This window comes from Stegostoma tigrinum, chromosome 4 (assembly GCF_030684315.1).
Source record: "Stegostoma tigrinum isolate sSteTig4 chromosome 4, sSteTig4.hap1, whole genome shotgun sequence".
NCBI lineage: Eukaryota > Metazoa > Chordata > Chondrichthyes > Orectolobiformes > Stegostomatidae > Stegostoma > Stegostoma tigrinum.
Window position 1 is genome coordinate 112,866,124 of NC_081357.1, and position 72,089 is coordinate 112,938,212.

Consider the following 72,089-nt stretch of genomic DNA (forward strand, 5'->3'; position numbering starts at 1 on the left):
AGGGTTAGATAGGATGGATAGGGAGAGCCTTTTTCCTAGGATGGTGACGGCGAGCACGAGGGGGCATAGCTTTAAATTGAGGGGTGAAAGATACAGGACAGATGTCAGAGGTAGTTTCTTTACTCAGAGAGTAGTAAGGGAATGGAATGCTTTGCCTGCAACGGTAGTAGATTTGCCAACTTTAGGTACATTTAAGTCATCATTGGATAAGCATATGGACGTACATGGAATAGTGTAGGTTAGATGGGCTTGAGATTGGTATGACAGGTTGGCACAACATCAAGGGCCGAAGGACCTGTACTGTGCTGTAATGTTCTATGTTCTAACATATTTTTGGAACAATAGAACAGGGATTCAACAGGCCACAAGCAACAATTGTGGTTCATGGACGCCAAAGTACTGCAAAATAAACAGTTGGCTAGGATTCCACAAATCACCTTAATCTACAATTGCATGGGATGGCTATATGCAACACCCTCCACCCTGGGTCTCCGATGGAAAGCAGGGGCACGCCTGCAGAGACAGCATACCACTGGGGACCCCTGCTGGCCAGCGGTACAACATATCTCCGAAGTGGTTGATAAAGGCCCAGAAGAGGATAATGTGCAGCAGCCCATAGAGGAAACGCCTCCACAGCACACAAAAGGCCTCGGAGAGCATTTCTGTGAGGCAGCTCCAGGCTATGAGCTGTGGATCTCTGAAGGAAATTCAGGAATCTGGGCTGATGTGGAATTCTGCCTAAGCACAACTGGCCGATCACACCACACCTCAGGACCCTCCAACAGATAAATGACATCGGGTACAAGCACACCATTTTTAAATGATGGATGGCATTGGCTGTGAGTTGGTCATCCACTTGTACTCAGCTTTCCAACTTCTGTGGTAATATCCAACCCAAGCTGCCATTACCAAACACATTCTAACTCGGTCACCCCACAGCCATGTCCCTCCTGTACCAACCCCTCACATTTGAGATGATGATGCTGCAGATTGCTGAGCAGTGGCTCTTCATTGACAGACATTACTCCCGACAAAAGAATTGTACATGTAGGTCTGCTATGAAGACTGCATTGATTCCCTAGGGCAGGCAACACCACTGACTGCTCCCTACCTGACCCATGTGGAGGTCTCCAGTGATATCAATGATAATATTGCACTGGTAACAGCCAGAGGTGCTGTTTCTCTTTATTATTTGTTCATGGGATACATGTGTTACTGGCTGGGTCAGTGTTTATTGCCTATTTCTTATTGTCCAGAGGGCAATTAAAAGTCAACCACATCACTGTGAGTTTAACGGGCATTAGTGAACCAGATATGTTATCATGGAATCGACAATGGTCACCAATACACTTCATTCCAGACTTTTATTGATTTCAAATTCTACCATCCTCCCAGAGCACTAGCCTGAGTTCATGGAATGTAAGTCCAGTAACATTACGACAATGTAAACATCACTCCCTGGGAATCAACGTAATTTGTATTACTTTAAAGTGGAACTAAAGGAACAATTTTCTTTCCTAATGTTGCTTTCTAAAAGATCTGAACAGATCTTGAATAATTAAATTTATTTTATTTGTCCATCAAATAAAATGCGTGAAACTCCATGTCATGTTGCCCAGCTTGATTTGTATAGATTTGAAAATAGGTGGGTGCAGCGGCATGTGTGTAAATGGAACTGTGAACTTCGGGCTGCACAGGAATGAGTTTCTATCCCCTCCCGTCACCCTCTTGAGACTGGCTGGGGTTAATTTGGAAAGTGAACCTCACTGATTCTTTTAAGGGCAGCATTTCTCTCCGCGTAAATTGAACTTCATCATGAACCAACAATTGTCAAGGAAAACCAAATTCCTTTGAGAACTGTGGACGCTGTAAATCAGGAACAAAAACTGAAGTTGCTGGAACAGCTCAGCAAGCCTGGCAGCGTCTGTGAAGAAAAAAATCAGAGTTAATGCTTCAGGTCTGGTGAGGGTCACTGCTGGCCATCCAATCAGAAAGTGAGCCCTGGGGGCCAAGGGGCATGAATGTTGAGTTTGGATGTAACAAAGATGATTGATGGGAGTAGGGCAGTGCATGTTGTCTACATGGACTTAACTAAAGCATTTGACAAGGACTCTCTGAATGGTAAGCTGGTCCAGAAGATTAAGTTGCATGGGATCCATGGTCAGTTGACAAATTGGCTACAAAATTGGTTTGGTCATAGAAAAGAGAGGGTAGTTGTGGAAGGGTGTTGTTCTGACAGAAGTTCTGTGACCAGTGGTGTCCCACAAGGATCAGTCCTGGGACCTCTGTTGTATGTAAGGTATATATAAATGTTTTGGATGAAAATATAGGTGTTCTGATTAGTAAGTTTGCAGAAGACATGAGAATCAAAGGAATTGTGAATATTGAGGAAGGTTGTCAAAGGGTAAATCATCATACAGATTAGATGGGAAGTTGTGTAGAGAAATTTCAGATGAAGTTTAATGCAGACAAGAGTGAGGTGATGCATTTTGGTAAGTCAAATGCAAGAGGAAACCCTTAGGAGCGTAGACATACAGAGGGATCTCAGGATGCAAGCCCATAGCTCCTTTAAAGTGGCAACACAAGTGGATAAGAAGGTAAGAAGGTGTATAGTATTCTTGCCTTCATCAGTTGGGCATTGCGTACGAAAGTTGGCACGTCGTGTTGCAGCTGTATAACACATTAGCTGGGCCGCATTTGGAGTTTATTTGTTATGAGGGCATCATTGGCTAAGCTGGCATTTATTGTCCATCCTTAATGCCAGAAGGTAGTTATGAGTCAACCTCATTGCTATGGCTCAGGAATCATGTGTAAGCCAGACCAGGTAAGGATGGTAGTTTCCCTCCCTAAAGGACATCAGTGAACCAGATGGGTTTTTCCAACAATCAACAATGGATTCATGGTCATCATTAGACTCTCAATTCAGATATTTATTAAGTTCAAATTCCACCATCTGCCTCGGCAGGATTAGAACCAAGGTCACCGGGGGCGGCACGGTGGCTCAGTGGTTAGCACTGCAGCCTCACAGCACCAGGGACCTGGTTCAATTCCAGTCTTGGGCGACTGTCTGTGTGGAGTTTGCACATTCTCCCTGTGTCTGCATAGGTTTCCTCTGGGTGCTCCGGTTTCCTCCCACAGTCCAAAGATGTGCAGGCTAGGTGGATTGGCCATGCTAAATTGCCCGTAGTGTTCAGGGGTGTGTGGGTTATAGGGGGTGGGTCTGGGTGGGATGCTTCAAGGGGCAGTGTGGACTTGTTGGGCCGAAGGGCCTGTTTCCACACTGTAGGGAATCTAATCAACAGAACAAAATCTGTGGCTCTGGGTTAACAGTTTAGCGTTAATACCACCAGGCCATTCCCTCCCCAGTTGTGTGCAGTATTGTGTGCAGTTCTATTTAGCACAGTATAGGAAGGATCTGGAGGCTTTGGAGAGGATGCAAAAGAGGACTATCTGGATTAAGGTGTATTAACTATAAGAAGTGGTTGGGCAAACTTAGATTGATTTCACGAGAGCGCAGGAGGAGTGAACTGGTAGAACTATTTAAAATAATGAGAGGCATGGAGGGGTTGGATTGTTAGAGTCTTTTTCCCAGGTTCGAAATGTCAAATACCTGGAGGCATAGGTTTGCGGTAATAGAGGAAAATTTTAAAGGAGAAGTGAGAAAAGTTTCTTATACCAAGGGTGGTAGGTGGCTGGAATGTACTGACGGGGAATGTGGTAGAAGCAGAGACGATAGGAACTTTTGAGAGGCATATAGACAGACATACAAACAGCGAGGGAATAAAGGGACCATGGGCAAACTGATGGGATTAGTTTAGAATAGCATGGTGGTCGACACAAACATGGTGGGCTGAAGAGCCTGTTCCTGTGCTGTACTGTTCTATGTTGTATAAAGGGGGGAGCCAGTAGTGCATGGACGTGGGATGTTTTTGGTGGGGGTTGGGGGCATGATAGGAAGTCACTGCCAGTGCCATTGATCGAACAGTAGAGATGGGGCTCAGGGGAGAATGTGTGGGCATTCAGTAGAAATGAGAAGCCTATCAAGTGTTAAGTAGAAAGAGGAACTTAGAGACTTGGGGGTAGGGGTGTGTGGTGAACCCAATGACCAGCCTGAGCCTCGTACTCTTACTGTCTATCACAGCCTATGTTGCCTTCCATGATGTGTCAAAGGCCAAATGCAACCTACGAATGGAAAGCAGCTGCAACCACATCTGGAGTGAATGAAATCCATGTCTAAGTGTTGAGCTAAACCGCAGTTTCTACTTTTTGATGACGATGAGCCCTTTGAGAGGCAGTTGTACCGATTACGCACATGCAGAGTGCGGGATGAAATCATTTGCAATTATGTCATTGTGCATGAGAAATGCATACAGTGGGTTACAAATGCTGGCCACAAGCAACTGTGACCATGACATTGGTCCTCACAAGTAGGCAATGCAGAAGCAGAAGTAATTCAGTGATAGCAGTGAGTCATGACCTTCACATAGCTAATGCAAGTCCTCCTGTGCTGTGCATGGAAACAGAATTGATTCCCTCTCCACCTGAACTCTTATATGCCGTGATACCTTTCATGGGTGATCTGGGTCAGTGGGAGTAAGGTTCACTGCTCATGCAACACACATTCTTCCTTTGTCTGCCATCTGAATATTGTCTTTTGTTGTCGCTGCAATGTATCAACAACACACAGAAATGGAGGAGGAGCAAATACTAAGAAAGGCCAGCAGCAGCAGCACCCTGCTGAGCAGCTTCCACATGAAGAGGTCACAGGTGAAGAGTCCCTCAGGATGTGGAGGAAATACAGAGTAACTGATTGTTCTTAACACCATTACATCTGATTAATGGTTGGCATGGACAAATTGGATTGAAGGGTCTGTTTCCATGCTGTGCGTCTCTATAATTGTAAGTTTGTGGCCAATACCCTGGGAATTGCCATGATATCTCCTTTCTTGAAAGGCTTCATGTTCGTCTCACAGTTAAGGGTCCAGGTGCCTTACAAAGATGATTACTGGGAGACAAATGCTACCCACTGTTGACCATGGCTGATGGCTCTGTTAACCAACACCACGCCTGAGACAGAGCACTGATACAATGCTTCATGCTGGGTAATGGTGTAGGAGGTGATTAGCATGCTGAAAGTGGCATTCTGCTGCTTGGACCTATCTAGCAGGGCCTTGCAATGCACTCCTGCAGAATGTGCTGCGTATTCCTCGCCTGCTGGACTCCTGCACTGGAGCAAACAAAGAAGGGATATGATGAAGGCTGATGAACAGGGCGAATGGGAGCAGCTTTCTGAGAAGGAAGGCAATGGCATTGAGCAGGAGGAATATCACCTTCTACGTAACGGAGCACAGTTGCATTGCGTGCTAAAAGCCAGCCAAGGTTTAATTTGCACCCAGTTCCAGTAGATGAGCACGGGGTGCAATGATCATTCAGTGGCTGTAAAATTGTTGATGCTTAACAATAGTTTGTTTTCATTCCAAGAGGAAATTCAGATTCTGTTTATTTGATTATTCATAAACACCAAAAAAAACAGTAAAAGTAGATTTGTTGAAGTGACTGTAAGTTTTCCCTTATGTGATGGCCCTCCATTGAACAAGGATAATATGCTGGGACTTACTGGACACTGGGGAAAGAATAGCAATGAATTAGAGAGTCATGTAAGATGAGACTTGGCTAAGGATGAGTAATCTGTATAGCCTGATGATCAAACAGCAATAAGTGTAAAAATGTGCAGTTGTATGAGCAAGGAATTGTCAGTTGTGCCGTGTATGTGCTGTGAGCGATTGTGTGTATGAGATTTGCAACTGCTGTGCCACTATCTTGATGAGAAGGGCAATTCAGGATTGCCAAAGCTTGACCATATTGGAGTTCCAAGATGATGTCACCACCAGGGTTACTGGGACATATCGGTTATGGCAGTAACATCCAGCTACCGCAAAAAGGAGAATTGGAAGGTAGTTGTTAATGCAATTTTGGGAAGATAGCATGGAAAAACCCATTAGGCCTCATGGAGCGGAACCGTGGTTGAAACACAATGAAAATGACACTTTCCCAAAATATGGTAAGATTTAGTCTAGAGAGTTAGGTGGAAAACATATTTTCATCCATCTGCATGGGTTGAATTAGAACCACTCGTACAACCAGTGTGTCTGACCCATTATACTGTGCAATTGCTCTTCCTCCTAACCCTCAATCACACTTTAAAATGACACTTAACATAAGTAGTAAAGTTTAAAGAACTATGCCCATCTGTAAAAGGCCCTGACCCCATTTGCCATTGTGTTTTGTGATCTGCTGTCTGTCGATAATCTAATTATTTGTTCTATCAAGGCCAACATTCCTGCATTGTTATCCCCTTAATGTACATCCCTCAATACAATGTGCATAAGTTCCAAAATAACATTAACATGTGGTTGCTTTTGAAAATGCCTGTAAAATTAAATGCAGTTTTGTCCCTGTCCAGTTGCCACAGTGTCTAAACCATGAAGCAGATCAGCCATTTAGCTCATTGGACCAATGTTCTCTAGGGCTGTGAAAAATGTTCTAGATTTTAGAAGGTAATCAATCTTGACAGTGGAAATGATGAATGCATGTCACAGTCATAAGGTTCAAACCCTAGACCCAGTCAACCGTTCAGACCTTTGTTTGTATTCAATCCTTTTGGCTTCATTTCCTATTAAATTGATTTGAATTAATTTACATTACACATCAGTAGTCCATCTTCAACTACCTATGTAACTTCCCAGAGGGGATATCCTTTCCTTATGTGTTCAAGACACTTCAGGAAATTCCCTGTCGTATAATCCCTGTTAGGAGTGAGAAGGACCCCCTGACCCTGATGCCCCAAGCAGATGTTTGACCATACCCAAATCCTAGGAACATTTTCATTGTCTGACTGAACCTGTACACCCCAACTGGCAGCAGCACTACATCCCTTTGGCATTGAGACATTGTCATTTAGTTGATTTATAATGTAGGTTTCCAGCGCGTTTTGTAGGTATGAGATTAAAATAACATTGCTCCTTTCACCAATATGCCCACTCCTTTGACTGATGACTGCTGACCAGCCTGACAAGCCATGTGGCTTTGTATCTGCATTGAATTGACAGACAAGGTAGAAGTACCATGAGCTGTGGCTGAGGGGGAAAGGTGCTAAAAGCCAAGATAGCTGTCAGCATCCAGGTACGCGATAAGTGAGTGAATGCTGAGAAATCAAGCAAGCAGTCTGATCCAATCCATGAGCTGGGTGTTCCATTCCCATTCAAAGCATCCTGGCAACAGCATTCCAATGCTAGATGCAAGTGCACTCCAAAGTGCTAAGCCATGTTCTGAATGGATTGGAGATGTGCCATGATAGCACAATGTGGTTGGCACATACCAGATACAAGTATTTGTGGACACAAAGCGTACATACAAACATTACACATGGAGCATTCCCTGAAAATTTGATGTTGAATGTCCAACATGGAGGTCCAGAAGAGCAATTGGTGAGCTTGGATCACCAGGTACCTGCTCTGACTTTTACATCAAGTTTCTTGGCAGCTAGTTTCTATCTAACAGGTTGCGGATAGGCAAGATTAAGCCTTGAGAAATGGTGCCCCATAGACTAGCCACTTAACAGCATGACTTTGTTGCACTCACAGAATCACACATTATAGACCTTGCTCTGGACAACATCAGCACAATCTCACAGATATGTCTTGTCCTGTCAGAAGAACAGAATCGTCAGAGGTGCTGTCACAGTGGTATACAATTGGGAACAAGTTGCCTTCAGAGTCTTCAACATTATGCCAGACTTCCTTAGATGGTATAGCATCAGGTCAACCACAGGCAAGGAAACCTCCTGCTGATCAGCACCAACTGTGACACATGCTCCTTCCACATCAATTGTTGAATGATACTTCTCCATGTTTAACACCATACCAAGGCTGCAGAATGTACTCTGGGTGAGGGACTTCAATATCTGTACCAAGAAGGCTCTGCAACACAACTGCTGACCGAGTACATCAGAGCTACAAGGGCCCTCCCCACCCAAACAATCTATCACCATTTTAATGATCGTCTGCATTTCTGTTTATCTCATCAAAGTGGGCTACTTTGTACGTATCCATATTATACCACATCCGAAATGTATTTACTCACTCAATCAACTTGTTCATATCAACTTGAAGGGTCTTTACACCTTTGTCACTAATCACAGTCCCACCTTGTTCCCTGTTACCGGCAAAGTTACTACAATTTGTTACTTTACATTTTATATTGCATTAAGCATTCTCTTCCAAATTTTTTATACTTATCGTGGATAGCTGGGGCCCAATCATAGATCCTTGCAGTACTTCACTTGTCACTGATTTCCATTCTGAAAAAGACCCATTTATACTTCTCGCTCTTGTCTTTTAACAATCCATGGCAGCATGTAACCACCCTCTCATGGCTTTGATCTAGCATTATAACCGATTGCGTGGGTCGTTAGTAAGAATATTCCAATTCTCCAAATGCACTAAATCCACTGGTTCTTCCTCATCTACATTACTGGTTATATCCTCAAAAAACTCCAGCAGTATTGTTAAATATGATTTCTCTTTAATAAATCCATGTTGACTTTGTGTAACAGCATTGGTATTAGCATCTTATATAATAGATCCCAGTATTTCCCGCACTGATTTTAGGCTTATGTTAGGTTAATGTTTGGATGTTAGATTATCACCAAACTGGGATTTATCAGCTTTCAGTCTCATTAATTTCTCCAGTGCTATTTTTTTATATTAATGTTAATCTTCTTTAATTTCTCTATCCCAATAGATCTCTGCTTCTCTGGTATTTCTGTAAAGACAAAATTAAAGTAGTTATTTAATTGCCGTGCCATTTCCTTGTTCTTCAGCATTATCAATTATCCCATTTCCGACTGTAAAGGAACTACATTTGTCTTCATTAATCTTGTTTCTGTTTACATACTTGTTGAAGTTCTTGTGTTTAAGTTCCTTGCAAATTTAATCTCATACTCTATTTCCCCCCACCCCGTAATCAACGTTAAGATTTTCTTAAGTGAAAGAGAATGAAGTTTTAGCACCTCTCCCTCCCCCCTGTAAAACGACAGCAAATACATATAAAAAGACAGGCAATGAGCTCACACAGACAATGGGGGAGAAGAGCCATCTAATATAGACAGGAAGCATAAAGGCAATTACAGTTTATGGTTAGAAGAATCACAGAATCATAGAAGCCCTACAGTGTGGAAACAGGCTGTTTGGCCCATCAAGTCCACACATTCCTCTGAAAAGTGTTTCACCCAGACCTAACCCTCGACCCTAGCCCTGTAGCCCTGCATTTCCCATGGCTAAACCACCTAGCCTGCACATCCCTGGACACAGTGCACAATTTAGCACGGCCTTACCTACAGGTAACAGTTATCTTCCCAGAAACACTTTTTTTCTCTCTTTAGTTTACAAAAACAATTCAACAGCACAGTGAAGTGGAAAGAGCAAGAATCTCAAGTAATTATTTTATAAATTAAACCAACTATCATAGCGACGGCTGGAAGGGTGAAGTGTTGCTGCTGCACACCATTGTGATCCCGAGTGAACACATCTGTAGCAAGTGTTTGTAGCTCAAGGAAGTTTGAGTCTGAGTTGAGGAGCTGGAGTCTGCACTGCAGACATGGCACCACATCAAGAAAGGGGACAGTTACCTGGACACTTTGTTCCAGAGGGTGTTTCCCCCCCTCACATTCGGTCATTCAAAACTGGAATATTGTGACAGCAAGTAAGGCAAGCATGAGGACTGAGGGGATTAAATTGAAGAGACTTGGCACTCACAATTGTCCAACAGTTACAAAGTTCCTGCCAGTTGTGTAGGCAAGCTTCGGGGTGGAGTGAGGATGAGCAAACTGACTACGACACCTTGGTACAGGGAACCATTCAAGTCGGGGAAGGAAATAGGAATGTCAAGTGATAGGTGCCAGTATAACTAGAGGGATAAATATTGCTCTCTGAAGCTGTGAGCAGGAGTCCCAAAGGCTGTCTGCCTGGTGCCAGGGTTTAAGGGTATCTCCTTGGGACTGAAGAAGACCTTGGAGAGGGAAAGGAGAGATATATTGGATGTCCACAATGGATCCAATGACATCGGTAGGACTAGAAAGGAACTTTTTCTGAAAGGCTTTGAACAAAAAGCCACTAAATCAATAAACAGAACCTCCAAGGTAATAATTTCTTGATTACTACCTGAGTCAGGGGTAAACTGGCAAAGAGTAAATAAAGCCAAGGATTTCAATGTGAGGCTGAAAGATTGGTGTGGCTGAAATGGTTTTCAGTTCGTGAGGCACTGGCACCAATGCTGGGCAAGAAGGGAGGTCTTCTGCTGAAATGGGCTCCACTTGAATCATGCTGGGACAAGTGTGCTGGCAAATTTAATAACTAGGGTTGTAGTGAGGGTTTTAAACTAATTGGAGGGAGAAGAGAAATATAGGCTTACAAAGCTTGTAAAGCAGCTATTTGGATAACAATACCAGAGCAGAACAGACCATTAAAATGAAAGATACAGTAGCAGAATTAGACCATTTAGGCCACCATGCCTGCTCTACCATTTGATCGTGGCTGATATGTTCCTCAACCCCACTTTGCAACCGTCTCCCCATAACCTTTAACCCCCTTACTAATCAAAGACCCTTACCTGTCTCTATCTTAAATACACTCGATGACATGATGCTCACAGCCTCCTGCAGCACTGAGTTCCACAGATTCACTGCTCCCTGGCTGGAGAAATTCCTCCTCATCTCAGTTCCAAAGAATCATCCTTCACTGAGGCCATGCCATTGGGTCCTCGTCTCTCCTACAAGTAGAAATGTCTTCTCCAAGCCCACGACATCTTGTCCTCGTTCAGCAAGATGCTCCTTTATCCTCCGAAACTCTCACTGAGTAAAGACCCTGAGTCCTCAACAACTCCTCATTAAACAAGCTCTTCATCCCCGGGATCATTCTGGCAAACTTCCTCTGGACCACCTCCATTGCCATTACATACTTCTTTTGATAAGGAATATGAAACTGCTTATAATATTCTAAAAGTGGTCGACTAGACCCTTATACACCTTCAGCACTACATCCCTGCTCTTATATTCGAGCCCTCTTGAAATTAAAGCGAAAATTGCATTTGCCTTTCCAACTACCAACTGCAAGAAAATCCTAACCGAGAGCTCCATAGTCCCTTTGCACTTCAGATTTCTGAAGCCATTCTCCATTTAGGAAACAGTTTATGCCTATATTCTTCCTACCAAAGTGTATGACCTCATGCTTTCCCACGTTGTATTCCACCCACCAATCCTTTGCTTCACATGCTAGCCTGTCCAAGTCCTTCTGCAGCCTCGCCACTCCCTGAACTCTACCTGTCTTTACATCTACCTTTGTGTCAGGAAGGGACAGAGGACATAAATATAGAATGCAGCAATAAATAGGGCAAAAGGAAAGGAATGATAAAAAGGCAAATTGTTAGCTCTTTATTTGAATGTACGTCATATTCAGAACAAAACAGATGAATTAGCAGTTTAATGGGTATGATGTTATAGTCATTATGGAGACATGGTCACAAGGAGGTCAAAGCTGGGAACTAAATATTCAGAAGCATGTGACTTTTCAAAAGGAGAGGCAGGAAGGAGAGAGAGGTGGGCAGCATTATTTGTACAAGATAGAATAAGTATGATCATAAGAGATGAACTTCAGTCAGAAGATGTAGAACCCATATGAGTGGAGATAAGAACTACGAAGGGAAAGAAGACAATGGTAATCGTAGTCTATGGGCCACTTAACAGTATTTATACAGTGGGACAGAGAATAAATCATCAGGTAATGATGGCATGTTATGAAGGCACTACATTAATCATGGGTGTCTTTAGTCTTCATTTAAATTGAGATAGTCACGTCGGCAGAGGAAGCCATGAGGAAAATTTCATTGTGTGCATTCGGGACAGTTTCCTAGAATAATATGTTGTAGATCATGTTATATTGGATTGGATATGTAATGAGGCAAGTTTAATAAATGATGTCAGAGTAAAAGATTCTCTCGGAAACTTTAATCAGACATTTCATCATTTAACATTCAGTTGGAGAGAGAGGATTTTGGGTTAGAAATGACTGTGCTAAGCTTAAATAAGGGAATGAGGGCAGAGCTGGCTGGACTAAACTGGTGAAGATGCTTGTCGTGATTGTAATGAGGTCAGCGGGTAGACATCATTGGCCTAAATGAGCCTGTTAGCCTGGTCCAATCAGGGAGCCCTGGCTGACAGATATATACAGGAATATCAGAAATCCTGTTCACTCTGACAGCTGGCTCTGAAGGAGCTGGATCAGTGTCAAGGACTGATCATGTGTAAATAGATGATGACTTGGTGACAGGAAACCAGACTTTGTTGAGTTCTGAGTCTTAGTTCCAGTGGCATAGCTGCTGTCCTATTTTCTTAGGAGTGGTGAAGCTTGAAGATACCCTTGATTTTCCACCAATGGAGATTTGTCCACATTATTTATCTTCTCTGTGCATGTGGAGTGGAAGAGGGGTGGTTTGGGGGTGGATGAGAGTAAGTAGGGATATTCTTCTCAAAACTGTGTGTTGTTCCTGTGTCAAACCTGTTTCTCTCTCCACAGATGCCACTAGACCTGTTGAGTTCTTGCAGCATTTTCTATTCTTATTTCTGGTCTGTCCATATTGCTTTCTCTTTGTTTTGTTGCTTGAAGAAAGCGACTGAAATATGGTTTGTTGTTGTAAATTTTAAGTCTATCTCTATTGTCTTTTCCAAACTGAACACACTACAGATGATACTTGAATTCAAAATCTAAATGGATTAGGCTGGTGTGAGTAAAACAAAATGCAAAATTCTAGACATTTTGCTGAATTTCCATGCTTGTTGATTCAAATTGGTAGCTCTGATCTAGCCAGGTTTTTGTATTTTCTATACAAGTAAAGCCTGGGATGATCAGATGATCACAGCACAATTTTAGGCCAACTGTTTCCTTTTTAGAACCATATTACTAGAAAAATGGTACAGCACAGAAGGGGGCCATTCAACCCATATTGCCTATGCTGACCTAAGACACCCAGGTGCCCTTTCTCATCCCAGTTCCTACAAATGACCCTTAGGCCTGCAACTTAAGGTGCAGATCAGGTACTTTTCAAAAATATTTTGGGTCTCTGAATCCACCAGGAGATAGACCTCACCATCTCCTGCATAAAAAAATGTTTTTTTTCTCACATCCCTCTCTAATCCTTTTGTCACTTTGCTTGAGACTGTGACCCTTGGTTTTTGAACTGTCTGCCAAGGGAAACAGTCTCCTCCTGTCTACTTTATCTTTACATCTCTCAATTTTATACACTTCAAGTCATGTCACCCCTCAGCCTTCTCCGTTCCAAAGAAAGCGTCTCCAATCTCTCCTCGTAGCTACAATTCTGCAGTCCTGGCAACATTCTAGTAAATCTCTTCTGCACTCTCTCTCCAGAGCAGTTAACTCCTTCCTCTTATGTTGAGCCCAGAACGACACAATATGCCAGTTGCTGTGTTTACCGTGTCTTATATGGTTTCATTATTATATCCCTACTTTTGTATTCTTTACTTCTGCCATAGAATGAATGCATTCCATATGCCTACTTTCCTAAAACAATTTTATAGTCCATGTAAGTTGTGGATATTATAGCCAAATTACAGAAGTTGAAAATTGTTAGTTCACTTTCACTGTGATCATAACAAGTTTGACACAATCAAGGACAAAAAAGTCACTTGATTGACCCCTATCTGCTACCTTCAACATTCAGTCCCTTCATGACTAATGCACAGTAGTTGCAGTGTGTATCACATAGACAGTAATTCACCAAGGCTCCTTTGACAGCACTTCCCAACTGCATGATCGCTATCATTCAGAAGGGCAAGGGCACCAGATTCATGGAAGTTCCACATACTGTAAGTTCCCATCTAAGCCACTCATCATCTTGACTTGGAATTCTGTCAATGTGCCTTCAGTGTCACTGGGTCAAAGTCCTGAATCTCACCAAACAATGGTATTGTGAGAGTATCCGCTCTGCATGGATTTTTGGAATTTAAGAATCCAGCTGACCACCACCTTCGCATGGAAAATCAGGGAAGGGCAATGGATACTGCTGTAGTCAGCCATTTCCACATTCCATCAAAGGATAATCAAAAGGTTGTCATGCTGTGTAATTGTATTACATTCATCAGAAATGCTGAAAATCTGAAAATAAAACTGCAGATTTTGTAAGTACAGAAGAGATCACTCACCTTTTGGAATAGGAAGACCGGCTAAGACATCTGAGAGAAAAACAGGAAAAAAAATACTTTATGAACCACTCAAATAAAATCATGCAAACATTTGGCTTTAAAATAAGTGATTCTGAGGGCAACATTTCATTAGTGACAATGAAAGGTAGTTGTCGTAATGAATGTAATGATTCTTCTCAAGTTGCTAACTGCATGTCAATATGACAAATAAATGTTGCAATGTCTGTTCACCAATCACAATTTTGGAGGAAAATTGGGTGAAGTTTAGCTCTCATCACTGGGTAATAATATTATTATCACAGGCCAACTGGTCATTATACAACCCAGCTGACATTCTTTTGTGTTAACTTCCACAACAAAAGAAAATCAGGAGTGTTCAAACATGGCCTGTGTCATCCACAGGACTGGACCCAACATCTGATGGTGAAAGCTAAAATCTTCCTCAATGACTCAACTACAGATTTGACAAGAACCAGTAAGACTCCACAGTTAATACTCTCATTTTCTGAAAATAAAGGGAAAGTAAATTGGGCAGAAAAAAGATCAGAAAATGTGGATCATTGAATTGCTAATATGTGCTCCTTGTCAACTCTGGGGTTGAGGGAGTGGGGCTATACATCCGTCAGGGAACTCTGTTGGTAGATGTCCTTTAACATAAAAAAAATTATTTCATGCCTGTATTGCTAAAGCAGACAGAAAAAAAATGGTATACCTGGAAGTCAATAATGTCACTAAAGGTCAGTTGTAATTTTGTACAACTTTGTCATTCAGTTGCTTTCAGCCTTCCCTCCTTCCTGCCCTGCACATATTGAGACTGCTGTATTTGAAATCACAGGACACACTGCATAACAGAATATTATGCAGCAGGTGGTCAACTCTCCTATGTGGATCTGAACCAGCATGGTACAAGTTTGGTCTCTAAGGTAATAGAAAAATGTAACTCCCACCATTTTTTTTAAAACTATATCTTCTGATGCACTCAAATTCCCGGATGGCTGTGCTCAAGAAGAAGGATCTCACAATCAATGATTTGAAATTCAACATGAATTGATGCTTTTTGTTCTATATTGTTTACCATTTTGGAGCATTTTATCCATAGTCAATATAGTTGATGTCTGTACACCACAGTACTGAATCCAACAGCATAAAGGAACTCAATTAACAACAGATTTTGATCTCAATCATATTGTTGACATCAGCAATTTCTTGCTTCACAGTTATCTCAATAAGACCATTAACATCTGCTGTATAAGCAAAATGAAAAATCCAAAATAGATTAATTGATAATTGCTTTTTTTTAGGTTGTGCTTGTGCTAAGGACTCAAGTTTATCTTTTTTCCAGATCCAGGAATAAAGGTACATTAGCTTGTCTGATGATTTTTTACAGGACAATCCTCCAACTGTTCAGTCTGATATATACCATAACAGTTCACATTATCTTTTCTCAGACAGGAAAGGAGACACTAAAATTGGTCTCAATGGCCTCAGGTCAAGAAAAGTAGAAATCAGACACAGTTCCATCTTCAACAAGGTGTCAGTGATAGAAGCAAGAAATGGTACATGAATGCCTATTGTAAAGGTGATGATTCAGTTTGTATCTAATACTTTCTACAGTTGAATGGCTAGGTTTGATCATTTGGAAGGAAAACAAAGTGGCTCAATTACAGAAAAGAAACAGGAGAGCTTCCTGTTGACTTGTACTCCAGACATTTTCAAAAATGGGAAAAGAAAGAACTTTTAACCAGGAACAGCATCTCAAATCTAACTTCCCTAAAAGCTGAGTTTTCTGAAAACCAAACATATTTACTTGTTATTAAACAATTGGGTTACAGGTTTTCCAAAAAGTGGCACTGAACATCAGGGTCAGAATTTGAGAGGGAGAGAGGTGGCAAGTTATTATGGTTTACCACACGAGAATGAGGTGGGAGATTATGCTCAGGTTAAAGAAACCAAAATTCTGGATGTTTAAAATGAAGCTGGCACTTGTACCTAGTTTTGACTAGAGGTAGGGAATTCCAATGTTGCCCACACTATGAAAGTCAGTTTGAGGAATAGTGATTGCTACTATATCTTGTATTTACCCAGACCTGGAGATCTGCTGTCTTAGTACGCCACATTCATGTGTTTTGGACCAACTTCACATATCCAGTGTAGATTGACTGTAACTGCTTTGTGACATCTGTCATTCAAGTATGCCTTTCTGTGTCTCTCCACTTTGTCCTCTAGAAGAGAACTCTGCATCTTTTCAGGCATCAATTAAATGGCCGAAACGCTGGCATGTTCATTTCATGAAGTATCTTTTAAAATTGTTTTTCACTCGTGCAATTTTAAATTTTAAATTTTGTCTTACAGTATGTATGGAATTTTTAACATGTCTCACCATTCACATTTCAAAGGCTTCTATTTCCTTCCACAGATCATTAATTATTATCCAGGATTTTGAGACATGCAGAAAAGTGAGTTGAATGGAGCATCTTATTAATGTTTGCTTTTCGTAAAGCCTGAGTTTTCTTATCTTTAACATATCATTCATCTGCACACAATTACTTCTGGCTATCTCTATTCTTCTCCTAACTGCTGCAACACATTTTTCCCAAATACACAAACTTATCTAAGATAACACAGTGTGGAGCTGGAGGAACACAGCAGGCCAGGCAGCATCAGAGGAACAGGAAAGCTGATGCTTCAGGTCGGGACCTTTCTTTTCTGAAGAAGGGTCCTGGCCCAAAAGGTCAGCTTTTCTGCTCCTTTGATGCTGCCTGCCCTGCTGTGTTCCTCCAGCTCCACACTGTGATAACTATGACTCCAGCATTGGCAGTTGTTACTAACACAAACTTATCTAATTGTTACAGCATAACACCATTGACTTATATCTTCACTCTTGTTTCTTCTATTGTATTCCATTTGACTACCATATATTTATACTTTTGGTGTTCATATAGCCAACTGTGATATTGTCACTATATTGGAAAATTTAATCAAAACCTATATCGGGATCAAACAGCGAGAATCAGTCTAGAAAAGGTAGAATCCAATATCTTTATCAGGCAGAAGATATGTGAGTTTTGAAACAAGTACAAACAGATTTAAAAGCAGCTTCTTCCCTGCTGTTATTAGTCTTATGAATGAACCTCTCATATATTAGAGCTTTGTCTGCTCCTTCTCATTAGCTGTAACACTACATTCTACATTCTGTTCTATTACTCTGACATACCTATGTAAGATATGATTTGCCTGGTTAGCACTCAAAACAATACTTTTCACTCTATCTCGGTACATGTGACAATAATAAATCAAATCTTTCAAGTGAAGAAATGATTACACTAGACTTTGACTGTGACAAAAATATTCATCCTGTACACAGAACAAACATATTGAGCACTAGATATGCTTCCATAGAAAAAATTGGGGGCAAGAATGGAATCGGAGTCTGCTGATGACACAATTCTACTTGCAGAATAATATGAAATCCTACAAAATTGTGAATCAAGTAAAACTTGGAAGTATAAGAATCAAAGCTATCCAGCTGGAAAAGGATCTCAGAATCACATTAAACTTATTCTGGAGAATGAAATAAAGGGTAGAGTAATGATTAAGGGCAGAGAAAGATTTTCAGTTGTACTGAATCATAGAATAACTACAGTGTGGAAATAGGCCCTTTGGCCCAACAGGTCCACACTGACTCTCAGACCATCCCACCCTCCAAGCATTCTAAGCAATTTAGCATGGCCAATCAACACAGCCTGCACATTTTTGGACTGTGGGAGGAAACTGGACCACGCAAGGAAACGCATGCAGTCACAGGGAGAATGTGCAAACTCCACACAGACAGTGACCCAAGAGTGGAATTGAGCCCAGGCCCCTGGTACAGTGGAATAGCAGCACTAACTGCTGAGCCACCATGCCACCCCATGTTAATGGTGCTTTTTTGTTTGTAGTTTGGAGGATGGCCTGCCTACTGAAATAACAATTAGTCAGTCTCGCTTTTGCTTTGTGTGTTACAGTAAAAGTATTAAAGCTTGATCACTTGCCATGCAATTCCTTTACTTTGGCCAGTAGTAATGAAAATTTTCTTTTCAATATTATTAACGTCTCTGCAGGGATTGTAACAATAACACACATAAATGAATCACATAGTTACCTATTTCTCTATGACTGAAGACAACATCCGACCCACATAATGTTATTATCTTGTATTATTCTACAGTTATTGATGCCTTTAAGGGTACATGACCATTTTATTACAAGATAATTTTCTAAATTTGCTCAGATTCTGATAAAATGCCTATTGTTGATTTCATAGTACTTTGCACTTTTGTCTGTTCACAATACAAAGAAACACAGTGTGTATTTCATATTAAAAGATTTTAAATCAGGCATAAAACCTTCCCCTACCAGACAGGTCAGGCTGACAATAAGTGAGAGGGAAATGTTCCTTTTGCTGTTGATTAGACTGATGCTGACAAAGGACATACTTTTCTTTGGAGAGCATTGTGGATTTAAAAGAATAAAATAGCCTCCATTCTTCTGAATTCACACCAGCTTTGGTCTAATAATAACTGATCTAGCGACTGTCTGATTGGGCAGTGAACAAAGTTAATGCTTACTGTAACCATGCCAACTGGAAGGTTCTAAATGAGATCTGATTTGATTGCTACAATTGATCACCTTGGCCAGAGGATTGGGAGAGGGAGACTGCTGCTACAAAGTACAAATGCACAGATGTCAGATGAAGGTGGTAACAGATTCAATAGTGATGCCTTCAGGGGTCAAATAGCGCAACCCACAACCATGGTGGATTGGATCAGCTAATTATGCACTAACTGGAGTTTGAATCTCAGAACCACCTGATCTGTGGGGCCCAGGACCACAACAAAGGATGTACTTAATTAGTGAACCAATTAGAAGGCAAATGGATTTGGTATAATTTCATTAAATGTGCTGTGATTTGGACTGAATTTGAGTGATGTGATAACACAGGCTTTCATGACTGCAGCTGCCAGGAACAGGAGCATTATCAGTATTGAGGCAGGCTGTAATAGCACTTCCTCTAATGGCTAAAGACGGGATCATAATTACTTTGTACATAACCTCATTAAAATAGGAAACAATAAAAGCTTCATTGCTTGTTATAATGATACCATCATGAGGATAGTTTGGAGTTTTCTCACATCACATTGTTTTGATATATCTTATCAAAACATGTGATGAGAAGCACTGAATTAAAACTGGATTGTGCTTACATGATGATGCCTTCCACAATCAGATATCTTGGTACTGTTCATTTTATTGGCTTGGTGTCCTATTTGCCCCTGAACTAAGCTTTAGACTGCATATAGAGGTGATCTTGATTCAATAATCCTCACCCCTGCTTCATATCACCTGCCCCTCAAGCCCTCACACATGCCTTTATTATGTTGGCATAACTTCTTTCCTGATCTGCCTCCCACTTTGTGCCTTCTGTGGACTTGAACTTCATATATCAGAAAACAAAAAAACCTTCAATGGTATTTATGTCCAGTGTAGTGCAGCCTCTCCTCTAGGCCAGAAGCTTGTGCTATTCGTCCCACTCCCCAAGACATTCATTACAAAAAGGCAAGTTGATTCCCATGTGCCATACTGAGGGAGGGCTGCACAAACAGAAGTGTATGTATCAGATGAGATCTTAAATTAAGGCTGGGTCTGTCCTTTGAGGTTGGCACTGTTTCACAGAAGAACAAGGGCATGACCTTTCAAACCAGCATCACAAATACAGATTATTTGATCTTTACCACATTAGCGTTTGCTGGAAAATAGGCAACTGTGCATGCTACTGCACGACAGTGGTTGCTTTTCAAGGGAACCTCATTAACTCTAAAGTTTTTGGCATACCATGAGGTCAGGAAAATGCAAATCTTTGTTTTTCCGTTCACTGTGACATAGCCATGCAGATTTCTTGGAGTATTAAAAGTCTTGGAGTGTTTAAGATTTAGAACAGGAATAAATATAACATGAGTATTCAATTGCTGACATAAATTGCCTGGCACAAAGTAATTCCATATTAAAACAGTAGGAAAATGAGACTCTAAATGATCAATGTCCTTGGTGAAAATTTCTTAAACACTGGGAGAAGTCAGCCCTGCAAGCAAACCCATATATTCAGCAGAGATAATGGGAACTGCAGATACTGGAGAATCCAAGATAACAAAGTGTGGAGCTGGATGAACACAGCAGGCCAAGCAGCGTCTTCGGAGCACAAAAGCTGACGTTTCGGGCCTAGGCCCTTCATCAGAAAAGGGGGATGGGGAGAGAATTCTGAAATAAATGGGGAGAGAGGGGAGGTGGACTGAAGATGGATAGAGGAGAAGATAGGTGGAGAGGAGAGTATGGGTGGGGCGGTAGGGAGGGGATAGGTCAGCCCGGGGAGGACGGACAGGTCAAGGGGACGAGATGAGGTTAGTAGGTAGGAAATGGAGGTACGGCTTGAGGTGGGAGGAGGAGATAGGTGAGACGAAGAACAGGTTAGGCAGGCTGGGAGGAGCTGGGCTGGTTTTGGGATGCAGTGGGGAGAGGGGAGATTTTGAAGCTTGTGAAATCCACATTGATACCATTGGGCTGCAGTTTACCACATTGGCCAATTATGCATCCGCCAATGTGGTATACTGCATCCGCTGTACATGGTGCGGCTTCCTCTACATTGGGGAAACCAAGCGGAGGCTTGGGGACCGCTTTGCAGAACACCTACTCTCGGTTCGCAATAAACAACTGCACCTCTCAGTCGCGAACCATTTCAACTCCCCCTCCCATTCTTTAGATGACATGTCCATCATGGGCCTCCTGCAGTGCCACAATGATGCCACCCAAAGGTTGCAGGGACAACAACTCATATTCCGCTTGGGAACACTGGAGCCCTATGGTATCAATGTGGATTTCACCAGCTTCAAAATCTCCCCTCCCCCCACTGTATCCCAGAACCAGCCCAGCTCGCCTCGACCCGAAACATCAGCTTTTGTGCTCCGAAGATGCTGCTTGGCCTGCTGTGTTCATCCAGCTCCTCGCTTTGCTACCATATATTCAGCATCTGAGGAAAGTTATATTCATTGCATTGAGATTCAAGGCTGCTGAGAAAGTGAGAAAGTAAAAGCTTCCTGCTCCCTTGCTATGCATTTGCCTGATTTTGTCTGTTTTTTTTTCAGGCTAGTTAACAAAGCTCAAATGGATAACCTCTGGATATTAAACCAGTAGATTTGAAGTTCAATGAAGGGTATGATTGATTCCGGGATGGCGGGACTGACATATGAGGAGAGGAAGAATTGGTTAGACCTACATTTGCTGGAGTTCAGAAGAATAAGGAAGGATCACATGGAAACCTCTAAAATTATAACAGAACTAGTCAGTGTCAATGCAGGAAGCTTGACCCCAATGCCAGGGGAATCCAGAACCAGGGTTCAATCTAAAGATAGAGGAAAAACCATTGAGGACTGAGATGAGAAGAAATTTCTTCACCAATAGAGCAGTAAATCCATGGAATTGAATTCCACAGAAAGCAGTCCAGGCCAAAATATATGATGTTAAGAAGTAAGGGAATAGTACTTGGGGTTAAAGGATGTGGGAGGCATCAGGAACAGGCTATTGAGTTGTATGATCATCCATGATCAGAATGAATGGTGTAGCAGACTCGAAAGATTGAATAGCCTACTCCTGCCTTTATTTTATATGCTCCTATGCATTGTGACATCCTGTATACTCTTTCAGAGATTCACAGAACATCTGCAGAATGCAATAATGGGGAAGCAACAAATTTCAGTATTGCGCCAACTGCATAGCTAATGCATAGATAGCAGCAAAATGTCCTTCACAGCCTCTGGGAGAATAGTGTCTGCCCAAATTTGTTTTTGCTTTAGCTGCTAAACATAAGTCTACAAAAATGGAGAAATTGGTGCAATGTCTTTCCCAGATGCAGCTATGATACTAATCAAAATCTAAATGAATAAGCCACTTTAACTGTTGGTAATTAAGAAAATTGAGTTTATTGATTTACAATTTTACTAAATTGAGTTATGTGGTGTATCATGAATCAGCTGAAGGGCACATTTAATTGCTATCACAGGCTATTCTAAATGGTTCTCAATAATTTTAGTTGCTTGGAATTAGTTTTAATTTGTTGGGATGCTTTGTGTGTGTGATATGATTTTCTCCACACAAGCTTTCTAGCCTGCATTTCCCCAGAGCACGGCGCCACAGAGAAAGCACGTTCAACACTTTGGGCCATTTGATGTTAATCCATACAATGTTTCACTTCACATTAATTGGAAATTAAAGGTCATTACCCACAGTTTGAGCCCATTTTCTGAACCCAGAGGGAATGGAATATTATAGAAGTAGCTTGCCCTGTGCCAGAAATTAAATGCTCCATTTGTCTCAATTAAACAAATTGTATGAAGTCGTGGAAAAGGTGAAAGTGGAATAAAACAATTTTGCATCTACATGAATCTTCTCAGGATTCTTCCTTTTTAATAATGAAACTTAGAGGTAATTATCATATTTTAAACATGTACATGTTTGTAGGAATGTTTTAGTGATCTATTGAGGAAGTGTGATGTCTGTATGAAACTGTGCCAGACTGCTCAGGGAGGTCCTAGGTTTGATATGCAGCTTTTGTTGCACTGTACAAGGCTCATAGATTAACCAATGTCGAAAACAGATTCTCCACTCACTGTTTGTCGGATATTGATTTGTGCTCATTTTCTGCATTAATTTTAGTTTTGTAACAGAATTTTGAACGAATGATTTTGAATGAATGATTTAATTGTCACGTATTTTACAGGTAGTTCTGTTATAACGCATGTTTTGTTAACACAATATTGGCTGTAACGTGATTGATGAAGACACTGTTTGGATATTGCAAACTTTATGCTATACAGGTGTAGTGATTTTCGACAGCTACTTCCCTTTAACGTGGTTTTCTACAGCATGATTTTTTCTAGCGCAAGGTTACACAAGAACGCAATGACCATGTTGTGGAAGAACTGCCTATACAGTGAAAAAGACAGTGGTATACAATGAAAAGCATCAAATGTTGCTTGGATTCCAGTGCCATTTTGTACTGTTTAACAATAAATAAAAAGATACAGCTTAAAGAGACTCCATAACCATTTCGTCACTGTTTCGCCGCTGCCAGTGCTGAACCCAACCAATTATTTAAAGAAACAAAGAAACAAAGAAACCAAGAAACCTACAGCACAGGAACAGGCCCTTCGGCCCTCCAAGCCTGCGCCGATCAAGATCCTCTGTCTAACCTGCAATCTATTTTCTAACGGTCTGTGTCCATTTGCTCCCTGCCCATCCATGTACCTGTCCAAATGTATCTTAAAAGACGCTAACGTGTCTGCGTCTACCACCTCTGCTGGCAACGCGTTCCAGGCGCCCACCACCCTCTGTGTAAAGAACTTTCCACGCATATCTCCCTTAAACTTTCCTCCTCTCACTTTGAACTCATGACCCCTAGTAATTGAGCCCCCCCACTGTGGGAAAAAGCTTTTTGCTATCCACCCTGTCTATACCCCTCATGATTTTGTAGATCTCAATCAGGTCCCCCCCTCAATCTCAGTCTTTCTAATGAAAATAATCCTAATCTACTCAACCTCTCTTCATAGCTAGCACCCTCCATACCAGGCAACATCCTGGTGAACCTCCTCTGCACTCTCTCCAAAGCATCCACATCCTTTTGGTAATGTGGCGACCAGAACTGTACACAGTACTCCAAATGTGGCCGAACCAAAGTCCTATACAACTGCAACATGACCCGCCAACTCTTGTACTCAATACCCCGTCCGATGAAGGAAAGCATGCCATATGCCTTCTTGACCACGCTATTGACCTGCATTGTCACCTTCAGGGAACAATGGACCTGAACACCCAGATCTCTCTGTTCATCAATTTTCCCCAGGACTTTTCCATTTACCATATAGTTTATCCTTGAATTTGATCTTCCAAAATGCATCACCTCGCATTTGCCTGGATTGAACTCCATCTGCCATTTATCTGCCCAACTCTCTAGTCTATCTATATTCTGCTGTAACTTCTGACTGTCCCCTTCACTATCAGCTACTCCACCAATCTTAGTGTCATCAGCAAACTTGCTGATCAGACCACCTACACCTTCCTCGAGATCATTTACATATATCACAAACAACAATGGTCCCAGCACAGATCCCTGTGGAACACCACTGGTTACAGGTCTCCAATTTGAGAAATTCCCTTCTACTACTACCCTCTGTCTCCTGTTGCCCAGCCAGTTTTTTATCCATCTAGCTAGCATTCCTCAGGACCATCTTTCACCGCTGGGCATACTCAATGACATTGCCTCTGCAGAGACAGCAGCTGATGCCGGGTCCTGTGCTCGCCACTGCCAGACGCCTGCTCCAGACTCACCAGCTGCCTCACTGCCATTCGCCAGGGCCCCACTTCGGGATCACCAGCCACCGCTATGCTTTGGATCTCCACAAAGCCACTTGCCTGCCACCTTCTGCCTTCATCATTGAAGCCATCGCTGCCAATGCCACCACGACTGAGCGCTCCCCAGAAGATGAGCAGAAGCAAAAACTAAAAAGAAGAAAACAAGAAAAGAAGACAAAAGAGGAAAAAAAAGATGAAAAGTGGAAGGAGCGGATTAGTCCTGGGCACAGGAGCCTGGACCTGCCTACTTTGCCACCACCATCTTGTAATGCCTAGGAGGTGGGAATGGTATGAGGGTGTGCAGATTGGGTGGCAATGAGACACTGATGAATAGATATATTGCTATAGAGAATGCACCAGCAAGATAATGTTTAATAGTTAACTACGAAGATTTATTTGCATATTAAAACAGGCTGATTGACTCTGATCAAAACATTGTCCTAAGTAATGAAGCAGAGAGTGCTGTCACTCCTTTTGTGAAATCAAAGAAAGTATCATGAATGTACATGTTCCTCCTCTCTGCAAAGTACAAGGCTCTATGTATATAGCTTCCAAAATATGTAAATATGCCACAAGCACATTCAGGAGTGTTTAGCAAATATTGTACAATCAAAGAATCATATCTAATATTAGACACTGCGTTTAGAATTTTGCAAGCACAAGCTGGTTTGGTACAGCCAGTAGTTTGCCTATTGCAAACAACTGCAGGCAGAACATGTTGTTTAATACAATCTGCTGTTGTTCAACCTATATGTCTAGCACCGCACTGGCAGTGAAATGTGCATGTGTGTCAGAGATTACTCATTTGTGTGATGGACAGAATGTTTTTTTGTCTTGACAGCAGCATTTTTTAAGTGACTGGCACAACTGGCATTACTCCTGCAAACTAGTAGTATAAAAAATTGGCTTCATTTTTACTTGAAAATTTAGGATAATGTATCCATCTAGGGTAATGTGACACAGTATAGGACTTTTTGGATCAAAAGTGATAATCTTGGACCTTTTCATAAACATGCACAACTTACAGTCAGAAGCATTCTGATCATGCTGGCTATCATCGCACAGTATAGCTTTGATGCACCACACTTCCGTAGCAAAGTTGTATGGTGAATACATGGTTCTAGATCAAATATTAAGGCTGGTGATAAGGCAAAACTTAGCAGTGAACTTTCAGTCATCATCTGTCTGGTCCATTTTTCATGGCAATGCCTCCAGCAATCAGAGCCCCCTTGTCAAATAATCAGCATTTTCTTCTAGAAGAGCATAAAATATTGTTTTCCCTCTACATTGGTATTTCTTGTGAATTTTCCTGATGAGTGTAAATTGAAAATCTTTCATAAAATGCAAGTTTTACAGCACTAACCAAGTTGTGTATCAGCAAAATAACTTCGAAGTTAATTGTACTTTTTTCTCACAAATGCTTTTTGAAAATGAAATGATATGCTTACTGATGCTCCTTTTGGTCTTATTAGTTTTCACTGCGTGTTCACTGATCCCATCCAGCCAAAATCCTCCCTCTCACTCAAATATGACTTACTCAACTTTCAGATTTGATTAACCAGCTCATCAATATAATAGAAGCTGTTTCAATTATCAAGGCAAATTGCTCTTTTCATTTATTCCGGTGCAAGTTGCTCTGTCCAGACCTGATCATTTTTATCAATCAAGTGATCTTCTAAAAGTTGTTTGCTTATTATCCCAACATAGTATTGAGTTGGAGATAGTAAGAACTGCTGACGCTGGAGTCAGAGTTAACACACTGTAGAGCTGGAGGAAATCAGCAGGTGAGGCAGCATCAGAGGAGCAGGAAAACTGATGTTTGGGGTCAGGACCCTTGTTATAAGTATTGACAACAGTTCACCCTGCCTCTCCATCCCATGTCCATCGTCCTGTCCGCCACAGAGCTAGAAATTCAACAGCAATGGATGAACACCGATAAGCTTGCAGTTCTAATATCAATCTTTGGAAAGAAAAGGATTCCTTATTAAAAGGGATTCAGTTCACAAATATATTATTTTCTCGCAGATCTCTGAGACTCATTCCATTGCATTTCACATTGGCACATAATCACATTAACTAGGTCAGGAAAAATTCAATTCATCTTGGGATTTGTTTCACTTGTGAGAGGAACAAGATAACAAGGTGGAAATTTGTGATTCCTTCATGGAGCATCATTAACTTAAAGCCTCATTGTCTTCAGAAGAGAAGAGTGAGAATTAGGGATTGTTTGATTTATTATCACAAACCAAAACCTGAGCAGTCAAATTAGATACAAATACACAATGCATTTACAAGATGTGACTGGATACTGACATTTATTCATTTTTTTTCTCTGACAAATTAAGCACGTTCTACTTTCCTTTACAGTTAATGAAAACATTCATTCAATGCATCAGTTCAGACTTTTAAGAAATCAATTCTATCCAATTTACTTTAACCTCCTGAAAATTCTACTAAGTGGGTTGTTCAGAATGTTAATTTGTCGGAATTATTTTTCAAAGGTCTCGTGAAAAGGTTTGGATAGCTCTATTTTATTTAACGAGTTATGTGCATCCCGTGCAAGTTAAGATCCAGTATAAAGTCAACTGCTTAATCACCTGCTCAGCCTTTCACTGTCCATCTGCCCAGTTTCCACTCAGTGGACAGAGTTTTTAGAATTCGTACAGTGCATTTGCCCATCAAGCCTATATCATCCTTCTGAAAACCACCCCGTTTTTCCCTCTCCTCTTCCACAACCCTGCATGGAGTTTTTACCACTACAGGGCAATTTTTGGTAAGGCTAGTCCACAAAACCTGCAGACCTTTGGATTACAGGAGGAAACCCAGAGGAAACCTATACAGACACAGAGAGAGCATGCAAACTCTACATGGACAGTAGCCCACAGCTGATTGATTTCAATTTGATTTGATTTATTATTATCACATGTAGCTTGGTACCATGAAAAGTATTGTTTTGGTTGCTGTAAAGGTAGATAATACCATACAAAGTGTGTTAGGGTAATAGAACAGAGCAAAGAATACAGTGTTACAACCGCCAAGAAGGGGCTCAAAGAGCAAGATCAACATTAAAATTAAAATTTGGGAGTCTTATAACAGTGGGGAAGAAGTTGTTTTTGATTCTGTTGGTACATGTGTTTAAGCTTCTGTATCTTTTGCCCAGCGGAAGAGGTTGAAAGAGATTATAACTGGGGTGGAAGGGGTCTTTGGTTATAAGGCAGCGAAAAATATAGATGAAATCGATGGATGAAAGGTTGGCTTGCTCAATGACTGGGCTGTGTTCATAACTCACTGCAGTTTGTTACAGTCTGGGCATACCTGTTGACATACCAAGCTGTGATGCTTCCAGATAAAATGCTTTCCATGGCGCATCCGCAAAAATTTGTAAGAGTCTTTACAGACATGCTGAATTTCCTTAGCCTCCCGAGGAAGTAGAACCCAGGTCTCTGGCACTGTGAGGCAGGAGTACTAACCACCATGCTGCCACTATTCAGTTCAAACCAACCATGCTACTTTGAAGTTTGCACAGCTGCTATCCATTGCTCACACTTCTCTGGTGGCCTAAAAGCACCATTAAAACTCATTAAGTGGATTGTTTGTTCCTCATCACTCTTGAGCAGTCATTGATGAAATATAAAACACCAGTTCACATCCTAATGAGACATTCTACAAAATTGTTTAATTTAGATAGACTGTCAACACCTAGGAAAACATCAACTTCACGATTTTTGAAACATTGTCATTCAATACAAGTCAAAATCTACAACATGTTAAAAGCCTTACATCTGTGTACGACCTTTACTTCATTTTGTTATATATCATGCAGAACTTTTGCATATTAGGAATGTGAGCTTATGCATTTAGGATAGAAAGATTCTGTGTACACCTGTCTTGCTGTAATGGTGACTTCTGTAAGTGAATGTAATATACCAAGAAATAGTTATGTGTGAAAAAATCTGTTCAATTGCAATAGATCATGGCAGGTGTTGTGTTCAGAGATTTGAAAATGAATTTGAGTGAAATTTCATGGAAATAATAAGACAGTTTTCAAAATGGAATGTTTTTTGTGTGCAATTTGAGCAAGATTGCTTATTTCATTTAAACTGAAAACTATCCCCATCATATCCAAAATTCTCTGTGACTCACTCCAGCTTTTCACTGATATTTAATCCCACTTCACCTAGACTGAGTTTTGACTCCAATGTACAATGCCACAAGAACTAACATTCATAAAATATGCTGGATGTTGAACTGACTCATCTGATTTCACTTAGTCCAAATGCATTAGTGCTCCAGTTGATTTCAGTAGCAGTAAAGGAGGCATTAGGGCTATCAATCAAAGTCCCTTATCTGATTCTTGTTCAGTGGCCCCTGGTAGAAAGTAGGCTTGTGCAGATATTGGGGAAGGACAGGTCTGGGCTCAAATGAGTTACTCTCTGTCGTTGAACAACCAACGTAAATGATTTGTCTCATGCATGAACATTGCTACCCTGCCAAGTACTGGAGAACTGCCAAACTTTGTGGGATTGTACCTTTGGAGCAGCCACTTCAAAAATAAGTGAAACTGAAATGGATAACATATTGCCATACTAACCTTTTCTCCACTTTAACTCTTTATCAAAGATAGGTTTCTGAACATTCAATTTTGCGAACGTTTGAAATTTCAGAGCTCCAAAATTCCCAAAGACGCAGAACGCGATTACGCAAGACACATGTAAGCAAATGTTTTGGAATTTAGTGCAGAACATGAATCCACCATTTTGCTGCCTTCATGTTTACCAACACCTAATATCAGGAATACCTGTGAGTCCCTGCTCTCTGTTGACACTGTATTGTGGGGCAAAGTTTCAAAATTAAATGAATAGATTTGACTCTGCAATCGAATGCGACCTGTTGATTACTTTGCTGAAACTGGCAGAAGAAAGGCAAGGGCCTTTTAAATTACTAATACTTCCTACCTATAATGCCACTACCCTGCTAACATTCTGGTGAGATGCATTAGTGACATTCCTTCTATCGCTCAGACCACTATCCCATTAATGTTTGGTCAAGGTCAGCAGTTTTTCCTGATCTTAAATTTTCTCATATCATCAGGGTCATCATCAATGAATGAGTAGTAACTCTGTTACTAAGTTTGGCCTACCCAACCACACTTATTCCCATAAAGTAATTCCTGGAACATGAGGATTCTGATTTGAGAATCCCGGATATAATGTTCGCAAGTGTCCCAAGATTCTCTGTGTCGTATTTCCTTTGACATTGAATGGAAATGTAAACTATCCAGAAAGGATGTTCATTATTATTATGGCCTGTGTCCAGTTAATAACATCATATTTCATATTAAGCCAAGTTTTGTTAAGAATTTACTTCTCATCTGTATTGGATGGTTATTATAAGCAAGCTCAAGCAGTCAGAATTGTCTCATTTCAATCACATTACCAGAACTGAACATGACTTGTGCCTGCTAATATCGAACGAAAATTTTCCAAACAAGCCACCGTTTACCTAAATATGATTCAAAGGAAAACGGGTCAATGTTCTACAATGTCACCTCTTCAAAGAAGAACTATAGTGAGAGGCATGCACTCACCTGTAAATAATTTTTAGCCCTTTAAATTTAGTCACTGGTTTATTATTTGAACATTCATATTTACAGAGCTCCTTCATTCAATAAAATTTGTGAATGAACCATGGATGCCCAAACTAATTTAGACAAAGAGATTCCTTACCATATATCAGTGTGTATTTTTCAGGTTGACATGACTGATCTGATACTTATGTTTTATCAGCACCACTACCATATCCTACTTGGCACACCAATAGTGGCCTAAGGCAATATACAACTACACTGTATCATCCACTGAATCATCAATCCACAGTACAAACTTAAGGTTTATATCTACAGATTCTCCTAACATATAAACATTTTAGTCTTGGTCGCTTAGTCATAGAATCATAGAGTTGCAAAGCATGGAAACAGACCCTTCGGTCCAAGTCATTCATGCCAACTAGATACCTTAAATTAATCCAGTCCCGTTTGCCAGCATTTAACCCTTATCCCTCTCAACTCTTCCTATTCATGTGCCTATCGAGATGCCTTTTAAGTGTTGTAATTGTACCAGCTTCCACTACTACCTCTGGCAGCTCATTTCATACATGCACCACCCTCTGTGTGAAAAGTTGCCCATTAGGTCCATTTTAAATCTTTCCCCTCGCACCTTAAATGTTTGCCCTCTAGTTGGTGCCTAGAGGCAGCTGCATAATCTAATCAACACATGTAATAGTGTAGGATAAGAAGTGGTGCTTATCTGCAACTCAACAAATGCCATGCCAACATTTGAGAAAGAAAAAGAATAATGGGATTTGGAAACATGGCTGACACAAGGGAGAATAGCAGTGTTAATGGCCAACATGGGTTCTTTAGGGTCTCAATGATCCATTCCTTTTGGTAGCGATATGCTCGACTCTTCTTTAACTACGATTATCTGACTTGCCTGTGATCAACTACTGGTAAGGCAAACAGGCTGATATTCTTCCCAGTAAAAAAATACCAGCAGCTCTTGGAAATAGCTCTTAGAAAGTAAATATTAAAGAGGGCAAAAGAGCAATTTTGGGCTGCCTCAGATCTCTGATTTGGGGATGTGTTATCAATTTGATGGTGATCATGAACCTGAAAATAAGCTGCTGTGAATTCCCACTTGAGTGGGAATTTCATCTATTCCGGTCTCCTTGGCACAGTTTTCCATTAAATATGCAGCAAACAGCCTGTATGAACGTACACACTGGAAGCAGAAGACATCCATTCAGCCCCTTCAGCCTTTTTCACTATTCACTAAGGCCATAGCTTGTGTTTCAATTCTACATTTCCATCTCCCTAATAAACTGAGATTCTCATTTGGCACAGGAATCAATCTACATCAACTGTAAAAGTACACAATGGTCCTGGCTCAGCCACCTTCTGAGGCAGAGTTTCAAAGTCACGCAGCCCTCTAAAAGAAAATTCTCCTCATCTCTGTCCTGAAAGTGTGGACCCTAATCTGTAAATAGTGACCCCCTCGAATTCTGGACTCGCCTAGAAGAGGAAACATGCTTTCCACATCCACCTTGCCAAGGCTATTCAGGACATTATACACTTCAGTCAAGTCATCTCTCAATCTTCTAATCACCATGGAAACAAGGCAAGTCTGTACAAACTTTCCTCATAAGACAATCCACTCATTGCAAGTATCTATTTTATCAAACCTTTCTTAAATACCTCCAATGTAACTACAGTCTTCCTAATGAATAAGCTAGTTGGGCCTTTCACTATTAGAAGAATGAGGGTTAATCTCATTACTGTGACAATGTAGACATTGAGAAGTTGTTTCCACTAGTGGAAGAATTTTGAACCAGAGGACATAGTGACAGAATAAGGGAATACTCATTTAAAACTGAGATGAAAAGGAATTTCTTCTTCCAGGAGATGGTAATGTCTTGGAATTTTCTACATCAGATATTGGTGGAGGCTGGGTTGCTGAAAGTATTTAAAGAGGAGAGACTTCTAGACAGTAGAAGTCAATAACAAGCCAGCATGACAAAGGAATGAAGGATTGGGACAGATCAGCCAAGATCTTGTTGAATGGTATTGCAGGCTTGAGGAGTTGAATCCCTGCTCCTATTTCTTCTGTTCTTTAAATAAGGAGAAGAAAACTGTGGACAATGTAGGAAATGTGGTTTAATAAGTGTCCTGTATAACTGAAGCATAACAGCCTCACTTTTACGTTCAATTCCATTTGTAAAAAAGCATAATATTCCATTAAACTTCCTTCATTACTTGCTACACTGGCACACTAACTTTTTATGACCCATACACTCAAACACCTAGATTGTTCTGCATCTCAGAATTCAGCAATCATTGTCCATTGTCATTAATGTTGTGCTTGTTGATTCTTCCTGTAAAGTGAACTATAATTACAACATTTAAAAGACTTTTGGATAAATACATGAATACGAAAGGTTTGGAGGGAAATGGGCCAGGAGCATGCAACTAGGACTAGTTTGTTTCCATGCTATGTCACTCTATGACTTTACATTGTCCCACATTTTAGTGCACCTGTAAAGTTATTGTACACTCTCTCAACCTATCAATACCGTACCTTTGTTTCTCTCATCCATGTCATTGATGTAAATGATTAGAAAAGGGGGTTCCAGCACAGATCCCTGCAGGAATTCATTCATCACAATCTGCTCATTAGAAAAAAAAATGCATTTATCTATACTTTCTGCTTTCTAATCACCAGCCAATCTTCTATCCATGCTAAAATATTGCCCATTACACCATGACCCCCTACTTAATGTGATAACCATTTGTGTGGCACGATGTCAAATACCAGTTGGAAATCCTAGTACAGTGCATCTGCAGACTTTTCTTTATCCACCATTCATGCTATTTCTTCAAAGAATTCCAATAAATTAATTAGACATGGTTTACCTTTCACAAAACTATCTTGATGTTTCTCAATTAACTTGAGCTTTTGTAAGTGTCAGCTATAGCCTTCTGCTAGATCAATTCTAATATCTTCCTCAAAAGACATCAAGTCAACTGGTCTACAATTTCCTATTTCTCCCATCTCTCCCTTTTTGAATAGTTATATTCACTCCTTCCCCGTCTGATGAAACTTTCACAGAATCAGGAAAATTTTGGATATTTAGCAACAACATTTCTATTACCTTTTATCCACCATTTTTAACAACCTAGGATGAATTTCCTCTGGGTTTAGAGGCTTGGAAAGCTAGAGATCCATCAGTCTGTTTCGTCGCACTTCCTTTACAATTGTAATTTTGCTACATTTCTTTCTCCCATCCACTTCCTCATTAACAGCTGTTACTGGGATGTTTTTTGTACTGTCTATACTGAAGACAGAGCAAAATATTTGTTGATTGCATTCGCTATTTCTTTATTATCTATTATTAACTCACCATTCTCACTCACCCATAGACCAACACTCACTTTTTTTCCTTTTAAGCTGCCTGTTCAAATGCTTGCTATCAGTTTACTTTACTCAATAGTTACCTCTCATACTCTGAACCCTTTCTTCTGATTAATTTATTTGTTTTTCTCTGATTTTTAAAATCTTTTGCCTAATCGTGTAACATGTCATTCACTTTTATGCAATCTTATGCTTTTTCCCTATGTTTGATGCTTTCCTTAGTTTCTTTAGTGAATCACAGATGATTGGCATTGCCTCAAAATTTTTCTTTCATAGTAGGAATTTACCTATTCTGACTATACTGGAATATCTCCTTAAATATCTGCTGCTGTGCCTCTTTTGATTTATCTCATATCCTAGCATGCCAGCTCACTTCCAACTAGCTCAGCTTCCATGCCCACTTAGTTGCTGCCCTTATTTATATTTAAAATAATAGCTGTAGACACACTTTTGTCCTTTTCAAACTTGATGTAAAATCAATCACATTGCAGTCATTGTCACAACTAAGTGGGGTAGCATGATGGAAATGAATTCCGTTATACCATATCTATTCCTAGGATCATCACTGGAGTTATGAGTTTTAAAGGAAATTTGCAGGGTCCCCAACTATTTGAATTTCATACCCCAGATGATAAAGCACAGACCAGGTTTCTGTAGTTAACAATGAAATCGCTATTTATTATAAGCCATTAGATTCTAGTGACAAGTAAACAATTAAACTAAATTAAGTAAGGTGTACAAATTAAAACACAAGACCCTTTACAAATTCTTTCTTATACAAACACACAGACAGGTAAACATACATCGGATCAAAAAAAAGGAGGGAAACCTGAAAAAAGATTGCATAGTTTTTGTTCACAATCTCCATTGGGTTGGTTCCGGCTGATCCAAGGTTTTCTCCTTGACCATCCTAATTTCAAATGCTTCCACTGGTTTGTAAGAGAAACCTGATAGCTGATTCACTTGTGAAAGGTCCTTGTATTATCCAAATGAAAGTCATAACTGGCAGCATCACTGAAGGAAAGAAATTGGTTTTCTCAGGATTAAAGTGGCTTACTGCAGAGAACTGAAAGAGAGAAAGAGAGATTTTTTTTGTCTGCTGCATTCCTACTGGTTTCACTTGGGCTCTATTTAGCCTCTTACTGTCTTGCACACAGCCTGAACTATTTATCTAACTGATAACTAATATATCGAGTTGTGGTAAATGGAGAACCTTGGTCATTGATAATTGGTCACTAGTCCATCAACAAATCAACGTCACTTGCAGACAACGCCTCCACTCCAGTTTCTCTCCACATTGCTGGAGCCCACAGATACACAAACAAGTATCAAGTTCCTTACTTTCAAAGCATGCAGACTTATAATTCCTGAATCCTAAAACAATTCTTTCTCATTCCAATCCACAGTTTTAAAAAGCATAATACAAAGGCATTTTAAAAGGAAAAGAGTAAGTAAAGTAAGTGCTGGTCCTCTGGAGAGTGAGAATTGTAAGCTAGTGGTAGAGGTGTCTTTACTCTGAGGTCATTAATTAATCCTGCCAAGTTAGACAACGCCAAGTCTAACATCCTTATGAGTTTTGGTTTCAGAGCCTGCCGCTCTGAAACTCACTATCAGAAGCATTCTGCGAACTCTTCAGATTACTATTACCAATCTGATATTTCTATTCTTCATGCAGATTACAATCACCCATGATTACCGTTGTCCCTTTAACACAAACAACCAGGATTTCTCATTATAAACTTTGTCTGACATCATAATTACTGCACAGGAGTGAATAAAACACTTCCACAAGTGACTTCTTACTCCACTACTCCTCACCTAAACTAATCCAGATCTTCTAAACCACCATGTCTAACTATTGCACCAGTTTCATCCTTTATCAATGGTGCCATCCCTGCACTTTTATGTAGCTTCCTATTCATCTTGAATATCACTATCCCTCATATTTGAGACCCATTCTTTTTCATCTTACATCCACGTCTCCACAATGCTGTCAGATCATATTTATTTTCTTCTGGATGTGCTCTCAATTCATTTACTTTGTTATGAGTGTCAAGTGCATTCAGATAGAGTCTCCAACCCTGTCGTTTTGCTATCTTTGTTGCATCTAGTCTTGACCATTGATAAATTCTTAGATTTATTTTCGCACTGGTCATTTCTGTCGTTGTCTAACCTCATTTCTTGTGATACTGTTTTGATCTGCTGCCTTGAATCCACCAGCTAGATCCCTCATTCCCTTTGTTTAGTTTAAAACCTTCTGGACTTCCCTAATTCAAAAGAACATTGGTCCCAGCATGGCTCAGGTGCCAACCACGATAGTGCCAACCACTTTCCCTAATACCTCCTTAAATAAGAATGCCCCACCAACCAGAACCAACTTTCCACACACCAGCTTTTGAGCAATGTATTCATTGTGTGCCTTATGTGCGCTTTAACAATTAACATTTATTTTATACTCAGGCCCAAAAGACCGCAAATTTTGCAGTCATGACACAATGCCTGTCTCCCCATTGTCTGTGTGCTAATTTGTTAAAATGTAATTCATTCACTGGAGCCTTCACATAAAATTAATTTAAAACAAAGAAATGTGGATACTGGAGATCAAAAACAGAAATTTCTAGAGAAACTCAACAGGTCTAGGTCTGGCAACATCTATGGGCAGAAAACAGAATTTATGTTTCGAGTCCAGTGACCTTTCTTCTGAACTGCTAAAATTAATCATTATTCATTACCACCATTTTACTGTATCTATTAGGTGCTGAAATGACTTGCATTTGTGCAGTTATGTGTGATGTATGTGCAGAGATTGGTGAGAATAACAAACTGATAATGCATAAGAACCATCCCCACCCTTGTCTGCTTTCCGGAGAGACCACTCTCTCCGTGACTCCCTTGTTCGCTCCACACTGCCCTCCAACCCCACCACACCCGGCACCTTCCCCTGCAACCACAGGAAGGGCTACACTTGCCCCCACACCTCCTCCCTCACCCCTATCCCAGGCCCCATGATGACTTTCCATATTAAGCAGAGGTTCACCTGAACATCTGCCAATGTGGCATACTGTATCCATTGTACTCGGTGTGGCTTCCTCTACATTGGGGAAACCAAACGGAGGCTTGGGGACCGCTTTGCAGAACACCTCCGCTTGGTTCACAATAAACAACTGCACCTCCCTGTCGCAAACCATTTCAACTCCCCCTCCCATTCTTTAGATGACATGTCCATCATGGGCCTCCTGCAGTGCCACAATGATGCCACCCGAAGGTTGCAGGAACAGCAACTCATATTCCGCTTGGGAACTCTGCAGCCCAATAGTATCAATGTGGACTTCACCAGCTTCAAAATCTCCCCTTCCCCCACCACATCCCAAAACCAGCCCAGCTCTTCCCCTCCCCTCACTGCATCCCAAAACCAGCCCAGCCTGTCTCTGCCTCCCTAACCTGTTCTTCCTCTCACCCATCCCTTCCTCCCACCCCAAGCCGCACCTCCATTTCCTACCTACTAACCTCATTCCACCTCCTTGACCTGTCCATCTTCCCTGGACTGACCTATCCCCTCCCTACCTCCCCACCTATACTCTGCTCTCCACCTATCTTCTTTTCTCTCCATCTTCGGTCCGCCTCCCCCTCTCTCTCTATTTATTCCAGTTCCCTCTCCCCATCCCCCTCTCTGATGAAGGGTCTAGGCCTGAAACATCAGCTTTTGTGCTCCTGAGATGCTGCTTGGCCTGCTGTGTTCATCCAGCTTCACACTTTATTATCATGCATAAGAACAGTTGTTTGCATACTAGGTAACTTGGGTGACTCACAATGCAAATGATAATGCACACATTTTTTGTTGCATGAAATGCTGATGTCTGGGATGGTACTGAAAGACTGCGCTGATGTGCCTCCTTGTTTGTTCTGACCATGTAACCTCTATCATGAGCCTCTCAGCCAGGCATTCAACCTATAGGCAGTCCAGTAAGGAGAGTGTACATGCCTGACTGCTGAGTTGTGAGCAGCCTCTGGTGGGGCTTGATGAATCTGGCACAGTCATGTTGGGAATGTGATTAGGTGCACAACAGCCACAAGTCAGTGTCCAGGCGCACCAACATGAAGTGATACTGAAGCAGTGAAACTTCTTTCTATGTCAGCCTCTGGAAGAAGCGCTGAAAGCTGAGCAGAAAAAATAAGCCCAGAGCTTGCAAAATGCACAATGTAGAGGGGGGGGGATGGGAGGAAGCTCTATTCTCCTACACTGGCAACTGTGAAAAGTGCTCATAAACTAAAGGGAGCAATTTGTTGAATGGACAAGTACATGGACAGAGGCTTTAAAAGACACTTCCATTGAAAGAGCTGCCCTTTCTCCAATTCCTAATGCAGTCGTGGTGAAAAACAGAGCCAGATTTCAGCTCGTTCTGATGCAAATCCTTTATTTCAGCTGCTTTTATATTGAACTCCTTGCTGGAAGCATTGATGTGTTGATCCTGCAAGACCAGCTGTGATCTGAATGTAAACTCTCTACTTAAAGAGACAAGATTCTTTCCAGACTCTGGCAGTGGCAAATGTTGCCAAGTTTGCTTACCTGCTGCAGATGGGTGAGCGAGTCTGGCACCGGGTTCACTGGCAAAGGTGTTGAGTAGTATGAATGCAGCTGCAAATATGATATATGAGCAAGAATCCTCAGCCAGTCTGATCTTTCACAATTTCTATCAGTAATGTCTTATACACTTGTCAGCTAACAAATTCATTCATTAGTGTTCGGCCAAAGCAAACAGCTAGTAGCTGCCCTCAGGTACAGAATGTGTATTTGGAGTTCCAATAATCCTGCGCTCAAAGTGAAGTTAGAATAAACTGGTCATTTCTTCACTCTGCTAAATATTCAGCACCTTTTGTGGCCTCAAGAGTTCCAAGTGACTTCCAAGCATTGTTGAATACTTGCAAGTGAAAGAGAAACAGAGAATGCTGGAGGTACTCAGTAGGAGTGGGAGAGCGGAGAAAGTACTCATGAAGTGTAGCCAGTGTTGAAATATTGGAAAACTAGAACTGAACTGTATGTATGTGACAGTTTGAACGAGTTGTGGGTGAGGAGTAGAAGAATGATTGTTGTAATTCCACCTTTTTTTCAGCACAAAATATGAAATAATTGCAACTAGTACAAGGCTAAATTTAATCATTTCCATGTATTTAAAAAAATTGCCTGTAATTTACAAACTGACTGCTATCAGCTCAAGGTTTAATACCTACCAGGAATGACTTTTACCATTGTGTAAACCTGCCTTATGGATCCCCTTGTATCAGATGTTATTCAAAGGTTTATAGCTGTCCATTGTAATGCCACTATACCCCTCCCTTACGACTACTGTGCCCACATCCTATCCACCCTGAAAGTCAAAAAAATGCTACACTTGATCCTATAAATCACTGTAATCTTTTTAAACAATCAGATTGCACACGGCCTAATGGGAGCCTGTGTCTAAAAACAAAGAAGTGTCCTGTGTAAATACATATGCAAATCAGATTAAAAGAACAATATTCTAGATTGAAAAACAGAGCTCCTGCCATGAGAAACTAAATCATTTCGCTCTGATATTTGGAAAGAATGCATCTCCAGGCAACTCAGAAAACTTCTAAACAATCACGAAACATTTTGAATTATAATGTTGGGTACTATTTTTGTAATAAATGGCACACTTACTGTCTAATATCATGAAAAAAAAATCAGTGCTGAGCTATTGCATAAGCCCCTTTCACATTAGTTGTCTAAGTGGGAAGGCCATACTGATACTAACATTATGTAATATATAAATTACGTTACCAGCACATTAAGATGCTTATAAATCAATACTTAGGGATCATACAGAAAATGGTGTTATGCCTTCATTGTAAAGGACCAGCACATTAGATAGGTGAAAGTTTAAATACAATTACCTCGATCAGTTAATTTACAATTATTCATTTTTGACTCATTAGCTTTTTATATTGGTGATTATATGAAGTATATTGTGTCAGTGTTCCAAACCAAGAAGAGAGGCTTAGCAACCACAAATGATCTGTATAGGTTTATAAGAAGCACCAAAAACATAGCTTTATTATCTTCTGGCAAGAAACTGGCAGATGGAATATAATTTGGAGAAATGTGAAGGCAATTCACTTCGGTAGTAAAAGTGGAAAAACAATTTATTATTGAGCAAGAACCAAAGAAATGTTGGCAAACATTAGTACGTGGTAATTATAGAAAGTTAACAAGCAAGAGTAGGTGGCATGGTGGCTCAGTGGTTGACTTGCTGCATCAGGGACCCGGGTTTGATTCCAACCATGGGTGACTGTCTATGTGGAGTTTGCACGTTCTCCCTGTATCTGCATTAGTTTCCTCTGGGTGCTCTGGTTTCCTCCCACAGTCTATAGATATACAGGTTAGGTGGGTTGGCCATAGGAAGTGCAGGATTACAGGGATAGGATAGGAGAAATGGTCAGTGTAGAATCAATGGACTGAATAGCCTGCTTCCACACTGTAGGGATTCTATGATTCTCTGAAGAACCGCAAACAATTTGAAAACCAAACGTTAGGTTAGCTTTTAATACAAAGGGATTGGAGAATAGGAGCTTAGCAGACTTGCTACAATTGGTAGGGCCTTGGACTATTGTGGGTCTTTTGCTCTCTGTGCCTCATGAAGAAGCTTGCCTGAGAACGAAAGTAAAAACATCCACTGGATTGATTTCTGGGGCGAGCAGCAGTCCTACCAGAATAAGTTGAATAGTGTGGGCCCATATTCCTGTGAGTTTAGAAGAATGAGAAGTGATTGGACAGAGTAGAGGCTGGAATGATATTTCTAGTGTAGTAACCAAGACCTCTGTATTTACATGCTTCCTTACATTTCAATTTCAATTTCAGTTTTAGAGACAACAATTCAAGTCTCAGATCAGTGTCCTCAACTTAACTAAAGTCAATTATAGAGGTTTGAAGGAAGATTTGTTGAAAGCAGACTGGGAAAACCATGTAGTTTTCATTTCTGTACTTCAGAAAGAATATACTAGCATTGGAGGCATTTGAAAATACATTCATTGGGCTGTATCTTAATATAAAGGGTTGACTTGTCAAGAATGGTTAAAAAGGCTAGGCTTTTATCCATTTGAGTTTAGAAGAATGTGATGTTAACGTCTTGTAACATATAGAATTGTGCAGAGGCTTGACAGGTAGATGTTGAGAATACGTCTGCATTACTTGGGAGTCTCAAATTCAGGGAAGTAGTTACAGAATAAGGCAACATTCATTTAAAACTGAGATGCGAAAGATCTTCTTCCCTTGGAGGGGAACGGTTGTCTGAATTCTCTCCCCGAAACAGTTTGGAGCCTAGGTCTCTGTAAGTATTGAAGGAGGACTTAGATAGATTATTGAAATTTACAGTATTTGAGGGCTGTTGAGGAGCTGACGCAAAAGAGGTGTTAAAGCCCGGTACAGAGAAGCCACAACCTTATAGATGACAGTGCGGGCATATGGTTCTGAATTATGTGGCTTACTCCTGCATCGCTTTCGATGTTCTTATGATCTGGACTGATGCCTTTTCTCCCTGAATGCTGTCAGAATCACATATCAATAATATCATCATAATGTGTTTAAATCATTGTAGTAAAGTAATCTTTATAATTTTCTACTCAGACACCTGTGGATGTTCAGTCATGTAATATATTGAAATTTGGGACTCAGTGTGTTTGGATACAAAAACACTCAAGGAATAAGTGGACGGTGCAGGAAGTTGCAGCTAAAATACAAGATCAGCCATGATCATTTTTTTTGGCAGTGCAGCTTCTGGGGCAAACTGACCTTCTTCTGCAATGTTTTCCTGCAGAACCAGCCATTATCAAGTAATGATTGGTATCGAGTGCTGCCAGCAACATCTCAATGCTTTCTATTCTGGGTCTAAAGGCCTGATTGGATAACAATGGTAGAGTCATAAACAGAAGAGGCATGTATTTTAACAACAATATGTCATGTATTGCATGCTAACAATATGTACAAGTTGCATTGGCTAGTTGGATAAAATGTTAAGGTATGAGGAGTTCTACATCATTAATTTTCCGCCTTTGTGACATCGTCAGATTGGCTGAAACCTAATGCAATCTTCAACATTTACCCTTTCAGAACCATTACCTTACACAGCATTCTATACCTGTGTTCATTCATTTTATATCAGCTTTCTGTTCAGTTGCACTTTCTCCATTGTACTATCCTGGACGCTACTGCCCTTTGGTGTAATTTGAGACAACCTATTGAAAACTGGGCTCACCAACTTATTTAGCCTTCTCAAATGAGTACACCCATCATTGTTAAGACACAGCTCTAGTTGCCATATGTGAACCTACGTGATGACTGTAACTAACCCATTCTATATCTGTTTTCCAAACTAGGCCATAGAATAGGCCACAAGTTTAATTTTCTCATAACTGGTGACAGCTGAAGTTACTGAAACTGAGTTAAATGTTTCCTCACATTACAGCAGTTACGACAATTGAAATATGCCCCGTTGGACTTGAGAGAGTTTGTGGGTTTGTAGGATTGTGAAAGATGCTATATAAATTCAAATCTTTCTTTTTAGATGCATCCAATTGTGTTCAGTCTGCCCTAGGTGAGTGAGGGAATTAACCACAGTCCTGCTTCTGATTCCATATTCATATTCAGTAACTCATTTCTCTAAAATGCTGTGTGCACATTCCAAGAAAGCAATTAATCAATCATAGCTCAAAAAATACTTCACTGCATCTGAAATGATTTGAGATGCTGTGAGGTCACAAAAGGTACTACAGAAATGCAAATCTATGTGATTGTGAAGTATTAATGACCAGTGTTCTGGACAGAATGTGTTATACATTGGAGATGAAATTCATTTTTCACCTGAGCAAAAAATGGACAGCCTACAGTCTCTTTGAAACTCATCTCAATTTATTGTTCCAAAATGGGGCATCAGACAAGACAGATTTCATTTCCTCTATTTTATATATAGAATCATGCAATGCAGAAAAGGCTATTTGGCCCATTACACCTGTGTCAGCACTATACAATTAGTCCCACTCCCCTTTTCTTTTCTTTTAGATCAAACTATTCACAATACCCTTTTGGGGATTCAGCTGTCATGCCCATTTCCTTTAGGTACCAAAGTTTTTTTATATAACTTGGATGAAAGTTTAACCGAGGCAAGTCTCACCTGATGGTGGTCGATTCTCCAGCAGACCTTGGGATTACAGCCCCGAAAGGTTTAGGCAGCACTGGAACATCCTGATGGATGTAGGAGAATCTCAATTTCAACACGGGAGAAATTCAAATGCTGCCCACTCCTTTTGTGGGTTGCCACACTTTGACATTCTGCTGATGCAGGGCACAGCTTAGATCCGTGTAAGACACTATCATACAGAACACAGTGAATACCTCCTTTGTGCCTTGCTTTTTAAATGGAGGTACATTTTATTTTGTGCCTAAGGGGAAGAACGAAACCAGTGCAGCAGAGAGAAGAGCAATACATAAAAAAGGAGAGACGTAGTGGAAATGAACAGAAAGAATGATGAGCAGATGGAATAAAGTAGACAAACAAACAAAAAAGCAGCCTTTGAAATAAATGAAGGCCAGTAGCTCTTAAACTGCACCTGCTGCATAAGCATTGCTGTATTATTAAAGCCAGCTGAATCCATTGCTGCCTGGCAAACAACTGATTTGTAGATGAGGTCATTCATTTTGTGGTCTAGTGTTTGCCACGCGGGGGATAGTCTGTTGCCTAGCAGTTACTAGCAAAGTCCCAGCAGGTTCCTTCCACAGCAAGTTTCCACAGCCCATTTCACCTTTATCCTCAATTCCGATGTAATCTTAGCAGTTAGTGTTGAACGTTTGTTTCTTTTACTTTAGCTCAAAAGCGAGGAAGTCTGATTATAGTGGCTGCTTACTTTGATTTCTCCAGTTATATTTGCTGGGGAACATCCACTTCTCTTTACACTTGGTTCAAGTCACACTTCGGCACGCTGACAATGAATTATTCAACGAACAAGCATTCGTTTTTCTTTTGAAAGTTCCTATGTCATTTAAACATTTCAAAAAGCAACTCAGTATTTTTGGCATGGGTGGATTTTTGACCACAGCAACAGAGGCATACTGCCATGAAACTTTGATGAACTTTTAGTGTTGTTGGCTTTTCTTTTGTGGGTCAGAGGGCAAGACACAGGGATAAGAAGCCATGGAAGAGACACAGCTGGTCATAGATCAAGTAAAGACGTATAAGATGCAATGGTTTGGGCAGGGTGCTGACAGAAGTGGCAATGTGCAGAGGTGTGGAAAGGAGAAGGCCACATTAATGAAAGACAAGAAAGTGTTTTTTTGGAGAAGATCAAAGTGCAATAGGTAATCCCTGCAGTATCCTTTCCTAAAGCATGTACAAAGCTGCATTTGATGAAACAAAATGGTAATTCAGATGAAACAGCCTGACAGTGCAATTCCTTTTTTTTGATGGCTTAGTGAGTTTATCCTGTGAGTAAGTCGGTTACAGACTTACACAGAATTTACAGCGCAGAAGCAGACTCTTTGGCCCAAATGGTCCATAACTGAGGTTAATTTTATTTAACCTTCATTTCAGTTGGTCTGCATATCCCTCAAATCTTCCTTACATGCTTCGCTTTTAAGGCATCTATATTACTTTGTAAAGTGGAAATTTTCTTGTCCCATTGGGATGGCTTTGAAAGGGGGTCTGGGAGGACAGACAGAAATATTAGATTCAAGTCAGTGACTGGATATGCCCAAGTCTCCAAGTGATTGCCGCAAGCAGGGCATTCACAGACAGAGATAATAAAATGTGAGGCTGGATGAACACAGCAGGCCAAGCAGCATCTCAGGAGCACAAAAGCTGACATTTCGGGCCTAGACTCTTCATCAGAGAGGGGGATGGGGAGAGGGAACTGGAATAAATAGGGAGACAGGAGGAGGCGGACCGAAGATGGAGAGTAAAGAAGATAGGTGGAGAGAGTATAGGTGGGGAGGTAGGGAGGGGATAGGTCAGTCCAGGGAAGAAGGACAGGTCAAGGAGGTGGGATGAGGTTAGTAGGTAGATGGGGGTGTGGCTTGGGGTGGGAGGAAGGGATGGGTGAGAGGAAGAGCCGGTTAGGGAGGCAGAGACAGGTTGGACTGGTTTTGGGATGCAGTGGGTGGGGGGGAAGAGCTGGGCTGGTTGTGTGGTGCAGTGGGGGGAGGGGACGAACTGGGCTGGTTTAGGGATGTAGTAGGGGAAGGGGAGATTTTGAAACTGGTGAAGTCCACATTGATACCATTAGGCTGCAGGATTCCCAGGCGGAATATGAGTTGCTGTTCCTGCAACCTTCGGGTGGCATCATTGTGGCATTGCAGGAGGCCCATGATGGACATGTCATCTAGAGAATGGGAGGGGGAGTGGAAATGGTTTGCGACTGGGAGGTGCAGTTGTTTGTTGCGAACTGAGCGGAGGTGTTCTGCAAAGCGGTCTCCAAGCCTCCGCTTGGTTTCCCCAATGTAGAGGAAGCCGCACCGGGTACAATGGATGCAGTATACCACATTGGCAGATGTGCAGGTGAACCTCTGCTTAATGTGGAATGTCATCTTGGGGCCTGGGATAGAGGTGAGGGAGGCGGTGTGGGGGCAAGTATAGCATTTCCTGCGGTTGCAGGGGAAGGTGCCGGGTGTGGTGGGGTTGGAGGGCAGTGTGGAGCGAACAAGGGAGTCACGGAGAGAGTGGTCTCTCCGGAAAGCAGACAGGGGTGGGGATGGAAAAATGTCTTGGGGGGTGGGGTCGGATTGTAAATGGTGAAAGTGTCGGAGGATGATGCGTTGTATCCGGAGGTTGGTGGGGTGGTGTGTGAGAACGAGGGGGATCCTCTTAGGGCGGTTGTGGCGGGAGCGGGGTGTGAGGGATGTGTTGCGGGAAATACGGGAGACGCGGTCAAGGGCGTTCTCGATCACTGTGGGGGGAAAGTTGCGGTCCTTAAAGAACTTGGACATCTGGGATGTGCGGGAGTAGAATGTCTTATCGTGGGAGCAGATGTGGCGGAGGCGGAGGAATTGGGAATAGGGGATGGAATTTTTGCAGGAGGGTGGGTGGGAGGGGGTGTATTCTAGGTAGCTGTGGGAGTCGGTGGGCTTGATATGGACATCAGTTACAAGCTGGTTGCCTGAGATGGAGACTGAGAGGTCCAGGAAGGTGAGGGATGTGCTGGAGATGGCCCACAGCATCCCAAAACCAGCCCAGCTCATCCCCACCTCCCTAATCTGTTCTTCCTCTCATCTATCGCCTCCTCCACCTCAAGCTGCACCTCCATTTCCAACCTGCTAACCTCATCCCACCTCCTTGACCTGTCCGTCTTCCCTGGACTGACCTATCCCCTCCCTACCTCCCCACCTATACTCTCTCCACCTATCTTCTTTACTCTCCATCTTCGGTCCGCCTCCCCCTCTCTCCCTATTTATTCCAGTTCCCTCCCCCCATCCCCCTCTCTGATGAAGAGCCTAGGCCCGAAACGTCAGCTTTTGTGCTCCTGAGATGCTGCTTGGCCTGCTGTGTTCATCCAGCCTCACATTTTATTATCTTGGAATTCTCCAGCATCTGCAGTTCCCATTATCACTCATTCACAGACAGATGCTGTCCACCCAACAGCACTAGGGAGCCCATCGATATAGTTTGCTGCCACTTTGTGAGCTTCATGGGGTTCCTGCGGGGAATTCCCCAGCAACAAATGTGCCTTCCACTGATAGCCACACCCGCAGGGGCCTGGAGATTGTTCACCTGTAGCATCCCAATCAGAGTGGCCTGCCAAACAACCAGCCTATGGAGGACAGTACCCTCTGTCTGACTGGACTGGCAGCTTGTGAAACCCACCTGCTGTCGGCAGCAGATCTGGAAGCAAACCTGTTTGTCAGCTGGTGATGGCAAGGCTGGTTTCTTGACAATAAGTACAGGGTGGCACCCTCAATGCTTTTTAAAGGCACGAGAATGCACGTAAAACAATCTGGGCAGCGGCAGATTTAATTCACGCATCTACATGAATCCATGCTGCAGTGGGAATGGGATGTCACAGTCAAACTCAATGCTCCTGGTTTGGAATATCTACTCCTGAAATTGTAATCCAGGCACCCTTGACACAAAGCACTCATATGAAATAATTGAGCAATCGGATCTCATTTAGTGCCATGTTAATTGGGTACGTTTTTAAATTCACTGAGAGAATGGTGATGTAACTAGCTAAGCCAGCATTTCCTTCCCATCTCCAAATGCACTTGAGAAGGTAGTGGTGAGGTGCCTTCATGAACCACTGCAGTTGTGGGGATGTTCCATTATGCTGTTAGGGAAGGAACTTCAGGATTTTGATCTGGCACTAAATGAATGGTAATCACATTCCAAGTCAGGATGATGTACGGCTTGGAGGAAATTGGCTGAAAACTGGCATTGATAATGCTGGGAATTGTAACCACCCTTGACTGCCTCATTGAAACAAACTGTAGCAGGCCCTTTGGCCCTTTGTATTCGCTATGTCATTCAACTAGATCAAGGCTGTTGCAAGTCTTAAATCCAATGAGGCCCCCGCCCTGTTTCTGTAACCCTTGAATGGCTGGATAATTCATTCAACACGTCCTCATAAAGATAGGTTCAAAGATGTCTTTGTTTTGCCTTTTGCACCGATGTGCTGAGTTCCATCATTGTCTTGTCTATTGCATGCTTCGTCTGCTGTTTCACATACAAATACATCTACTTTGTGGCTTCGTCAAGTTGACAGGTCACTTTTAGGTGTGCCTGGTACTGTTCCTGGCAAGCTGTCCTGCACTTTCCATTGAACCAAGGTTCATCACCACCTTGATGGTGACGTTAGAATGAGGGATGTGCCGAGCCATGAGGCTAAGGTTTGTGGTTGAATACCAATCTGCTGCTGGTGCTAGCCCCCACGGACTCACAGATACCCAGTTTTGAGTTGCTAATTCTGTACAATTCCTAATACAGTACAGCGGTGGTGCCACATCGTGCATTAGGAAGCATGCTCAACGTAAACATGCCTCCACAAGGATTGTGTAGATGTGGCACTTACCAATGTAGTTATGGCCAGATGTACCTGCAGCAGGCAGACTGGTGAACAGGAGTTCAAGCTGATTCTCCCCTCTTGTTGGTTCACTTGGCACCTACCATGGACCAAGCTAACAACAAGGTTCTCTTGAACTGGTCAGCCTGGTCAGTAGTTACATTACCAAACTCATTTTGGGATGTTGGAGTAGCTCCTCATCTAGAGTACAGCCTGTGTCCTTGCTGCTTTCAGTGTATCAGAAATTGGGACAGTGCCAGTGAGGTCTGGTGGGGTCAGAGCCTCAGGTGAAAGTTCTGTTCTGGTTCTGATTGTCATAACATCAGAAAGCTCCAATCCCATTAGGCGGCTACACATTGAACCCAAATCAACTCTTACTGCCACACATTCCTCAGTTATGAACACCGACTGATCTTTCTCTTTGCCAATGCCAAGGCAGCTAAGGTAATTGTAACCACCCTTGACTGCCTCATTGAAACAAACTGTAGCAGGCCCTTTGGCCCTTTGTATTCGCTATGTCATTCAACTAGATCAAGGCTGTTGCAAGTCTTAAATCCAATGAGGCCCCCGCCCTGTTTCTGTAACCCTTGAATGGCTGGATAATTCATTCAACACGTCCTCATAAAGATAGGTTCAAAGATGTCTTTGTTTTGCCTTTTGCACCGATGTGCTGAGTTCCATCATTGTCTTGTCTATTGCATGCTTCGTCTGCTGTTTCACATACAAATACATCTACTTTGTGGCTTCGTCAAGTTGACAGGTCACTTTTAGGTGTGCCTGGTACTGTTCCTGGCAAGCTGTCCTGCACTTTCCATTGAACCAAGGTTCATCACCACCTTGATGGTGACGTTAGAATGAGGGATGTGCCGAGCCATGAGGCTAAGGTTTGTGGTTGAATACCAATCTGCTGCTGGTGCTAGCCCCCACGGACTCACAGATACCCAGTTTTGAGTTGCTAATTCTGTACAATTCCTAATACAGTACAGCGGTGGTGCCACATCGTGCATTAGGAAGCATGCTCAACGTAAACATGCCTCCACAAGGATTGTGTAGATGTGGCACTTACCAATGTAGTTATGGCCAGATGTACCTGCAGCAGGCAGACTGGTGAACAGGAGTTCAAGCTGATTCTCCCCTCTTGTTGGTTCACTTGGCACCTACCATGGACCAAGCTAACAACAAGGTTCTCTTGAACTGGTCAGCCTGGTCAGTAGTTACATTACCAAACTCATTTTGGGATGTTGGAGTAGCTCCTCATCTAGAGTACAGCCTGTGTCCTTGCTGCTTTCAGTGTATCAGAAATTGGGACAGTGCCAGTGAGGTCTGGTGGGGTCAGAGCCTCAGGTGAAAGTTCTGTTCTGGTTCTGATTGTCATAACATCAGAAAGCTCCAATCCCATTAGGCGGCTACACATTGAACCCAAATCAACTCTTACTGCCACACATTCCTCAGTTATGAACACCGACTGATCTTTCTCTTTGCCAATGCCAAGGCAGCTAAGGTAATTGTAACCACCCTTGACTGCCTCATTGAAACAAACTGTAGCAGGCCCTTTGGCCCTTTGTATTCGCTATGTCATTCAACTAGATCAAGGCTGTTGCAAGTCTTAAATCCAATGAGGCCCCCGCCCTGTTTCTGTAACCCTTGATATTTTTGCCTAAGAAAATAATGATTTCCATCAATCACAGATTTGAAAGCTTCAACAGACCCACAAGTCTCAACAGCTTCACATCAGTTTTAAGTTTATGCCTTCTTGTTTAGGAGTCTTTTGTTTTGCATTCAGTAATTGGATGCCTAAGTCAATGGCAAGGTTAGCAATCATTGCATTAGTTTTGATCTCTCTTTCCTTTAATCATCTTAAATGCCTCACTTAGATCACCCTTTAATCTTCTCCAGAAAAGGGAGCAAAATCTTGGATGACATATGTTTTCTTATCAACCTATTTGGAAATGTTATGACATACCTTTGGAGCTGGTGGGACTTGAACCCCAGAACTCCTAGCTCAGAGGTAAGGCTACTACCAATACACCATAAGATCCAAACTTGGCATATATACAACCATTGTCTAATTTAGCCCTTTTATCCCCAAAATCATTCTGCTGCCAAGGCCAATATATTTTCCTGGAGGAAATGCCAAGAACTGCATATGCTTCTGCCGATGAGGTCAAACCAAACCTCAGTACAGCTTTAACAAAAATTCCCTTAGATTGCAGCCTTCTTGTGATAAAGTCCCAGTCTTCTTGAGTAAAGCTGAGCTTGACAATTGAGTGCAGGACAGGGAAACTTAAACAGTCTTTCTGTTGGCAACAGTTCAATCACACAGACCATACGATGTAGGAACAGAAGTAGGCCATTCATCCCATCAAGTCTGCTTCACCACTCATTGCTGATCTGATAACCCTCAATTCCACAGTCTGCTTTTGCCCCTTAACCCTTGATTCCCTTCCTGCCTAAGAATCTGTTTCAGCTTTGAAGAACCTTAATGAACTGACTTCAACAGCCTTCTGTGGTAATGAATTGTACAGATTATAACCTGTGACAGAGAAAATTCCTTCTTGTCTCTGTTTTATAAGGCTTGCTGTGAGATTATGGCCTCTGGTTTCTGACTTTCCCATGTGAGGAAACAACCTCTTTGCATCTACCCTTTCAAGCCCCTAAGAATCTAATATATTTTAATAAGGCCTCCTTTCATTCTCTACCACTGAATACAAGTTCAACTTGGTCAACCTGTCCTAATAAGAAAATTCCTCCAGACCCAGGGCCCACCTAGAGAACCTACTCTGGACGGCCTCTAATGGCAGCACATCTTTTGTTAAATAAGGCAATCAAACAGTTCACAATATTCCAACAGTGGTCTGACCTATGCTTTGTGTTGTTGTAGCCAGCCCACCCTATTTTTATACTCCATTCCTTTAGGAATAAAGGCCAACCTTCCAGTTTGCATTCCCTCCTATCTGCTGAGCTTGTTATCTTTTTGTGATTCATGCATAGAACACCTAAATCCCTTTGCGCGGCAGCTCTCTGCAGTCTTACACCTTTTAAATAATGTCCAGCTTTTCTATTTTTCCTGAACAAGTGAAAAAAAGTTCTTTGGTTTCTTAGATCTTCCCTTCACTTCTCTTTGGTGTTGCGTCGCGTATTTTATGTTCCACTTTTCATTTGCCCAAGTTGTCTATATTCTCTGGTTTTACACAGGTTAAGAAAACATGGGCTAAAGTTTAACCTCGTGTGAAGTTGGTTCCACTGCCAACATTTTGAGTGTATTATTTTCACACCACCTCCCCAGAACAGTGGGCCATCGATTACCAAATGTTAAGAAGAGATGCATAGCTGAGTGTGAGAATGTGGGCTGTATCTATGGTTAGAGAACACTGGTTGAAATTGGCAATCAGTGAGAGGATTGACACTACCAAAAGATGAAGTTGAGTGGTAGTTTTGGATGAACAAAAGGAAATAGGAGAAAGTGTGCAGAGAGGCGATGGGTCTAATTGCCTCTCTAATTGTCCAATAAAGTTGTTGAGAAGATTTGTAGCTCGGATGTGGATGAGGTTGTAGGCCTACTCGCCGAGCCGGTGTGGTTGATCACAGATGTTTTGTCATCCTGCTAGGTAAAATTGTCAGTATGCCGCTGGTGAAGTGTTGGTGTTCTGCCCAAATTGTTATTTATGTGCCTTGGTTTGCTGGGGTGATTTGGCATCACGTCCGGTTCTGTTTTTCTGTGGTTTGTATATTGGGTCCAGCCCAAGTGTGCATTGGAGTTCCGGTTGGAATGCCAGGTCTCTGGTAATTCCCTGGTATGTCTCTGTTTGCCCTGTGCTATTATGGATGTGTTGTTCCAGTTGAATTTGTGTTCTTCTTTGTCCATGTGTATTGAGACAAGTGAGAAATGGTCATGTCTCCTGGTGACCAGTTGGTGTTTGTGTATCCTTATTGCCAGTTTTCTTCCAGTTTGGCCTATGTAGTCCTTCTCACAGACCTTGCATGGTATTTTGTATATTACCTTGGTTTTATTGGTTGTGGGTATGGGAGTATTTACATTCATAAGTAGCTGTTGCATTGTGTTTGTCTGTTTGTGGGCTATCCTGATACCTAGGGGCCTCAGTTGTGTTGTAGCCATCTTTGATATGTCTCTGATGTACGGTAGGGTGACTAGTAAGCCTGGTCTTGTTGTGTCTTCTTGTTGTGGTCTGTTACAGAGATAATGGAGGATTGTGCTTTTTGGGGTATCGATTCAATTTAAAAACTCCATACAAGTGCTCCTGTTCTGCTTTGCACAATTCTGGGTTGCTGTGGTGTGTTGTGGATTATTTGAATAATGTCCTGATGCAGCTACGTTTCTGGGTGTTTGGGTGGTTGCTGGCTTTTGCATGTATTTGCATGTTAGTTGGGCCTGACGAATGATTCGAAAGAATTGGCTGAAGAAAGCGGAGTAAGGATCAGGAAAGGTACACTGCAGTTCCTCACCCTCAACAACTTCACTTTTGATTCCTCCCACTTCCTACAGACAAAGGGGGCGGCCATGGGTACCCCCATGGACCCTGCCTCTTTGTAGGGTACGTGGAACAGTCCCTCTTCCGCACCTACACAGGCCCCAAACCCCACCTCTTCCTCCGTTACATTGATGACTGTATCAGCGCTGTCTCTTGCTCCCAAGAGGAGCTCGAACAGTTCATCCACTTCACCAACACCTTCCACCCCAACCTTCAGTTCACCTGGGCCATCTCCAACATATCCCTCTGGACCTCTCTGTTCCCATCTCAGGCAACCAGCTCGAAACTGATGTCCATTTCAAGTCCACTGACTCCCACAGCTACCTAGGCTACACCTCCTCCCAACCCACCCTGCTGCAAAAATTCTATTCCCTATTCCCAATTCCTTCGCCTCCGCCACATCTGCTCCCAGGATGAGGCATTCCACTCCCGCACATCCCAGATGTCCGTGTTCTTCAAGGACCGCAACATCCCCCCGCAGTGGTCGAGAACACCTTCGTCTGTGTCTCCCGCAACACATCCCTCACACCCCGCCCCCACAATAACCGCCCAATGAGAATCCCCCAACTGCACCTCCCAGTCGCGAACCATTTTAACTCCCCCTCCCAATCCTTAGACGTCATGTCCATCCTGGGCCTCCTGCAGTGCCATAATGATGCTACCTGAGGGTTGCAGGAACAGCAACTCATATTCCGCTTGGGAACCCTGCAGCCCAATGGTATCAATGTGGACTTCACAAGCTTCAAAATCTCCCCTTGCCCCACAGCATCCCAAAACCAGCCCAGCTCATCCCCACCTCCCTAATCTGTTCTTCCTCTCATCTATCGCCTCCTCCACCTCAAGCTGCACCTCCATTTCCAACCTGCTAACCTCATCCCACCTCCTTGACCTGTCTGTCCTCCCCAGACTGACCTATCCCCTCCCTACCTCCCCACCCATACTCTCCTCTCCACTTATCTTTTCCTCTATCCATCTTTGGTCCACCTCCCCCTCTCTCCCTATTTATTTCAGAACCCTCTCCACATCTCCCTCTCTGATGAAGGGTCTAGGCCTGAAACATCAGCTTTTGTGCTCCTGAGATGCTGCTTGGCCTGCTGTGTTCATCCAGCTCCACACTTTGTTATCTTGGATTCTCCAGCATCTGCAGTACCCATTATCACTGATACATATACTTCTTTCTTGTAGCCATACCTAATTGTCTTAATCTCAATGGAAATGTTTGGAATCCTCTAAACGAGAGAGTTGTGGGTGCTCAATTGTTGAGGATAGCAAGTTCTAGGTTGCAAAGCAAATTAAGGGAAATGGAAGTGGTTTTGGCAAGTGAATATTTTCACAGGCTGGAATCTGGAAGCGAAAAATTGCATATTACATAAATGAAATGAAATGTTATTCAGCACAGAGAGGCGATGGGTCTAATTGCCTCTCTAATTGTCCAATAAAGTTGTTGAGAAGATTTGTAGTATGGGTAAAAAGGAACAAAGCTGCTGCCAAATATTAGATAGAGAAAACGTGTCTGAGTCACTGTAGTGAAATATCACTGATACCACTTTATCAAAAATGGGGCCGAAGTAGTCAAATTTCTCATCCTTTACTTTTATCCCTCCTCAATTTACTTCAGATCTGGGTGGTTTTGCTGACATATGGGGAAGTTGAGACAGATTGGCATTTTCCTTGTAGTCTGTTCATGAGAGAACTATCATTTGCAGGGTTGGTACTGGGGAAATCAGTGGGAGTGAGTCCAGGGTGGAAGAAATGACAGGATGCTGGGGTGCACATCCTGTGTCGAAGTATTTCTTTTGACTCGAATCTGGATTAGAGAACCTGTTCAGAATTTTCATTTTCATTTCCACCATCCTACATCCAGTAACTTACATTTTATTTTTCAAATCTGTGTGCTCCTGCCTTTTTCATCATTCCTTCCTCAGTCAGTCCCTTCGTATCCTCTTACTAATTTATACATCATTTTACCATATATTGACTGTTTATTGGAACATCATTTTGATCATCCAATGATTCCCTGCTTTTCAAATATGTAGTTAGTAGTTTATTCAACACAATTAACCTCTTTCTGAAAAGATATGTTTGTTTAAAGTAGGAAACAAGCTGTCAATGCAACCATTACCTGTTCAACACAAATAGTAAGGCTGAATTTCATTTCTAATAGTTAAGCACTTTCTGGAGCATACTCTATAATAGAAGTTCAGCTAACATTACTAAATTATTCAACCTCTGCAAACTAATGTCCTCTTAGCTCCCTAATACAATATTGTCTTAGTCTGTCTGTCTGATTATATGTAGTGGATTATACTGTGCTCACACACGGATAGTTTGTCTTTCATTATAGAAATAGAAAATAAGAATACTGCAGGAAGGGGATAGCCATCCAAGACTTCAACTATAAGACCATTCTCAATCAGTTGGGAAAGTGTAGAGTTGGAATTACGATTTAATTTGGTTGGCATGAGCTACCTGATGAATCAAAACTAATCATGATTTGACCCAAAAGATCCCCTAGGCCTTAGAAGAAGTCTCACATCAGAGTAGAAGGTATTCTGTCATGATCAGCACAGAGTAAATAAAACATCAACAAACTTAGTGATCAGCACTACAGGCTGAATTTTATCTGAAATTGGCAGTGTCTATTTTGCCCATTTCATGAGATTGAGCAAGATTTCTCATACTACTCTCTACAACGTGCCTCATTGCCTGCATACTGTTCCTCTGTAGCATTCAATTATCTTATCTTCCCTCTCACCAGAAGCAGAAGTATTTGTCACTGCCAGCACCTCCTGAATTAATGGCCATTTGTCACATTTTTAATGCCTGGAAGTGCACCAGGGCAGGAGTTGCAGCCAGAAATTGCCCTTCACATTGTATGTACTTTTCACTGTATCTTCAAGATACATGTTACAATAAATCATTCACTCATTCATTCATTCATTCATGCTAGGAGGGGAATGAGAAACAAATGCTTCTTCGGACACAAAGCGAAGAACAATAAAAAAGGTGAATTTGTTTCTGGGAACAGACAGCACCAAATTAATAGTCAATGATGACCACTGCTCTCATCTACTGGATCTGGGCATCTCTTGAGTTGTCTTTGGCTTATGACACCTGACTCGTCAACATTCTATTAAGAAGAAGGTGCCATTCCTCTTGCTGAATGCCCTCATTTTCATCTTCAGGAGATTGCTGCCATTGTCCCAGCTCTTTCATCACATTCCCCCTAAGTTTGCTCCACTTGTGCATATATGACACCAAGCATCTCAACTATACTGCCAGATTACCCCGATCGATTGAAGTTTCTTCTTCATCAAATCTATCATCTGCTCCACCACGGTCCTGATTGAAGAATGGGCTGCATTGTTTCTACACTTGGCCACTGTTGTGGGTTGCACAATGGAGTAATCAACCACGATCACAGAGGGTGGCCTTTCTCTCTCAGTGAGCATTGTTCAATCTAAATGGCCCTTGACTGTTTAGCACAGTTCTCCAAATAGCATGACACAGACGACACTGATAAGTTGGGTCATGAAAGACCTCCAAAGGCTTTTGACAGCAGGACCTTAGTCTGTTGTATTCAGCACAAGTCACATCACACAAATACAGATAGCGACTGTAAATGCCGTTACCGAAAACATCTCACCTCTTACCACCACACCTGCATAGGAATCAAGAAAGATAACATATCAGAGCATGTCAGTGAGTATTTGTTATTCAATGTAGTGAGAGGAAACCATCTCCATGACCTTGTGGAGCCTATGAAATCTTGGATGGTCTTCATGATTCACAGAGATCACTGCGATCAATCAGCAATCACCAATGACATGGTCAAGATTTCTTCTGACCAGTATATGTACACCACACAGTTGAAGCCAGCCTGCATTTCACATGCAGGGTACTATGATGACAGCCTATGCTGCGAAAGTGCCCAATTAAAGCAATTGTCCCTTGAAGAGCTTCATATTATTCAAAAGTAGAGTCCATGCGATCAGACAGAAAATAAATTTTTACTCATCCTAATCTGGGCATGGTCGCAGCCATTTTCCATTTATAATGTCCATTTACAATTCATATGAGTATGGAATACAATGCAGGTCTTGTCTGGTATAGAGAGCTTCCCTTACCAAAACTCCATGTTTCTTTCTTCTTTGCACTCCCTGGCAAGGTCATGAGTTCTGTACTTTGACACATTCACATACGCCTTTTTAAGTTACAGCTTTGTATCCCAACGATACTCCCTGAGCCCTTGACCTACAGATTAATCATGCTAACCATCGTGTTTAGGAACATTGGAATTAGGAGTGACAGTCGGCAATTCGACCCTTGGAGCCGGTTTTGCCATTTAACAAGATTATTGCTGATCTTATCCTTGTCTCAACTCCACTTTCCTGCCTGTTCCCCATAGCCCTTTATCCCACTTTTCATAAGAAATGTGCCTATCTCTTTCCTGATCTGTTGATTGATTCTGCCTCCACTGCACTCTGTGCCAGTGAATTCCACAGATTTATAACCCTCTGAAAGAAGTAGTTTCTGCTCATCCCAGTTTTGAACATACTTCTTCTCACTCTGTACCTATCTCCACTTGTTCGAGACTGTGCCACAAGGGGGAACATCTGTTCACTATCCTCCTTATCATTAGCACCCCTTTAGCATTTTATACACCTTAATCAGATCCCCCCATTGTTCTGAACTCCAGTCAGTACAAGCCTGAGCTATTCAACCACTCCTTGTACAATAACCATTTCGTCCTTGGAATCAATCTGGTGAACCTCCTGTAAATTGCCTCTGGTGCCACCATATCCTTCATCAAGTAGAGTCCAAAACTGGACACAATACTCCAGGTGTGGTCTCACCAACACCTTACGTATTTGCAGCAAGACAATTTTCAAAAAATTTATAATCCAGTTGTTTTTTTAGTAAATGCCAGGATTCCATTTGCCTTTCTTCTTATATGTTGCACCAGATACCCACTTTCTGCATTCATACACAAAGACCCCAGAACCCCCTGCGCTGATGCACTTTGAATCTGCTGCATTAACCCCTGTCAAAGTGAGGATTGCTGTGACCATCCCTTCCACAGTCACTCATGTCTAAAATGCTTTATTATCTCCTGCCATAACATGCTGAGGTTTTCCCCTTCACAGTAAGGTAAAGCACAGGTGCTGTGGGCCTTTAAGCTCTTGCTGAGGGGGCAAAGCACAAAAAGACAAAACAAAGTTGTGAGCATCCAAGGTTTTGCAGAATGAGTGAGTGTTAAGAGAGCAAGGGAGGAGCTCTCAGGTGCACCCTGGTCAAATTTATGAGATGGGTGTCCTTCCCTGCATATGAAGCTTGAGAGAAGCAGCATTACAATGATAGGAGCTTGTGCATTCCAAAAATGAAGCAGTGAAGTATTTTAACAGACATGTCCCGTTGTGGTGCAGTGAGGCTAGTAAATGTCCGATGCCATCCTCCATGGACAGGGCTACAGGCCATTGCTGCCCATGGATTGTGCCCAAGATGTTGATAACTACTGTCCAGGATGAGGGCCCAGATGAACAAGCTGGAGTCACCGGGTTCCTGCTCTGACTTTCATATTGCTGTCTAGTTTCTGTCTGGTGTTTGGGAAACTTCAAATCTATAGACAGAGATTAGCTAATAGTGAAATGCCAACACATGCAAATGGATACAAACAGGCCTTGTACTATTGAAATTCTCATTTCAGTCTTCAAAATATAGTTGGAGAACCAGTTTTTTTTCTCAATTTCAAGAATCTAATTTCTGCTGATCTAATCCTATTTTCCTAACCAACTCCAATATCAGCATTGTTCAACAGTTGGGAAGATTCCACCTCATATGTTTGCCTGCAAGAAGACGTCGATAAACAAAATTGTTACACTGGTTTGTTGTACATAGCCAACATTTGCGGACCTCTACAAGGGACAACTAAGATGAGAACAGTGGGCTATAGAAACCACAAAGAATGCCATCTGAAAAGGTAGTGTGAGATAACAAAGTGTAGAGCTGGATGAACACAGCAGGCCAAGCAGCATCAGAGGAGCAGGGTGGCTGACGTTTCTGGCCTAGACCCTTCAGATTTTCAGCCTTCCTCCTCCTCTAATGCTGCTTGGCCTGCTGTGTTCATCCAGCTCTACATTTTGTTATCTCAGATTCTCCAGCATCTGCAGTTCCTACTCTCTCTGAAAAGGTAGCGTGCCATCTTTTAAAGTGACATACAATGATTACTTGTCTATCCAGTACCCAAAAAGTTTGAAAGGAGCATTCAAGCATGTCCAACTGAAGGTATAAAACCTGAAGCACAAGAGCGACTGGTCTTAGTCCCAGTGGCTGACAGGAAGGAGGACAAAGAGAAGATAAAACCAACAGTTTGATCAATTGATTGATGACATTCAGCTACTGACAACTGTAGTGATCGCCAGCAAAGGGAACATTCAGCCACAATATTGTCAGCTATCTTTTTATGTCTAAAAGCAAAATTTTTGACAATACATTGAACTTGGAAGTCATCTTTTAACATAGACTGGGGTGTTCCAATTTGCAGCCTAATTGTGGAGGTGGGTGTCTTCACCTCCCCTCCTCAATAATAAGAAAGCCCTCCAAATTGAGCTCCAATCGGGTCAAGTGTTGGCCAGTGAGTTTCTCAGCAGATGGCAGGCCTTGATTTTAAAGGTTCTCCTTGCCAGCAGCTTCCATCCTATCAAAGGCCAGCAGTTTTTGGTTCCTGGAGATCTTTGCCAGAAACCTAGCCTTCAGGGGATCTGGTGGTGAGAAGGTAAGTACTTTTTTAGCTCAGGGTGGGGGCTACTTGGTGTTTTCAGAGCCAAAGGCAGGAGGGCGGCTTTTTGTGGCCACCTCTTTGCCCCTCTAATTTTGACTATGACTGGGGCAAATGGTAGGCAGGTGACCCTAATTCCCCTGTCAGAAATTGGCTACAGAAAATTTGGCACTCAGCCAATGGTGAGTTCAGACTCGTAAGAGGCTGTTAAATGACCACAGATAATGAGAACTGCAGATGCTGGAGAATCAGAGACAACAAAGTGTGGAGCTAGATGAACACGGCAGGCCAAGCACCATCTTAGGAGCACAAAAGCTGACATTTTGAGCCTAGGCCCTTCATCAGAAAAGGGCCTAGGCCCGAAACGTCAGCTTTTGTGTTCCTAAGATGCTGCTTTGCCTGTCGTGTTCATCCAGCTCTACACTTTGTTGTTAAATGACCACGTTAGGCCTTTTATTAATCTGGGACAAATTGCTGGGAAATGTGTCTAGACCCTTTGCTCTCATAGAAAGGATAAAGTTTACAAACAAATTTGTATGACAAAATCACGGTACTCAGATCCTACATTCTTAACTCGATAAACAACAACCCAAAGCTTATATAGTGATCTCTGTTATTAGAATTGTGAGGAGGCCAAGAGTCACAAGGCTGGAAATTGAGAACAGAAAAAATAGTCATGAGTTTAAAAATAAAACAAAAACTTTTGGATGATTCTAAACCGTATTAATTATTCACCAATTTGGCAATCCAATTCAAAACACAAAGCACAAAGCTTGAATCACAACAGACAATGACAGGGATCTTGACGTATTAAAAATGACTTCTGATCTCTTTCCTAGAAATGTTCTAACAGCAGTATTTTTAAGGGAATCATCCGGAAGCAAAGCCGGTTCTATCATATGGTGAAGTTACTTTATCTGTGGAATGTACAGTTGGTCAGTCTGAGTTCTATGTCATCAATAACACTGCCCCATCATTGGCTACATTGTATCATGCCATGAATGGAAAAAACATTGCCATAGCATCAGGGATTTAATGACTTGAACAGCAAATCCTTGTCAACTGCTATTGATTAAAGATATGGAGGTTGCTGCTACCCATCAAAGATATTTTCTTAGCAACAGGAAACAAAAATAGTTCTTACTTGCTTGGCTATTGAATGCATCAATTTTCTTTGGCACAACTGTTGACAATTTAAGCATAATCTCCAGTTGTGAAATGCAAACTATCCTTGTGGCTTGTTCTAAATTGTGATTACCAAATTGGAGAAACCATGAATTTGTGTTGTTACACGCAAACTGTGGGACTGTTAAAATAAACAATATTCTCTTGAGCTGTAATGGCCTATATTTTGATTATATATGTTCCCCTTTCAGAAATCCATTTTAATATTGCTGTTTATTCAAAGCTCATTTCATAGGTATGAAGGAACTAAATATAAGGGATCGTCATGCAGATAGGCCGAGCAGGACTCTCTGAGACTGATTCAGGGGAATCGAACACGGTGGTGGAGAATGCTGACATTTTCATAATCATTTTGTTTTTGAACAGGCTCAGAGATGACTAATCTCTCTGCATAATATTTAAAAGTCTGTCCTGTGTTGCATTTGGCAAACTACACTAGCCAGAGTGGAGAAATGCACAATTGGTGGCCATGACCTGGGATCAGGGTGGAGTTGGGGGGGCATTGGGAGTGGGGAGGTTGGTGGGATGTGCGGTGGGCGATGGCTGGAGAAGTCATTGTGGTTCACATTCCTGATTGTTATCCAGCAATCCTGGGTAGTAGGGCTTCATGTGAAGGACAGAACATGCACAGCTGCAATTGTTTCTCGCGATCCAATATATGGCAAAACCTCACCCTTTCAGGCTCACACATGAGGAGAGACTAAAAAAGCCAAACAGTGCACAATCAAAATCATCCCTGACGTTAATTGTGTGTAAGAAATGCCACTTCAAGAGGAAGGTTCAAATTATAAATTAAAGGAGGAAAAAAAAAGAGTAAATTATATTTTACAGTGCCAGTCAGCTCAATTCTGCTAATCCTTGACGGTTCAGTGTATTGTGTGATCTCTACGTTGATAAGATCACTAACAGATTAGTGATTACTTGTTTGACAAATCCCTTTCTACTGGCACACATGATCCTGGTCTGTCTAAGATAACAAAGTGTAGAGCTGGATGAACACAGCAGGCCAAGCAGCATCTTAGGAGCACAAAAGCTGACGTTTTGGGCCTAGACCTGATGAAAGATCTAGGCCCGAAACGTCAGCTTTTGTGCTCCTAGGATGCTGCTTGGCCTGCTGTGTTCATCCAGCTCCACACTTTGTTATCTCGGATTCTCCAGCATCTGCAGTTCTCATTATCACTTATCCTGATCTATCTGTTGCTTACCATTTTAACCTTCAGCATCCACCAAATGTCCTTAATTGTCTTTGATTTCCTTTATAATCCAGAACTGTTCTGGCTTACAAGGTTTTTGTGTGCTGCATTAAAGATCTTGTTGGAGAAGTTGGAAAAGAGGCAAGAGATATTGCATTCTCAAGGGAGAAGGAGGTCTTCCAGATACATGTCAGAAAGCAATGGGTGCAGGTAGCCAAGGAGTTCAATTTCAGGAGTGAAAAGACCTGGATGCTGCGCTGCAAGAACTTGATCATATCTCTGACTGTCCTACGAACAGAGTGTGAGTATAGAGTGGAGTGAGGGCTGAATGCAATGAGGAACAATTGCTATCTTTGGAATTTGGTGCAGATGGCGATCTGGTGCAGAGGGGGCAGAAAATCATTTTTTAAAAATGGTTTAGCCTCCAGTCACTGATGAATGTTCTACTGTATTAATTAGATGAGCAGATAGGTGGTTGATTGGTGACCTTTAAGATTTTATCTCTCTAAAGGAAGGCTATAATGGAGACATAAGTATTGTAATCAACATATAACTTAATAATTTGAACTACTCAATGTATACCTACAGATAACAGTTCAGTAATATTTCTAAACTTGAAATCTAATTAGTTAAACAAAACAACTTAAAGTTAACAGTACAACTAGCGTGTTGTAACTGTGGCAGTTGGAAGCTGTTGGACACTGGTGTGATTAACACCAATAGAATCTGCAGTAACCATCTACACCTGAAGCAACTTTAACACAGAGTTGATGAACGTCAGTCTCAACTTCTGACACTGTGATGGATCGAGGAGGAGGAACCTCACTTGAACGTGGTTCCACAGGTTAGGGACAGGAGGGTGCTATTGTCTGGGAGGGTTGGTATGGGAACCAAAAAGAGCACAATGGATGAGCACCAGATCTTGCAATTATCCAGCAGGTTGAAGGTTCTTGCAGCTTCTGTAAACAAGAGCAGGGACTCCAGTGAGGCTGCACAAACTGACTAAGGCAGTGTGATGCATTCTGGCAGTGTAAAAATAAATGCAGTTGTAATAGGGATTGTATAATTAGGGGGATAAATTGTGTTCTCTACAGCCAAGTATATCAGCTAAAGGCTGTGTGACCTGCCCGATAGAAAGGTTAAGGACATTTCTTCAGTCTAGAAAGGAGCCTGCAGTGTAAGGGGAAGCATCCAGTTGTTGTGGCACATTTGGGGACTGCATATGTAACAAGTGTAAAGACCTTTTTAAGGAAAGGCAATAACCTAGTAGTATTGTCACTGGAAAGTTAATCCGGTGGCCAAGATAACGTTCTGCATTTCAGTCCTGCCACAGCAGATGATGGAACTTGAATTTAATCAATATCTGGCATTAAGAACCTCTTGATAACCATAAATCCATTGCTGATTGTTGGAAAAACCCATCTGGTTCCCTAATATCCTTTAGGGAAGGAAAATGCCATCCTTACCTGGCCTGGCCTGGCCTACACGTGACTCCAGGCCCAAAGCAATGTGGTTGACTCTCAACTGCCCTCTGGGCAATTAGGGATGGGTAATAAATGCTGCCTTACCCTCATCCTGTAAATGAATACAGAAAAAAACTATTTATTTATCGAAACTTTTGATTGTGGGCTGAAAATTAAACACTAAGTATTGTGGAAAGTGATTGCTGCACATTTTAAAAGTAAGTTCCCTGATATTCATTTTAAGTGCCGTTTAATTTGGCCCTTATTCAAGCAGTTGGGAGGGGGAGCCTTTTTGCAGATAAAGCTAGAATCCAGGGGATATAAACAAAGGAAGATTCAGCAAGCAACAAGTAGCTGATTTGTCTGTGGAATCGTGACCATTGATTGATGACAAAGGCCTGCCAAGAGCTGTGTGTTTGATTCCCAGGTGCTGAAAGCTTGTGGGTGTGAATACTTTAGCAAAAGCCATTAGGCCTTTGAGAAGGAAGGAGTTGTACTTTTCTCTGCAGTAAAAACACACCTCATGCGGAAAAGCGGCAGTTTATTTCCCCCTATCAGTTTCTGTGAGTGGGGACTCTTAACCATAAGTCAGAAACTTCATAAAGTGTGAACCAATCACTTTATACCTCCTTGAGCAAGTCAAACTATCTGGTGAAGGAAGATCTAGGAGCAATACGTCAAGTAAAGTTAAAAGGCTCATCTCAGTGGACAAGGACCATTGAACTGCCTTCCTAGTCTTTGCCTCAGCTCATTACACCCTTGTTTTTATTTTTCTGTCTGTCTGGCTGTACGTATATGTAGGGGCGTAGTTTGTAAGGGAGTTATAGTTTTAACTACTAGAGTTGTATGAAAATGATTCATAATTATTTATCTGTAGCTAGGATATGTATCTGTATTAAATATTAATTCTTGTTAAATACAGGCACCTGATTTCTTCTTTAGAGTCATAGAGATATACTGTACAGAAAAAAAAACCTTCAACCCATCACGTTCATGCTGGTCAAAAGCAACTGCCTAACTATTCTAATCCAGCTTTCTAGCAATCGGTGCCTAGCCTTGTATGCCTTGGTATTGTATGTGCACGGCTACATTTTTTAAAAAACATTATGTGGATTTCTGCCTCTACATCCCTTGCAGGCAGTGAGATCCAGATTCCTTACCGTACTCTCCTCGAAAGCTTCTGCCCTTTATGTTAGAGCTATGCCCTTGGTCATTGATCCCTCCATCAAAGGAAAAGGTTTCTTTCTGTCTACCCTATCCTTGCCCCTTATTACTTTAGACATCTTAATCGTGTCCCCTATCAATCTCCTCTGTTCTAAGGAAAACAACATCAGTCTGTCCAATCCCTCTTCATTATTGAAAATCTTCAGCCCAGGTGACATCCTGACAAATGTCCTCTTTAACCTCTCCAGTGCTATCAAATCCCTCTGTAATGTGGATTCCAGAACTCCACACTCTACCTAGCCAACATTTTATACAGTTTCAACATAACTTCTCTGCTCTCAAACTCTACGTCTTGTCTAACAATGGTTGGTGTACCATATGTCTTCTTAGCCACTTTATCAACTGCCCTGGCACCTTGGGGAACATGTGGAAATGCACTGCGATTCCCTCTGATCCTTGATGCTTTCCTGGGTCCTACCATTCACTATGTATTCCTTTGCCTTGTTTGTTTTACCCAAGTGCAACCCTTCATATCTACATTGAATTCTCATTTGCTACTGATCAATCTGTATTCATGTCATCCTGTGTCTAAACACAGGTAAACTGTGGAATTTTGCATTCTTTCATAAAATTGATAACTTTTGTGATTTCTCAAGGAAAATCAGGGCTTTATTTCCAGCTTATTATCCCAGTAAGGTGTAGCACAAAGAAACACTAAGAGATTCTGCTGAAGGAGAACGAGCAGTGTGGGACTAAATTAACAAGTAGATCACAAAAATAATAATCTCTGGAATATGACTTGAACAAATAGCCAATGGGCATAGGGTAAATAAACTTAATAAATTCAATGCAACAAAACTGGGCAACATTCAGCTTTGATCTGACAAGTGGCAAGTAATATATGCACCATGCAAGTTCCAAGCAATGACCACGTTCAGTCAGAGAGTATCAAGCCAGAACAAGGATCTGGAGCTAGAGACTGCAGTCTCAGGATTTAAAAAAAAGGACTTTTCACTTAGGGTCGGGCTGGAAAGAAATTTGAAAGGGCTGTGAATCTTTTGAATTCTTTATTTCAAAGGATTTTGACTGTGTCATCGTTGAACATATTAAAGGTTGCAATGGACAGATTTTTGGTGTCAGAATCAAGGCAAATAGGAAGCATGTGGGAAAGCGAAGTTGAAAGCTATGATCTGCCATGACAATATTGTATGAGGAGCTCATTCAATGGACTGTAAACTCTTCTTCTACTCGTATTTCTTTAGGTCTTATGTAATCTTGACCAGTTAGGCCACATAGTTATCATTCATTCACACGGGAGTCAATGCATGCCAGCCAGTACTGGAGAGATGATTAATTCTCCCAGTCATACCCAATGCCAAGAGATAAACCTATTAGACTATCCATGTTTGGAAGCAGCTGCATTGTGTCCAAGCTTTGAAGTCTCAGCACCAATCAGACAACACACTCTGGACAAATGAAAACTTTTGATGTGTATAGAAAAGCATCAAAATGTACAGAGCTGCAGCAACAACCTGAGGTAATAATCCAGCAGCTAACCATTAAGTACTTCATAATCCTTTTCAATAGCACTGTTGGAAGTCATTTATGGTACTCACTGTCATGTTCAGCTGTGCGAAGATGACAAAACGTATAAACTAAAGCTAAGAATTCCAAATAGTTTCAGAGATAATGGGAACTGCAGATGCTGGAGATTCCAAGATAATAAAATGTGAGGCTGGATGAACACAGCAGGCCAAGCAGCATCCCAGGAGCATGTGCTCCTGGGATGCTGCTTGGCCTGCTGTGTTCATCCAGCCTCACATTTTATTATCTAATTCCAAATAGTTATCAGTTTTCCTTAATGACTGGTGTCATGATCTATCTGCTCTACATGATTCTGTTGGTTGTTAGGTGCGTAATGGGCTAGTCTCTTTATAAATGTGGCATTTTGAATATTTCCCATTGAAAGTATGTGTGCGCATTGCAGATGCTATTCTTGTTGTTAAGGGACCTTTGTATTTATTTTTGAGAGGTATTTGCAGTCACATAATCAATGTATCAATCATCAGCATGTTTGGTTTGGAACAATTTTAGAAATTTTGTGGTATACATAGTGTTCTACCAAAGGATTTCCAATGTACTTGTGACATATGGAACTATTTTGTGGGATGAAGTTTGCCAAACTAATTATTGACAATGTTCAAAAGTTCACAGAAGTTTATAAGAGGATAGCTTTATTTCTTTTCAGAAATTGCTTGTGTTGGAAGTTATTATTTCCATTGTTAATGCTTTTAAAATAATTGTTAATTTATTTGTGAATGTCTTGTTACTGCTGAGGAAAGCTACTATAAAATTTAAGATATTAATGAGCTTGCAGAATAGGCATGAAAATGAAAAATAAATTTAAATGCAGTAAGTGCAAGAAGGTGCATTTTAGTAGGAGTGATAAAAAGATCACTCATTCCTTGAAAATGTAGAACCTAAATAGAATAGAGGAACAACAGGATCTAGGTGAACTGATTTCAAAATTTATTAAAAATAGCAATGCTTGGAAACAAAGCATTCAAGTAAAAATTACAGGAGAATTTACTAGGTTTAATTTCTAGAGTAAATTATACAGAAACTTTGTTTAGGCTATACTTTCAGTACTAAGGAATAATTGAAGCCTCCAGAACACAAAAAGAATACAGAAGCACTGAAAAAACAAGAAGGATCTACAAGGATGTCTCCATGTCTGACAGAGCTGTTTTCTATAGCGAAGGAAAGACAAAGAGTAGACCTGAAATAACTCTTTAAAATTGTACAGGGGTTCAGCATAAAATCTACAATATATTCAGAAGAAAACATTTCACTCAGAGTGACAAGAATGTGAACCTTTTGACCACCTGAGTAGCTGAGATGAATAACATGGATACACTTAAGACAAGGTGAGATAATTATGTGAAGAAGAAAAAAGAAGGATGTACTAGTAGATTAGATCAGTTGAGCTGAAAGCCTTTTTCTATGCTGTATAATTCCATGTAATTCTTCATAAAGAGGAATAATCATCATTTCATCCATTTATGTAAAATTGATTTTAAAATTCAATAAAAGCTGAGTATTTCTTTGCGCTCAGCTGGAAGTGAATTAAATTTCACTGATTGCTTGAAATTTGTTTTTCACAAACCATTACCACAAACTGGATTATGGATGATAGTGTAAGACAGATGATATCAGCTCACCCAATTTATCATGTATCTGTCCTGCTTCATATTTCCATTTAAGTCTTAACAGATCATTTTTATAATACAAGAAAGATTCTGTGCCTTTCCTGAGAAGGGCCATTTACAGTGGTAGAAAATAGCAAGAAACAATGAAGGAAATCTCGAGAATTACCCCAATCTATGTTCTTGACATTGGAGATGGAGGTCAAACTGAACTCCAAACATTTCGTGCTGAGAATAAAAAAAATGCAGAAATGGTTTATCTTTTATTCAGATTAATGCACTTCCTTTTACCAACTTATCAGAAAGGCCGTAAAATGGATAGCAAGAAACTCACCAACATATTTCATCTGCAGATTCACATAGAACTCATAATGTAAAAGCTACATCTTTAAAATGCCAAAACCTTCAGCGTCTGACAGTATCAGCCGAAACTGGCCTTTTGCATTAAGGCCTTGCCATTTTTACTCTTCAGTCAGACAAGTTAAACTAGGCCAATATAGACTGTCTGAATAAGAAATTGATATTAAGTGATTCACAAACAAAAACAGGTGGTAAAGTGTAGGTGATGGACTCAGAGCTACCTTGATGAAGGCTTAGGAGATGCAATGCTGTGACTGAAGAACACTGATAATGATGACAACAGGTTGCAAAAAAGACAATGTTTGTAAAACACCAGAACAATATGAATACATGGGAGGTAATCTCCATAAATGTGCTGTAATATCAAAGACTCATAGACTCAGAGTCTAAGTTGCTCCTGCTCTATTCTGGTTAAGGTTAGATGGTGACACTTAAAGACTTCAACATTAGAAAGTATGAGATGTCATTCTCCTCGTTTTAGCCCATCATCTCTGCAATATGATGTTGTGCAAATAATGACAAAGCAGAACAATCTGTCTGGAAGTATCTCAGGGAAGCCACTGAACGGTCCAAGCGTTTAAATCACTGCTTGAGAATTCCTGTCACTTCCTGCACAAACATCTCCATTTTGACCCTGGCTTCAATTGTATCAGTACTGCTTGGGGGGAGGCAGGTTATTCTGGGGTGTCATTTGCCAAGCCATCTGTAATTTCCAGCAACCCTCTTGTCACATTGCCTGCAAGGAGATTCGAGAGTTCCATTATTCAACTTTCACGAGTTTGATTGCATGATGATTCTATTCCCTGTTTGCCGTGCGAACTTAATTTTTAGTTAAGTCTGGGTGTCGTTAGAGAAAGAAACTAAACTGAAAGTAACTGAGATAGCAAGAACTGCAGATGCTAGAGTCAGAGGTAACACAGTGTGGAGCTGGAGGAACACAGCAGGCCAGGCAGCATCAGAGGAGCAGGAAAGCTGACGTTACAGGTTGGGAAGGACCCATTTAGCTTTCCTGTTCGTCTGATGCTGCCTGGTCTGCTGTGTTCCTCCAGCTCCACACTGTGTTATCCTGAAAGTAGGAAGCTGTTAGTATCAGAGGCTTGACACTTTCAAAATACTGGCAAATACTTCTCCGAAACAGATGAAAATGATGTATCATCCCTGCATAATCCTGAGGTATAAAACACAAAATTAGCAAAATAGTGGAGAATAGTTTAAATGTCTCAACTTCAGAATTGTTTCTTTATTTGTCAGGAGATCCATGGCATCAACGAAGTTTGAAATCCAATTTGTACTGGCTATGAAAATGGACAGCACCCCAAAGAGCTGATAATCTGCAAGAAGGTGATACTCATTCATTGCCTCAGGATACAAGGCTACTGGATATTCAAGCAGCTCACAGGAAATATATCTATACGTGGTATGGCAGAAAGTGCTCTCAAAAAAATACTTAAGTGCAAAGAAAAGTTTGATTATCAATTAAAACACATTCTGCCAGAAATGCCAGCAAATTACATTAGATTAGATTCCCTACAGTGTGGAAACAGGCGCTTCGGCCCAACAAGTCCACACCGCCCCTTGAAGCATCCCACCCAGACCCATCCCCCTATAACCCACACACCCCTGAACACTACAGGCATTTTAGCATGGCCAATCCACCTAGCCTGCACATCTTTGGACTGTGGGAGGAAACCAGAGCACCTGGAGGAAACCCACGCAGACACGGGGAGAATGTGCAAACTCCACACAGACAGCTACCCAAGGCAGGAATCGAACCTGGGTCCCTGGCGCTGTGAGGCTGCAGTGCTAACCACTGAGCCACCATGCCGCCATGGTGGCCCATTGGACAGCACGTGGCAGTCATGTAGACATTGGATTTCAAAAATTGGCACTCTAACTAGCAACTTGAATTGTGACCAACTGACTGAGAAAGCTTCAATTCTGTGAAAGAAGGAATGTCTCCTCATGAAGAATAAAGTTTTGAACTTGGATGAAGGCATACCCTTGGCAGCCCAAACAGAATTTACCATGATTCAAAGAGATAACAAAGGCAAGCTTTCTCAGACTCAGAGCCAAGTTATTCAAGTGGGATGGCTAAGAGCAAAGAGACTCCACTAGCTTATCACCATATGTTTCATCATGGTCAGATACTGTCAGAAATGTGCCTGAATTGTGGAAGTGTTTACCTGTTTCAAGCACTATGTGCAGCTCAAGGGGAAAGTGTAATTTGTGCTTCAGGTGGAATCATTTTTTTTAAAAGCGTGCAGGTCATTACACTGAGTGTCATCAATTGAACCCATGAAGGAGACTCTTTCCTAGAGTCAAGTAAGGCATGTGTATATCAGCACAGATGGTCAGGCACCCAGACATTTTATGGAATGCTCACTGGGCATCGCAGGCATCTCAGTGTCATTCCTCATCAACACTGACATGCAAGTATCTACATTGAGAAACAAACACTCCCATTGTTATTTTTCACAACTTTCTCTCACATCTGCTACAGCTGATGATGGCACAATTGCGTCAGTTTAAGGAATAGTTACAGTTCCGGTACACGTTACCTGAGACAGATTCACAATCTCTGTAGTGAAAGGGCTTACGGAGGTAAATGGGTGCAATTAACCTGGCTTCAAACTTGAAACCACCAAATGAGCACACATTAACATGAGCAGTGACGTTGATTACATACTATAATACTGCTGAGCTTGTTGTTGTTTGCAATCCATGCCAACACATCACAGTTGAGCATGAAGCAGACAGTATCAATTCTTTCAAACATATAGGTCGCAAAACACAAAAATGATTAAATTAAACGAAGCACTATGCTTCAGGAGATAAACAAGTCTATCATTTCAGGTAAATTTACCCTTCTTACGATCCAAGATCTATCAATAAATGTTTGTGATTCCCTAATCTTTGAGAAGCCCAACATGTGGTCAAGCTATCTTCAGATACCATCAAGAGAATGAAGCTGATAACTTCCAGTTTCTGCCGCTCATGAAGGTGTGTTTCAGTACTGCTGTATGTGCCATGAACAAGTTCAGCTGAATATGATTAATGGTTATCAGCAATCCTCAGTCAATGCAAACAACACAATCTGATGCTTGTTAGGGACAAATGTGTATCTGTGGCTTTCTAAGGCACGGAATGACAGCAGCTGGTGTAAATCCCACCTAAAATATCACCAAAACCATTTACATACTTCTGACCTTGTGCAGCAGGAAAGAGTTGGCACTGATCATTTCCAGTTTTTATCACAAGTTTTTTCCAATGCATGCTGAGATCAGAGAGCCTCTTCAAAAGGTACTGAGCAAAAATCTGCAAGGAGAAAAGTCGCCTCTCAGTAAGTAATGTTTGGCATGTTAAAAGTGAAACATCTCAGCCAGTCAGCACGTATTTCAACCCACATTTGGAAACGTATTTCACAACAGATGCAATAGAAATGTGACTGAAACTGTGCAGTTGTAGTAAACGCAAGGAAGCAAACTACCAATCACTTACAGATCATGGCCCTTGTCAAAAAGAGAATGACGCAGGGAGCTCCCTGTGTCAGCTGTCAATGTAGGTCCATTATAGTTACAAAAAGCTACTCGTATTCACATGCAGGAGCATGTTGTCTGCAAACAGAAAGAGCATGCTTGGGCATTGTGTCTTTTTTGAATTAAGCAAATGCATGGAGGGATGACAGGTCCTTGGTGCACTATCTTTGACAATTCCTTGATCATTCAGAGTCAAACTGCTAACCAATGCTAACCAATAGCCTTTTAGTGTCAGTGCCCTTTTATCACACTGTATAGAACTTGTCTGTTCCCTTTAGTGTTTGCTATTCTTGTGGCTGCCCTGATGGTTGCAAGATGAGAAAATTCAGCAGAGGGAACAGAATCTTGTTGGTGTGTTAAACGTCTTGCCTGCTAGCTTCAGAGTCTGCAAGAGACCGTGCTGTCTCTTTTTGGGAAAGCCTGGTGAACCATAGGCCAACCTGGCAGTGGTGATGCCAGTAGGGCAGAGGTTTCAGACAACAATACAAGGCCAGCAGTGTCACTGGGGACACTGTGGTTGCTGCCAACCAGACAGGCACCAGTGCTCCAGCAACCCAGTTCACAGGAATGCAACAAAGGGTGAGTTGCTGTGTTATGAGCATGCTCGTTCAGAGCAATGTCTGGGCTGCTGAACTATGTGAGATTTGCTGCCATCATCCTTTTCAAGTGAAGGCAACTTCAGGGTCTGTTTGGAATGGTCTGGTAGAGGAGAAACCAACTTGCTGGTCTATCAAGAAGAGTCTCTTGTCATTAATTCATAGCTCATCAAAACCTTCTCAAGGACAACTGGGGATAAATGCTGGCCTGGTAGCACACATGAATTAAAATAAAACAAGATATTGTTTATTACATGTTAGCAACAAGTTGCAGGCTACATCAATGTGCTGGACACTATTACAGAGATTTCTTTTTTAAGGAGAACCAGATGTTAGATCTGTCTGCAAGATCCTAAGCTATACTGTCTGCTAGTCCATATGATATTTT

General features: G+C 41.5%; 1 long non-coding RNA gene across 2 annotated transcripts; it reads right to left on the bottom strand.

Annotated features, from left to right (window-relative positions):
* Nucleotides 1–8,731: 8,731 nt before the first annotated feature.
* On the bottom strand, nt 8,732–43,014 carry LOC125452276 (uncharacterized). Of its 2 annotated transcripts, none has more exons than XR_007247519.1 (3): nt 42,861–43,014; nt 14,273–14,302; nt 8,732–8,823 (listed from the first exon to the last, which is right to left on the bottom strand). It is a non-coding gene; the product is annotated as an uncharacterized LOC125452276 (long non-coding RNA). The 2 variants fall into 2 exon arrangements; XR_007247518.1 differs by lacking the exon at nt 42,861–43,014 and adding an exon at nt 18,668–18,794.
* Nucleotides 43,015–72,089: the final 29,075 nt, after the last annotated feature.